The 72,089-nt window shown below is 38.7% G+C and overlaps 2 protein-coding genes across 2 annotated transcripts; both read left to right on the forward strand.

Moving 5' to 3' along the window:
• Positions 1-17,669: 17,669 nt before the first annotated feature.
• Positions 17,670-32,619, forward strand: LOC131255911 (peptidyl-prolyl cis-trans isomerase FKBP16-1, chloroplastic-like). The gene is made up of 8 exons (XM_058256853.1): positions 17,670-17,728; positions 20,206-20,385; positions 21,806-21,840; positions 24,735-24,828; positions 25,434-25,494; positions 27,450-27,495; positions 30,510-30,580; positions 32,401-32,619. Exons 1-8 carry the CDS (start codon positions 17,670-17,672, stop codon positions 32,476-32,478), a joined length of 624 nt encoding a protein of 207 aa, XP_058112836.1. The 3' UTR covers positions 32,479-32,619.
• Positions 32,620-35,419: 2,800 nt separating this feature from the next.
• Positions 35,420-38,598, forward strand: LOC131255285 (disease resistance protein RPM1-like). Its single transcript, XM_058255978.1, has one exon. It carries the CDS (start codon positions 35,420-35,422, stop codon positions 38,171-38,173), a length of 2,754 nt encoding a protein of 917 aa, XP_058111961.1. The 3' UTR covers positions 38,174-38,598.
• The last annotated feature ends 33,491 nt before the right edge of the window (positions 38,599-72,089 follow it).

A 72,089-nucleotide genomic window follows, 5' to 3' on the forward strand; every position in this document is an offset into this window, starting at 1 on the left:
TGTCAAAGAATGTGAATTTTGTCGGAAATGGATATGCTTGTAAAGGGATGGTTAAGTTTTCTCTGAATGAAAGTAGCACTTTTATGTATATGATTGAATCCGCTGGACTGTGGCATGATAGACTAGCCCATATAGGATATAGTACCTTAAAGTTCATAACTAAGAATAGTTTAATCTCATACATAGATAATAAAATAGATAAATGTGAAGTGTGCATACGATTCAAAATGACGAAGAAACTTTCTCCAAGTGTTGAAAGATCGTCTCAAGTATTGGATCTTGTGCATAGTGACATCTATAAGTTAAACGACATTCTTACTCGTGGAGGTAAACGATACTTCATAACTTTTATAGATGATTGCTCTAGATATATGTATGTTTCTCTGTTAAAGAACAAAGATGAAGAATTGAACATGTTTAAAATATATAAAGCAGAAGTAGAAAATCAACTAAATAAGAAGATAAAAATTCTCCGTAGCGATAGAGGAGGAGAATACTTCTCAAATGAATTCGATAACTTCTGTGAAGAACATGAACTAATACATCAATGTAATGCGCCATACACACCTCAACAAAATAGAATAGCTGAAAAGAAGAATAGAACATTAGTAGAAATGGTCAACTCAATGCTGATAGAACAAAGTTGCCACTAAGTCTATGGGGTGAGGCACTACTTGCAGCGTGACATATACTAAACAAAATTCCATCTAAAAAATATAAAATATCTTCATATGAAACATGGAGAGGTAGAAAACATAACTTAAGATATCTAAAAGTGTAGGGGTGTCTTACATATTGCAGAACCCCTGATCCGAAAAGAACTAAGTTAGGACCAAGAGCTATTAAGTGCGCCTTCGTAGGATATGCACAAAATAGTAAAGCTTATAGACTTTTAGACATAGAGTCTAATACAATAATAGAATCAAAAGACGTTGAGTTCTTTGAGAACTCACTATCCTTGGAGTCAAAGGATAATGAAGTCCAAACTCCTAATAGAGAACCAGATAGCACAGCTCCACAGATAGTGGAAACTGTTGAGGGTCGAATATTGCATATCAGACCCTAGTTATTACCAGGATTTACAAACATAGTACTGTTTATCGGCCTGATTTAATCATGTTTGGGATGCAGGGCGTATTCACGAGCCTGGACTGGGAAAGGGTACTAAAAGCATAGATTTAACGGTCTGAAGTCACCAAGGCAAGCGACGGACCCTAGGAGACCAAGATTGACAGATTTGGACGCAGGGATCCAAGAAAATCGAGAAATTGAAGCTCAAGTGGCCTAAAAAGTGTCCAGAATGCAAGATCATAAGGTTCCCACCATCTGATCAGTTCGAAACTCCATACGTGGCCTGAGGACCATAAATTAACCGTACACGTCGAATTTCATCTATTCAGTACCTCGGGAAGTGTCCCAATGGACAGATCAGCCTATAAATTAGTGAATTAAGGCCCACCTGATATCTGGATGCGCTCCAATTTTGGTTTCAACAGTATACATGAGGTGAAAAAGTGGATGGATGGATTGGATTTTGCATATACATCAGGGCGAGACCCACTCTATGAAGGTGGGGTGCACAGAAGCCGTGCACTCACCGTGCACGGAGTGAGCCAAGTCGGTCAGCAAGCGCTGACCCGACTCCCGTTTCTGCTGCGCGAAATCAGGCAACAGGGACATGCGATCCAGCCTTGTGGGCCACCATCGTGACTTAAAGGTCCGATCTGGACCGTCTAGCAGAATCCTATAGGTCCTCTAACCATCGCCTAGGTGGTGGAATCCTGAAAGATGAGGGATATTTGATTTCATCCATTAAAACAGACGATAGACGGTGGAAGAAAAACATCGGTAGACCACACCAAAACTCGACAAAAACCAGCCCATTCTGAGCGAAAAATCGAGATAAATCCGGTGGACGACTTGGATTGATCATTTGAAGCTGATTGTGGACCCCACCATCAGACAGCGTAGGTGCGTAACGCACTCTGTTTCGCAGCCGGACGCTGTCCGGCTTTCGCGGCGGGTTGTGCGCTCTTGGGGGCGATCGGACGGCTGATCTGAACCGTTCATCATGTAGGTCGGCCAAGAAACTCCTAGAGGACATTCTCCTTTTAGAAAGAAAGCAAGAAAAATGGGAGTGGGAGGCTCCAAATTTGACTGCGTAAGGTTTATTCACGCAGCCGAATCGTCTGCGGACTGCTGTGCGTAAAGAGAGCTTCCGCAGCTTACTCGTCCGCGGACTCCAGCCCTCCACCACCCCTGGATGTATAAAGGAGAAAAACAGAAGAAAAGAAAAAGGGGGAGAGCATTGAAGGAGGAGCCGTGGCTGGAAAGAAAGGAAGCTTGGACGATTGGAACGTGGGAGAGAGAAGGAAGCAGCTGTGGGTTTCCTTCTTTTCCTTTATATTTCTTTTGCTTTGTTTGCTTTGTTAAAGGTTCAGCCCATTCATGTGTGGCTAAACCTCTTAGCTAGGGCTAAGAGGTGAAGCCTGTAGCGAGATGAGAGATACTATTTCATGCTTTTAAATTTCTGAACTGAATTTGATTTTAGTTGATTATGGAAGGAATGTTTTTAGTCTTTAATGGTCTGTTGTGACTGAAATTACAATAGGTCTGCAATGGCTTTGAATATTTCCTTTCTCTTTTTATGTTTATGGCGCCACAGGAAGCCCTGTTGTTCACCATCGTCTCCTGGGCATGGTAGGATGATGGTACCCTTTCTAACTTGCATGCACTGTGATTGGTTGGTAATTAGTTTAATCCTGTTGTTTGTTTTGTCTCCTGGGCATGGTTAGATGATGGAATCCATTCTAATTCATATACCTTTCATCTTGTGAAGACTAGATCAAGTAAGTTCAGTTTGATTTCCGTGATTCTTGATGCAGGCATAAGATCTCCCTGATCCCTACAAGTTGATCCTCTGAATCCCTAGTTTCCTTCCTCTGAATTCCTTAAGTTTTACATTAATCTCTCACCAGTATTCATCAATTTATATTTGATTTAGATTGCAACTTAGGCTAGCTCTAGTTCTATTTAGTTTCAGGAAACGTACAAGTTTCAATCCCTGTGGATTCGACGTCGGTCTTACTGAGTTTATTACTACATCACAACCCTATACTTGGGGAGTGAATCGAAACTCATGTTGAACCTCGTAGGAGTCAAAGGACAAGAATAGAAAAGAGTCTAGGAGATGACTAAATAGACTCATAACGCGTCATTTTCTATCTTGTAAAATGAGATAGAGAAAATGTTATAAGAAAAATACCTATAGCAATGAGTATAGAAGATGATCCTAAAATATATAAAGAGGTTGTATCCTCTAGAGATTCGGCTTTCTAAAAAGAAGATATAAATGATGAAATGGAATCCATAATGTCAAATCAAACATGAGAACTAGTTAACTTACCTCCAGGTTCTAGACCCATAGGTTGTAAGTGAGTATTTGGAAAGAAATATCACACCGATGGGACTATCCAAACCTTTAAAGTTCGACTACTAGTTAAGGATTTTAGAAAAAAAGAAGGGATAGATTACTTTGACATATACTTTCCTGTAATTAGGATAAAATCCATTAGGATATTATTTGCGCTAGCTTCCATATATCATTTTCTGATCTACCAAATGGATATAAAGACCGCATTCTTAAATGGTGACCTTAATGAGGATGTATACATGGAACAACCTTAAGGTTTTGTTCTACCAAGAAATGAAAACAATGTAGATTAGTCAAATCTGTGTATGGATTAAAACAAGCACCAAAACAATGGCATGAGAAGTTTGATTCCAAAATACTATCTCATGGATTCATGTATAATATAGCTGACAAATGCATATATTCTAAAGTAGATGGTAGTTGTATCGTTATTATTTGTCTATATGTTGATGACATGTTAATAATAAGTAATAAAATTGAAGGTGTGACTGAAACAAAGAGGTTTCTATCTTCCGTATTCAAAATGAAGGATCTTGGACAAGTTAATACCATCCTAGGTATCAAAGTTAAAAAATATTGTGGGAGTTATGCTTTGTGTCAATCTCATTATATTGAATGCTTTGTGTCAATCTCATTAAAACAAGCACCAAAATAATGACATAAGAAGTTTGATTCCAAAATACTATCTCATGGATTCATGTATAATGTAGCTGACAAATGCATATATTTTAAAGTAGATGGTAGTTGTATCATTATTATTTGTCTATATGTTGATGACATGTTAATAATAAGTAATAAAATTGAAGGTGTGACTGAAACAAAGAGGTTTCTATCTTCCGTATTCAAAATGAAGGATCTTGGACAGGTTGATTCCATCCTAGGTACCAAAGTTAAAAAATATTATGAGGGTTATGCTTTGTGTCAATCTCATTATATTGAGAAGATACTACAGAAGTTTAACCATTTAAATATAAAAGAAGCAAAATCCTCATTTGATCCAAGTATCAAGTTAAAAGAAAATGCCGGAAGAACAGTTGCACAATTAGAATATGTGAGTGCTATAGGGAGTCTTATGTATGCTATGCAATGCACTAGACCTAATATCGCATATGCTGTGAGTAAACTTAATAGGTTTACTAGTAATCCCAGTACTGAACACCGGAATGCAAGCAATAGAGTCCTTGGTTACTTAAAAGCAACCAAATATTTAAGACTATTTTATTCAGAATTTCCTGCCGTATTGGAAGGATATACTGATGCGAGTTGGAAATCGAGTGCAGGGGACAACAAGTCTACTACAGGGTAGGTATTCACCCTAGGAGGTACAACTGTATCTTGGGGATCCAAGAAACAGACTTGTAGTCTGAATTCATAGCCTTGGCTACAATAGGCAAAGAGGCTGAGTGGATAAGGGATCTTCTATTAGAAATCCCTTTCTGTGTAAAGCCTATATCAGTTGTGTCACTATATTGTGATAGTGAAGCCACATTAGCTGGAGCCTATAGCGGCATATATAATGTTAAGTCTAGACATATCAGTCTTCAACATGATTATATCAGACAATTGATTAGAGATGGAATCATTGCTATTTCCTATGTGAAATCAAGCAATAACCTAACAGATCCTTTCACTAAACCTCTACCGAGAGAGGTAGTAAAGGCTATATCTAGAGGGATGGGGTTGAAACTCTTCAACCAATGTTTTACCAGTGATGGTAACCCAACCTGAAGTCAGAAAATCTCTAATTTTAGGTTTAATGTGTAAGAATAAGTCACTAATATGTAGAAAGTTTTCAGCACTAAATTATACAACCTCATCCATAATAGATAAGTGCTGAGCATTGCGAAAGAGGGTTGAGTCTTAAAACTCTTAATGAAATCCAGTCTAAAGGACAAATGTCTTATAGTAATGAAGACACTGGAAGAATTTCACTTATATAAACGTAGAGATGGTGCTGTCTTTCATGAGAGTTAGGAGTTTCTCTCGGGATCGCTCACGAAATAGGAGAAGCACATGGCCATTAATTATGCGGAGTAAGATTGTGGGAACTCTAATAAACACATAGCGAATATGTGTGTGGTTTCTCCGACTCTGTTACCTAGGAATAACTAGTTCAACGTTACGGCTACCAGTCATTTCGATAGAGTTTTGAGATACTTATACTAAGGGAAGATTAAAATCGAAAGATATCTTTCTTTATGTATATAAGCTGATTATTCTGTCAGAAATATTTTATCGAAAAAAAGAAAAAAATATATATTTTGTAAAAATCAGTGGGGGATTGTTATAAAATATTGATTTTTTAAATATATTTTAAATTAAAAAATAATATATATATATATATATAATATAAAATGTGTTGAAAAAATACCTTTTTCATAGTTTTGAGAATAGTCCCACATTGGAAAAAGAGAAGAACTTTTTGTGGTTTATATGAGGAGTGTAGAGTATTATAATACTTACACACATGGTCCAAAGGAGAATGAAACTTGCGTGTTCCGGTGCGTAGTACTGAAACGCCCGCACCTGCGCTCGAGCTCGAGCACGGGCTCGGGCTCGCTCTCGCTCTCGGTCACGGGCTCGGGCTCGGTGCGAGGGCGTGGGCATGTGAAGCAGTGTGGCTGTAGAGGTGCTAGTGGCGCACGTTCGCATTGTGTCACAGAGGGTCGCTCCTTCGCGACCTTGAGCGAATCAGAGCGAGACGTGTGCGAGTCATGGTGCGACTAAGTGGTTAAGGCAGATAGATGGCTGGACAAAATCTAGAGGACTGAATGAGAGTCCCTCTGAATATATAGAGAGCTGGAAAAAAGAGTTGTTGTAGCAGATCTGTAACAACTGTGCCATTAGTGCATGGTCTAGCTGTAACTACTGCATGGCTAGCCAACAACTAGAAAACAGCTAGCTACTGTCTCACAATAGTCAGCATGTAGCAACTTAATGGCCCATGCACAACAGTCAGAAAATGGCCATAAAACGGCTAGTTTTCTCCAACAGTTAGAAAACGGTCATGGGATTTATTTCCCTGGACCATAACCCCCAGTCACCACAGCCTATATAAACAAGGCTTGGGTGGGTTTCCAAACCATCTCACAACACTCCAGCAATCCCAATACGAATCAAAGCATCTCCTCTCCTAGAGACCAAAATATCAGTAGTATAACAAGGTTGATCAGAACCATTGCTTGAAGAATAGACCAACAGTGTAGTCTACAACGGTTCAACTGAACCAGTGGCTGAAGACCTGACCAATGCAGTGGTCTAAATCAACAAATTCATTCTCTTCTCTTTTCTCTTTTTGGGAATTTTCTTTTATTATAATTCTGCCAGATAGTGTGTACAAGAATTCCATTGGTGGGCCTTCGTGTTTGTTGAACGCAGACTCATACCAGGCTCGTCGTATCCTAGAAGCAGTTTACCTGTAACCTATTAGTATACTCAATTCACTTGAGTAGGGGCAAATAACGCTTTAAGGACAACATTTCAGACGTGCTTCATCCCGTCCTTAGTTCAGATCATCTTGATTTTTCAGTTTCCATATTTTACAGAAATATTTTATTTTGTATAATTTCCAACAAAATCCACTCCCTTTATTAGTTTCGAAGGCTCATGTTAATATGAGAGGCCATGTTGGATGGCCTCGAGGAATGCGTTTGGCGGGGTTTTGGTAGGAACCGGTAGAAACTCTTCGGGTGGTTTCCTTTTCGCTTTCTCGGCATACGGATTTGGATCCAACATGAGAGCTGAAATACGGGCTTGCTGGATGGCCTTGAGGAATGCGTTCGGCGGGGTTTCTCTAAGGTCGAAATGTCTAGTGATTCCAAGACAGTGGTCGCTGCTATCCATAGCCTCTTGTTCTTCTCCTGGCCCATTTGGTATTGGATGACTTGGATTCGCGCCATCATGAATATCATCGACATCCATATCTCCCATACCCTTAGAGAAGCCAACTTGGTGGCCGACTCACTGGCCCGCTTGGGGAGTGAAGGCCAGCTGGACAAACGCTTCCATTCTGTGGAGTGTCTTCCTTCTTATGTTTGTGGTCTCATTTTCCTGGATAGAGTAGGCCTTAGCAATCTAAGGATCGCCTAATTCCTCATCGCTCTTTGTGATTTTCTGTGTTACGATAGGCGGGCCCTTCTCATTTTGTCGTTGGGCCTGCCCAAAATACCCTCGTGTATATTTCCTACTCCATAACAATAAAATTTTCTCTCCTCTTTAAAAAAAAATGTTAATATGAGAGGCCAAAAATGAAAGAGATCCAAGACCTAGGTATGCCAAAATACAGGAAACAATGAGAATGGAAATGCCCACACTATCATGATGATCCATTCATAAGATTGAATGATTCTCACCAGGATGTGATGTAGAGTGGGTCCGAAAATCTTTCATGGCAAAGATGGACTAGAGAAGCAACAATTAGAGGTGGCAACGATTCGAACCGTCAGAACCCTAAATTAGTCGTATCTCACAACGCTGGGTTGCCGACATTGGATTTGAAAGATTCCATCATATTTATGGTCAAAACTCCCATTAAATTTCATTTTTACTATAAATAGTAAGTTTTAGTTTGAGTATAACTTTTGATCCTTTGAGTTGTAGAAGTAGTGTCCAACATAAAAATGGCTTAGAAAAGCTAGGAGAATAACATGGTTGGGCCAAATTGGACACTAGTTTTGGCCCAGAACCATAAAGTCTAGTAGGAAAAGAGGTTAATTATAAATAGTAAGTTTACTATTTATATTAAGTCATGTTTTCAGGGTGTTTGAGTTGGAGTCTAAGTCTAAAACTTCATCCTAAGTTTGAGTTCCTTATTTAAAGAGTTGTAATTTATTTTTATTTTTATTTTTTATTTTTTTTAAAATTTTTTAAAATTTTTTTTAAAATTTTTTTTAATTTTTTTAATTAATTAATTATTTATTTATTATTATTATTATTTTTTATGACCAATCAAGTTATTTCGAATTTATTAGGAATTATTCTTGCTTTTATCCCTCGTGGATTTGAGGAATCTTTGTAAGGAGTATAGAGAGCTCTGTCAATTTGAAGTAGTTATCCCTTAAGAAGAAAGTGATCGACCTCATCACATTCTCTCTACACCAGGATGAAGGGAAGAAAACTCAAATATCAGCCTAATTCAAAAATTACATTGGTTCTAAGAAAGTTTCAATGGTGGGCATTCAGTTTTCACTGTTTTATGTGGTTCGAGTCTTCGATTTGGTTTTTTTTTTTTTTTTTTTTTCTACTCAAATAGTGGCCCCACAGGGCTACGTATTGCAGGAACTCCCTATATTAGGAGGAAATCTCGGTCGAGTTCAGACTTGAGTGACCAAAATCTCCCCAACAATAATGCATCACCTGAAACGCTGTAATCCACTCTGTCCATCAGGTGTGATCCTCGATTCTTGGAACTCTCAGATACACAACTCAGGTGGGCCAAACCGCAAGGATGGGGATGGTGTGCATGCGTGCGCTGCCCTGTCATGCACCTCTCATCAAACCAATTCATTAGGTGTAACTCACCAGGGAGATGGAAATGTACAAAAATCAGACTGATTAAAAACCATGAAGGTACTTAGCGGTTTTAGGGTCATCTTTAGCAACTTACTATTATTTTCTCCAGCAAGTTTAATCTCCAGCAAGTTATGTTTTCTGTTTTCAGTAGTAGCAAATTGCTAACCGTAGATTTTCCTGAATACGTGTCAGAGGTGAAAAGGATCTGAACCATTCATTAGTAGGTGCCACCAAACTATCCAAACCTCCTAATCACCCCATGTCTTAAAACTGGGCGTTGATTTTTTATTATTTATTTTTAAATTCAAATCGAACAGTCAAGACCATATAGTAGCAATCGTTACACTTTGTCTAGTGAGAAATGGGATCTCCACTCCGTATCCTATGCTAGGAAACGTAATCACTACAATTATCCATGTAAATGCTTTTAATTATAATTAGGCAGACCATCTGTTGAAGAATGATGCAATGCTCCGACCAAGAAAACGTATCCTATGCCCACCAAATTGAAGACTCGAACCACATAATCGGATTTCTCCACATAATCCGATTTCTCCACTCGAACCACAGGGCTTCTAAGAAAACGTAATCAATACAATGCTCCGACCCTTGTAGAAATCGGATTAATTGACTCTTTTGATGGGCTGAACTTATAATGAGGTAGACCATCTGTTGTCCACTGATGTACAATGGCATAGATAGTGTGATGAGTGGATTGATCTGATTTTCTGCCCAGATGATCTTTCTTGTGTGGCCAATATTTTGCACAGCAAGAAAGCAATATTGTTATGAAAGTTTGTATATAAATATTAGAACTTTTCTTTCTCTAATGTGCTGCATGCAAGCTTTCTTGACGCCTTCAAAGAGGAACAATAAAATGTGACCCCGAAGGGAGCATGAAGCCCCAAAGCAAGGTCAATATCATAGTAATGGCTGAGAGCCTACTAAATAGATAGGTTCAGCCATGATTGATGACATTTTTTTTTTCTAAGGGTATGTTTGGATTTGTTAAAACATTAACTCAAGAAATGTCATTTTCATGAAAATAGGTTTCGTTAATTGTTTGGAAACACTTTTTTAAAAAATAAAATAAAATAAGAATAGTGGACACTTGCCACAAATTTCATTAATTGCAGAAATTTTCAGCCATTCGGGTGGGTCCCAACAAAAAGGAAATGGACCACACCTAGATCATATAACCTCAAGCCGAGCTAGACACACAGAATAAAAAATAAAAGTGGAGGAAGCAACCTCTTGCTCACCAGACCTATATAGAAACTCTACAGGCCCTGGAAAAAAAAAAGAAAAAGAAAGCACTCAAGGGCATCTAAAAGTTCCTAAACCTGCATTATCCAGAACGAGAACACCTCTAACTAACCTTGGAAGGTCTGAGCGGGATCTATATATTCTGTCTGGACATCCTTCACTTGCTAGCCTCGCCAGCGCATCTACCACCGAATTCCCTTCTCAGAAAATGTGGTTGAAATAGAGGTTGAGGCTCTGCCTTTTTTGCTGGATTTCTCCCAGTGTGTACCAAATATTCCATGGAATGGGGGCTGAGGGATCCTCTGCCGCTTTTGCTATGAGCTTGGAATCTGTTTGCACCATGATATTGGCTAGGCCCAAATTAGAGCAAATGGTCAGACCATCTAACAAGGCCTGAGCTTCCGCTACTGTGTTGGATGTTGTCCCATAGTATCTGTGGAAGGCAAAAATGATTCGGCCTAGGTGATCCCTGCAAACACCCCCTCCTCTGCTCTCACCTAGATTGCCTCTCGAAGAGCCATCGATGTTGAGTTTCAGCTAGTCTTTTGTATGCTTAGCCCGTCTAACAAAAGTGGGCTTGCCTACAACAGGGGGGATGGATCTGTTGATCTTCAGAACCTGGAGAGATGATTTCTGATAAAGATTTCCTATCAGGGATGGGAATGGAAGAGCCAATCTCTCTCAGCCAGCGCGAAACTTTGAAGATGATAAGTTTGGTAGACATAACTTGGCCCCTCAAACCGGGCTGCATTTCTGCTTAGCCATGTCTCCCAAATGATGAAGGAGGGGGCGATGCCAATGAGGAAAGAGGTTCTAGATTTCAGACTTGCCTTTGAAGTCCATTGCTGTAATCTCTGGATAATAGATTGGTTGTGGATGAGGGGAATATCAAACAACCGGTCGAAATAGCTCCAAACTTTCCTCGCTGTGTAGCAATGATAGAACAGATGGTTGATGTCTTCCACTGCATTTAGGGGCTGATCAGGTTCAGAGCTTGACTGTTGGCCCCAGTTTTAACCACTTCTCTGAGGGTCGACATCTGGACCGGCGGAGGCTATGATCGAGTTCACTGCTTCATGATGAGCATCAGTTGAGGGGGGTCTGAGAAGACTGTTGCTGCGAAGGGTGCTTTGAACAGCATTCACATCTTGATGCCAGAGAACCTCCTACACTCTGCACAACCGCGTCAACTGGGACAGCTCTATGGATACATTTCCAAATTAAAATCACCACTTTCGGGGGGAGGAATTTATTCTAGATCCACTTAGACCAATGTTTAATAGAGTGGTGCTGTCTGGTTCCATTCCAAACTATTTTAAGTGTGAATTTGCCTGAGGTTGATAGATCCCAAATCAGCCTATCTGCTCTACTAGAAAGAGGAACAACATTGGCTTTAATGGTCTGCATTGCTACAGGCGGGATGATTTGCTGGACGTCGGAAAGTCTCCATCGGCTAGCTTGGGAGATGAAGTCACGGACTGTGACATTCAGCAAATGATGCGGGATTAGGCCCTCAACAGTGCCAGTAATAAATCAGCTACCCGTCTTGTTCTGAAACCAAAAGCTGATATTACCTTCTCCAACGAGCCATCTGGAATGTTGTAAAGTGAATGGCAAAGATCTGAGGATCTCTTTCCAGCCTGAGGAGGGAGCCCGAGCCTGTCAAACCTTTATTAGAGATGAGTTTCCGAAAGTATTTGGCTGTGAAGTAGTTTTCCCATAGAGACGTTCCCTGTAACAGATGCTAGCCCATCTTGGCTCTGAATGCTCGCATGACATCATCATTGCTCTTGATTCCCAACCCACCTTCTTGGATTGTAGTACATAATTTCGACCACCTCACCCAATGTCTTTTTTGGCCTCCTTCCGAGCTACCCCAGAAGAAACTAGCAAGGGCCCTGTCAAGAGTTTTATTTACTGATTTTGGGGTGTTAATGGCAAACATCAGATGGATTGGAATACTGGTTAACATGTGTTTGATGAGCACCAATTTCGCCGTAGGGTTGAGGAGCTTGGCCTTCCAACCATCAATCTTGCTGGCAACCTTCTAGAGAAGTTGGTGTAGGAGCGAGCCTCTGATTCTACCTTTGGTGAGGGGGACTCCAAGGTAAACCATTGGGAAAGAAGCTTGTTTGAAACCTGTAAGGTTGCACAACCTTTGGGATTTGCTAATGGACGTTGTCTTGGGGACAATGAAAGATGTTTTGGAATTATTAACTTTTTGACCTGAAGCCCTTTCATATTCACAGACAAATCTGAGGAGAATACGCACATTGGATTGCCTGCCATTAAGAAATAAAACAGCATCATCAGCAAAAAGGAGGTGGGTAATTCTGGGACAGTTTTTTGGAAGCTTATACGGCTAGCAGCTCCCTGAAGAGAAGAGGTTGAAGATGCCCCTGCTAAGCACTTTAGAAGCAAGAATCAAGATAGATGGCGATAGAGGATTGCCCTGCCTTAGGCCTCTGCTAGCTTTAAAGAAACCAAAGCTTCTGCCATTAATTAAGATGGAAAACCAGACGTCTTTCCAACAACGCTGCAGAATGGAGATCCATAGGTGATCAAAACCAAAATTTTGTAGCACCTAGGAGACGAAGTCCCATTCCATCTGGTCATATACCTTTTCCATATCTAATTTGATGATCAAGTTACCACCATAAACCTTACGATCAATCTCATAGGCCATCTCTCTAGTTATAGAAATATTTTCAGCTATCGATCTACCCTTTACGAATGCACCTTGCTGCTTTGAAATAATAACCAGAAGAATGTGAGCGAGCCTAGAAGCCATAATCTTGGAGAAAATCTTCATTATGCAGTTTCATAGACTGATTGGTCTAAAGTCTGTAATGGATTCAGGTTTTTTTTATTCGGGATGAGGCAAAATTGGGTACATTGAAACGCTCCGGGGATCAGCCCTCCTTGGAGGAAGTCTTTGGCTGCTTCAAATAGATCTATGCTGATCACTTCCCAACATGCAGAGTAAAAGGCTCCTCCAAATCTGTCTGGGCCTGGAGCACTATCAGTCGGGATAGATGACACGGCTTCCTTAACCTCTTCCATCGAGAGGGGTCTCATGAGGCCAACATTCATCTGATCAGATACCATCCTCGGGATGCAGTTGAGAATATCATCATTAGAGTTGCTGCCTTCAGATGAAAACAACTCTTTAAAGTACTTCTCAGCTTCGTCACCAATATCTTCTATCTTCTCAGTAATTTCACCCGAGGCCCTTTCAGCTTTTTGATCGCTAGTCTCCTATGATTGTTGAGAATTGAGTCATGAAAAAATCTTGTATTTCTATCTCCTTCGGCTAGCCACGTGTTCCTTGATTTTTGTTTCCAAAATATTTCCTTTTGAAGATAAGCATTTTTTAGCTTCACCTCCGCTAAGTTGAGTTTGAGAGAATCAGCTTCAGATTGCGTGTTGAGGAGGTTGAATTCAGCGCTATTCACCTTGTCCTCTGCCTCTTGAATATTTATGTTAATATCACCAAATACCTATTTGTTCCAAGTTTTTAGCATGGACTTCAGATTTTTCAGTTTAATGAAAAACTTGTACATGGGCGTTGCTGCAATGTCATTATCCCAGCTAGCCTTGATTGCCCTCATGAAATCATTGTGGTACGTCCACATTCTCTGGAATCTAAATGGGCGGGGGAATTTTGCAGATTCATTTAGAAAGGAAAGCAGAATGGGAGAATGGTCAGAGTGGGATCTCGTTAGGTGTTTGACCTTGAAACCTGAGAGATTTCTCATCCAATCTGCTTTGATGAGCATCCTATCAAGTCTTGCTCATCTTCGACTTCTACCGGCCCTGTTGTTGCACCATGTGAATGAAAATCCAGAAAAACCAGCATCCATGAGCCCCATGTCGTTGATCACATCCTGGATGTCTGTCATTGCTGCAGTCAACTGCTTAGGGCCTCCAAGCCTCTCTTCCGGGCTAATTGTGGTGTTGAACTCTCCACAAGCCAGCTAAGGGCCCCTGATGGAGCTGTATATACTTCTCATTTCTTCCCATAAATACTTTCTCTGCTCCTTTTAAGTAGCTAGCATTCACTGTTGTGATGGAGATTGGGTGGGACAGACTGTCTGAGGAGATCTTGATAGTGATGCACTGTCTGGATACCTGAATCGTTTGGATATGGATGTGGCCTCTTGCCAAAATCCAAATTCTATTATTCACTATTTCTTCTGCAATCTGACTTACAAAACCCAATTTAGCAACCATTGCTAATCTCTTGGATTCCTTGATCATCGGCTCCCGAAGGATGAGAATTGCAATGTTATATTTCTTAATCATTCGTTTCAAATAGTGGGTAGTTTGAGTATTGCCTACCCCTCTCGCATTCCAAGATAGGATACTAGTCATCCGTAACCCATCTCCTCTGCTCGGCCCTCCTCTATAAGCTCTTAAGTCTCTGGCTTTTCCTGTTGATGAGATTTTGCTTTGGGAGATTTTTCCTTTATTAGGCTTCTACTCTTTCTGGACCTTCATCCTGCGAGCTATTACTCAAACCTGTGTTGCTAGTCTACCCTTGGATAAACACCCAGAGAGTCAGAGCTTCAATCTGTTTTTTGGATTCTTTCTTTTTTACTTGCCTGGGTATCCTGAATTTCTCCTGCTATGGCCTCAGTATCTTCTGAGTCTCCTCTTTCATCTGCTTCCTCTGCTGAGTCTTCAGCGCTGGACTCTAGCTCCTTGACTACGGACCATGCTGGGGAGAATGGAAGGTTTACCACGTTTAAATATGCAGTGATACGATTCTGGGCTGAAGGAGCATTGACCGTCTTTTTCGCAGAGCCTTCCTTGAACAAATCTTTCATTCCTGAGAGCCATCTATCCCAATCCACCATCACGACAGGTCGTTGGGAGATTCCTTTGGCTAGATGAGTCATCCTGAATCCGTTGATTGATGTTCTGTATTCTGTTCTGTTGTATAGGTAGTGCGTCCATTGGGCTACTTTGCTGTGGTGAACTGATTACCTGTATATGTCCTGTAACAGTTGCCACTATAATGTATGTGTTTTATCCACACCGTCCATCCATTTTTCCATATCATTTTAGTATGTTAACCCCAAAATGAGGCCGATCAAAGGCTCAAGTGGACCCCACAGTGAGGATTGAACATTTACCATTAAAAACTTCTTGGGAGCTGCAGAAGTTTTGATCAAGCTGATATTTGTGTTTTCCCTTCAACCAGGTCTACCTGATCTTATGAACAGGTTAGATGACAATTGATTGTCACGTTGGATCCCTAAGAAAGTTTCAACGGTGGGCATAATGTGGTCCACTTGAACATTGAATCTGCTTCATTTTTTGGCATACATCCTAAAATGATATGAAAAAAATGGATGGACGGTGTGGATGAAACCCACACATCATGTTGGCCACTCAGAGCCCTTGCTTGTGTCAAGGAGGGGGTTACTACCAATGGTTAATGTTAAGTGCTGGACAGTGGAGAAGTGGAGAAATGCCATGGCTATAATTTTCTGCCAGTTATGATTTTCAAAACACAGGCTATCCTTGATAGCCTCCACGAGTTAGACAGTTCAGATTTTGCCCGTGTCACTGCTGGGTCAGGTCTGGCAGGTAAAAATGATTTAAGCCCGAGCCCAACCTAAATACTTATCAGGCCATGCATTGAGGCCTGCGCAGGGCCTATGGGTTAGGCTAGTAAGGCCAAGCCCGGCCCAAAGCCAGGTCGGGATACCCTGTCCATTGCCTCACTTAGATGGAGGGCTGCCATAACGTTCCTGACTTTATTGGTGGTAAAATTCTCTGACTTTTTAAATTAGGTTGGTCATTAGCTCTGAAATCTACTGGCTATGTGGGCATGTCCACGGAGCCATGTACTGCATGGATGAGAATGGTTCTTCAGTAACACGTTTGCTGATCCGATCGTCCGATAAGTGGACCTTTTTGAATGTTTTCTGCCACCATCCAGCTTGTAGGCTATTGAACACACGACTCTTTTTCGTTTTTTTTTTTTTTTTTTTTTTCTGTGTACCCTGATAGAGTGTGATGGTTGAGGCGCAGGCAGGCAGTCGGAGCTTCCAAACTCCTTATGTATTAATTCAAAAGTAAGACGTCCATATTGATTACAAACCCACTGTAGATAGGCCATCTTCCCAAAATCGGATTGGTTAGGCTATCCTGACCTCTGTTACATGAGGTTTGTTGATCTGAGACCAACGGCTATCTTTCATTTCAACCGTCTACTAAATATCGACTCAACGGCTAGCTAGTATTTCAACCGTCTACTAAATATCGACTCATCGGCTAGCTAGGTAAACAAATCAATGTCATTTTCAGTTTATAATCCATATATGCTTGGGCCCACAGATTGGACGGTTTAATTTGGTTGTTTGGATGCCAAGCACACGGTTGAGTGCAAGGGTATCGAAGTTTTTTGTACTGTTGACGATGGTTAGGAATGTCTAATCACGGGGCTATTGGGGCCGCTGCCATGTCCGCAAAAAATCCAATCCATTGATCACGGGAACTCCCAACATTGAAACCTTCCCAGGGCCGAATCTAGATGTTTATATGTCATCCAAACCATTCATAAAGTTACTACCACTGGGATGAAGTGAAGAAACAAATATTAGCCGCACAAAGGTTTCAATGGTGGGCGTTCAATCCCCACTCTTTTCTATGGCTCGCCCGGTTGAATTTGGATCTACCTCAATTTTGTACTCATCTCTTAAAAATGAGCTGGTGAAACTGATGGACGGTGTGGATGTCATGTCGCATCCTCCCACGGAAACTTCTCGCAGGGAGGGGCACAGGCAATTTGTGTCCCTTCCGTCTGTAACGGGCTTCGTGTATCCCTAGCTGTGGGGCCATTGTGATGTACGTGCCTTACATTCGTACCGTCCATCTATGTATTTTGACAGTTTAGGGCATGATTCCAAAAATCACAGGTGGACCACAATACGGGAAACAATGGTGATTGACCATTAAAAACTTCCTGTGGGCCACGAAAGTATTGGTCAACCTGATATTTGGGTGGCCCTTCATCCAGCTCTTTTTTATCTTATCAAAAGGTTGGATGGTAAATAAACATTCCGGTGGCCCCTAGGAAGTTTTTAACGGTGGGTATTCAATCGCCACCGTTTCCAGTGGAGTGGTCCACCTAAGATTTGAATCCGCTTCGTCCACTTAATTTTTGGATCATGCCCTGAAATGAGCTGTAAAAAAGGATGACGGCGGGGATGTAAGGAACGTACATCAAGATGGGCCAAACAGTCAAGGTGGATCCGGGGATCGATGGAAGCCGCGGCGTCCGTCTGGTATTTTTAAATGGGTCCACCTTATCCACTGGTTAAATACTTAAATACCATCCAAGTTGGCACGTGTGCTGCCTGAGAAGACTGGAGAGTGTCCGTCTGGCGCCAGCGAACCTCCCTGTGTAGCTCCTCATCTTTCAAGTCTCTCTCCGACTCTCTCATAAATGAAAGGCTGCAGTCTCCAAATCCCAATTCAAATGGAAGCTTCCTCAATATCTCGAAGGTATTACAGCTTTCAATCCGAAGTCTAAAATTACGCCCCCCCCTTATAATTCTCCTCCTTTCATCTCCTAAATCTAATTTCTCTTCAAAGATAATTACATTTGCATCTAGACATCTGTAGCTTTTGAAGAATGTAAAAATCTGGACTTTGCTTGCATTCAATTCTCTCTCTCTCTCTCTCTCTGTTTTTTTACCGTCAAAATGTTAAAAAAAGAAAAAGATAAAGAAAAAAGGAACTTGACTGAGTGTAGTTTCTGATTATTTGTTGCTCGTAGATTCTGATTACTACTGAGTTTGGATGCGCTTAGTATTCACCGAGAATCTGTACACTCACATTTTCACTACCTGTAAGCTGTGTGGGTGGGTATCACAACACATATTTCAAAATGGGCTATATTTGAAAAATTCTTATTTTGAAGATGCAGCTGATTCCTGCCAAACCATCTTTAAATGGTGAGAGAGGCAATGGATGTGCCTCTCGGTGAGCCCTGTGCTCGATGAAGTCTGTGTGTGTGCTACAGGAGGATGTGGCTTTTCTGTAACCTCTGCCTACAAGGAGTAAATGTGGGCGGAAGCTCTATGGGGCCCACCATGCTACATCCATCCACTCTGTCCATCAGTTTTGCCAGCTTATGTTGGGACAGTAGTCCAAAAAGTAGGCAGATCCAAACTCAAGTGGGCCACACCTTAGGAAACAGTGGGATTGGACACCCACCATTTAGGCCTCCTTTGGGGCTATCATGATGTTTATAGGTCATCCAGACTGTTCATAAGGTTATTAATGTAGGGGCATTTTCACACCGGGCTCGAGTGGGCTTGCTTGTGGGATGCAGGGGCACACTCGAGGTAGGCGGCCCATGTGAGGCGGGTGGCTCGTGTGAGGCGGTACCCATGTGATTTGGGGCTCACGAGGGGGGTTTGGCCAAGGTCCTAACCCATGAGATGTGGAGCCTGAGTTATGAGATAAAAGAGATTGATTCGCCATGCTCTAATAGTTCGAGCTTTTAGAGCAAGTGGTTAATTGTCCTGCATCAGTTATTCTCACCAACAAGAATGGAAAATACACATGTCGTTCTTGTCCAAAACTTTTGTGGCCCCACAAAGGTTTCAATGGTTAGTGTTCAATCCACACTATTTCCTGTGGCATGGTCCACTTGATTTTTGGATCTGCTGAATTATTTCGGCTCATGTCCTAACACGAGTTGGTGAAACTGTTGGACAGAGAGGATGTTGCACGGACATCCCAGTGGGTCCCATAGAGCTTCTGCCTATGCTCTACAGGGACTCCCACTGTAGGTGAGGGCTGCTGGAAAGAATTGAGTTTTCAGGAGCTAGACTATGAGTTGTGTTTGTCAAAAGTAAGTCACTAGATTGTGTAGACTGCAGTTCAGAAAATCATGGGCCTGTTGTGGCTGGAATATTGCCTGAAAATCGTACCTATTTGAGAGATTTCTACTTTCGTTGGCTTGAGGTCATTTAATAATATATGCCATTTAACTCCTGGAAGTTTCGGGTTGAAAATACTAGAATGCGTTAGTTCAGATGTAACCCAGAAATACTATTTACCATTATTCGCTGCCTATCAAACATCATCATCTTAGCCGTATCCCAACTACTTGGGATTGCTGCCTATCAAATTCTACTGACAAAATGGTGGGGCTGCCCATATGGTTGTTGGGCCAAAGCAAATCACATCATTCTATTTTGCTGAGAATTGTGTATAATTCTTTCAGTTCGTACCAACGCATTCAATAACTCTAACGGCTACTGTTGTTACCGTTATGATAATGGCCATTATGGCTTTTTTTTTTTTTTCCTTTTTTCTTTTAAATTTTTTTTTGAACAAAACCTTATCAGCCCCGTAATGGACTGTTATGGGCCTTGTTTTTTTAAATTCCCTGTGAAGGCTGTTATGGCATCATAACGTGTAACGGTTCCCTTCGTTAGTGTTTGCGGATACATTGGTTTGTACTTCTTTTAGATTAATATTCGCATTTGTGTGTATGAAATAACCCTCCTGGCTTACCGCTGACTTAAGAACTATTGATGATTCCAGAACCAAACGATTGCATTTCTATTTCTTTCTTTCTTTCTTTCTTTCTTTCTCTTTTTATTGCATTCGGTTCTTGGTTGGGATGCAGTGCTGAAACTTCCAACGGCATTTCCTTCTGATGTTCATTACTATGCCGCACGTGTTAACTGCTAACTAATTTTCAAACAGTTGTTGATCAGATCATGATTCACATGAGTTGAGTTGGCTTGGTCGGGCTCCATAACCAAGTCTGAACTCAAAAAAGAAGAAGAAAAAGAAGAAGAGAAGAAGAAGAACATAGTTTTCATTGATTCTGATCAAAAGACCAATTTCTGAATTAGAGTCCCAATCCCGAGCTTTTCAACATTGATTCTAATCTATTATGGTCTTTTATTTGTAGCCTATCTGATGAGATTGTTGAACTAGTTTTTTCTTTTTATGGACAGTGGGAAACCAAGGACGGCTCAAGGTGATGGATTGGCCAGTAAATTGGCTCCCCGAACAATCTGCAGAGTCTCGAGGAGGAGGTTATCGTTGGAATCTATGGGATTCAGTGCTGCTGTACTATATGTTCGTCCTGCTCTTACGGCGCCATTGCCAGAGATGAAGGAACCTGAAATCATCCGGTAATAAGATTTGAGATGTGGATTTTTTTTAGCTGTTGGAACTCTGTCATATGAAAGATGGAACATGTATTAAAAACCAATGGTATGGGGCCCAGGCATGTGTTCACAGCATCCAATCCATCCATAAGATGTTTCACCTCCGAAAACCTTCAGAGCCTAAAAATCAGCCTGATTCAAAACTCAGATGGGCCACAGAACAGGGAGCATATTAAGAGGAAGTGCCCACCGTTTATTAGTGTCGTGAACCACTGTCTTGTGTATATATAATCAAGGCCGTTGAGACCCTTCACCCGGTCGAGATGAATGGTTAGGCCAAGATTTAAAATGTTTTGCGACTCATATAGGAACTTGTGAAATTTGAGAATAGACATTCCCTCCCAAGCTTGTTCTCTTTCTTTTGGCCTACCTTTTGTATCGGGTGCTAGGGTTTTTTTGAGGTAATGCATCGGAGAGATGGGTTGGATGGTGTCAATACATCACCTGAGCACCATATCTTCCCAGTATCACCATAAGCTTAGGGTGGTACTGGTACCACTTGAGTGTGCCCCTGAAAACAATGCATGTTATCTGTTGGAGAAATACTAGGGTGAACCATGTGAGGTAGGGTTGAAGAGGTGATTCATTACATACAAGCCAATGTGTAACGTTTTTTGGGATGTGAAACGATAATCAGGTTAGGACTGTCATAACCATTCTTTGGCCCACAAATAGGTGGTCCACTCATCAGTTGAGCCGCATGTGTATTAGAAAAATGGATGGATAGGAAAAAGATGAATAATTGTCTATATTCAATGTGGACATGTGGTCCATCTGATGAGTAGATATTGATTTAGGTCATGGTGGTCCTCAACTGATGGGTGGTCTGTATTCTGCATGTGTGTGGCATGTCTGCGTGTTTAATGTGAATACCTCGTTGCCAGAGTACGATTACATGTATTGATTCTGGAAGGGATTAGGTTCAACAGATCCTTAAAAAAATAATCCAGATTCTATAGATATGGGTGTGTTACCAGGATTGGTCACTGCTCACAAGTTAAATTTCTTGCCCGTTCCGCATGGTTCACAAAAAATTCTAAATTACTAGTAACTCAAAGACTTCAAAAATCATAGTAAATTTGGATTTCAAGCCTTGGGAAAGGGAAATCCCTTATCTGAGCATCCGAGTATCAGACTTGGATAGTCCAATTTTTTGAAGGATCCAAGTATCCTAGTGTGAAATCTCTATTCAATCTCTTAAGCGAATCGCCTCAGCATTGCCATTGCTGTTGGGAGAATAAAAACCAGTGGCCACATCCTCAATCATTCAATGGAATCATGTTAAACAAAGTTGAAGAAAGAAACAAGAAATTGTTTTCTTACATTGTCTTCTATTGTTATCAGTTCTTTTGAGCAATGCATGTTTGAAATTTGAAGCATCCAGGTCTCTAAAGCTAAGGAGTGGAGTGAAAATCCAAGGTACAACTTCATGATATTTCATTTGAGCTCTCTCTCTCCCTCTCTCTTTGTATGAATGATGATGATTATATTAGAAGAACAAACAACGGCAACCAACCACAACTGATCCTCTCATCACTCAACAAGCCGGGTACCAAAACAAAACAAAAAATACAGAAGGGAGAACCCAATCATGAAGGCAAGGAGACCAAAGAGGATTATCTTCCAAAGAACACCTTTGGAACTCCTTTCCTGGCAAAGCCCTGTTACTCACAATTCTTCTATTTAGCGGATCAATCGACAGAACTTTACCTTAAAAAAAATTCTTCTATTCCTTCTCTTCCACATATCCCAAATAACCTAAAAAGTTACCATCCTCTAAGGCATTTACTTTCTTCCATTTAATGGCCGTTACCAATTCAAAACCAAGTTCCAGATAGGCTAGTTAATCATCCACGAGATCCCAAAAAGATGAGGCTAATGGTTCCACACCTCTTTCACCACCATACAATGAATGAAAAGTGGTCCGCATATCTTTCCTCTTTTCTGCACATGAAGCAGGTATTTGGTAGGGAGATGTTTTTCATTTTTTAAATGATCCACCATCAAAATTTTCATTGCTGGTGCAAATCAAGCAAAAGCCTTAACCCTAGGGGCACTGGTGCCTTCCAAAGTGAAACACAAGAGGAAGGTGCTTCCTCCCTAACTGTTAGTGTGGGGAAAAAAAGACCAAGCCAAGAATGAGCCATCTGTCAACCTCGTCACTTTAGATGAACTGATTAACAACAATTCTTCATTTGAAATATTTCTTTGCAATCTGATATTTCAAGTCGACCACCCCTTGACAGCTCATTAACATCAACAGATTTTTCATCCTTCACTTCAGTAAGCACGAACGGGTGTTGAACTGAAATCTCAAGAGGCACTTCAACCAACCATGCATCCTTCCAAAAGCGAACTTTGCCACTATTCTCTACTAGACAACTCATACTCTTCCCAAATTCCAATGCCACCCTAATCGAAATATCCATACCAGCTCCCTCGGACCGTTGTCCCACCTTGTAATGGCTTTCTAAATCTCAGAATCCATGATCATAGAATAATGCCCCAGGAATAACCGACCCCTCGATTCACCATATTTCCTACGAATTGCTGATGTCTATAATAAATTCGGTTACTGCACAAACCTCCACTATGACTTATTAAGGAGCTTCTGTTCCTCTCACTCACATTAAGAATTCCCCAGCCTCCAAAGTTCATTGGCTTTTGAACCTCCTTCCAATTGATATTTATGGCCTGGTTCATTCCCTTCCCCATAAGAAAATTTCTTTGAAGCTTCTTGATTTTTTGAGCTGCAACTAGTCAGCTGCAAGAATTTTGAGAAGTGATAGGAAGTAAGTTGGGGGGTTGGAGAGAGCAGCCTTTGTTCAAGTTCTTTTAAATGTTAAGGCAGAGCCCCCATTGATGCTGCCAATAGTGACTTGACATTGGATGGTGCTCTGTGGCCTGCGCCCAGCGCCCCCCCCCTCCTCCCCAAAAAAAATGATGTATGTCTTTTATCCACGCCGTCCATCCATTTTGCCAGCTCATTTTAAGGCATTATCCAAAAAATGAGCCAGATATAAATCTCAGGTGGACCACACCATAGGAAATAGTGGTACTTGAATGCCACCATTAAAAACTTCTTGGGGGCCACAAAAGTTTTGGATCAAGCTGATATTTGTGTTTTACCTTCATCCAGGTTTGTGTGACATTATCAATAGGTTAGATGGAAAATAAACATTTTAGCGGGCCCTAGGAAGTTTTTAATGGTGGCGGTTCAATCACCACTATTTTCCTGTGGTGTGGTCCACTTGAGATTTGGATATGCCTCATTTTGGGCTCATGCCCTAAAATTAGGTGGCAAAATGGGGGGGATTCAGTATAGTCACTTTTTCGCTCCACAAGGATCAAGATCAAATGAATGTTCATTCTCTTTCTATCGAATGGAGATATATTTCTGACCTCTCAATGACTAATGATCGAGTGAGACGCATTTTTTTTAGTTCGGATCCTTCTAGTAAAAAAGGGAGGGGGATTCTTGATTATTCAAGACTTGATCGAATCATATCTAATGGTCATTGGAATTTCCTATATCCTGCCATTCTCCACGAGAATTCTGATTTATTGGCGAAAGGGCGAAGAAAGAGCACTACCCATTGGCAACGTTGCAACTAGTAGTGTTAGTAGGCAATCCATCCTCCCTTTAAAAAAAAATCCTTAAGGTGAACATTTTATCAAATTAACCATGTCTCTTGTTTTAGTTGTTTGTATTTTATCACCGAGTTTTTAACTAGGTTATTAATAAGACAAGATGATTAAAGCTACTCATTGCATGATTCATAGAAAACGAAATTGAAGCAGATGTGTTATATAAATATTGTGGGGAATTACTTTTTTTCTCATATTGCATAAAAGATAGCATGTATTATGATATGTCTAGTGGAACATGGACACTCCATTTTATTGTCACAACTTGTTTGAATGACCCTTAGTCTGATGCCCACGACAAGCCATGGCTATCAAGAAAAGACTCTTTATTTAAGTTTTTCCCCTTTCTTTTGATATCCTATATTCTTCTATATAGCTAAGTCAGTTTTATTTAGTAACTTTATTTTATTATACTATGTTTTAGTGAATAAATAATTGCTAATAATATATTTTTCGATACCGTCATATAACCATGTGGATGTGTCTGCATATCGAGTCTTCAAAACTGTCTTGTTTGGAACTAACTCATGTTTTTCTACTATGTTATGTTATGACCTGTTTATTTCGTAATACTATACTATTTTGAGTGACAACCTCTCTGGTTTTCAAACAATCACGAGGCACTTTTAATATAGTTAGAACCTGAGTCGGTTTTTTGTTTGAAGATATTGTTGAAGGGGAAGGAGTAGAAGCGCATGAAGGAGACTTGGTTGAATTTAATTATGTTTGCCGGCGTTCGAATGGATATTTTGTTCATAGGTAAGGTATTCCTATTTCTTTTTGGTCTTTCTTTAACTGGTAAGAAATTCTATGTAGGAAAGGAATTACATCATACAAGCGACCATGATTCCTAAAGACAAGACAATGCATGACTAAATGAAAGATTTTATCCAGATGTGAAAGCCTGGATTTTATGGAATCCATAACAGGTTTTCGAGGTTCAGATTTTTCAATGGCAACCCATCCAACAATAATTTTAGAATCACCACTGTGGTTTCCTCAAAGTGATTTTAATTTTTTTTTTTTTTTTTTTTTTTAATTGGTGTTTGCTGTCACTTTTGGGTTCTACATATTGTCGAAAACATGATCAGTAAATAGTTAAACATTTCAAATCTTTAATAATATTAATATCAAGAAAAGGTAGCTATTCCCACTTCCTGACATTCATCAAATTTTTTTTTTTAAATCTATTTGATTGCTTATTAATATACTAATTCTTTAATTTCTTTTATATATATATATATATATATATATATATATATATATATATATATATATATATATATATATATATATATATATATATGAAAAGATGCCATCCTCTTAACTTCTCTTCTTCTTCTTCCTTTTTTTTGCAAATGCAGCACCGTGGATCAATTTAGTGGAGAGAGTAGGCCCGTGGTACTCCCTCTGGATGAGAAACAGGTTTGTTACCGTTAATTTCATTTACCAAATTCAGAATGAACATGTTATTTTTCTGTCCTGTTATAATTTCTGAAAGTAAAGATGCCTATTTCTCATCCTATTTATAGATTTTGATGTTCTTTCATGATCATCTAAGGGGCTGTTTGGATGCCTGTAACATTTCTAAAATGTAACAAAGTTACAGGTGAGATTGTTGCAAGTAGGAACTGGCTTCTTTATGTTTCTGATGCTCTTTTTATGTAATCCGGTGTACAGTATCAGTGAGTTGGTTAGCTGCCTGGCTGTGCAGCGGCTTTTTTTTTTTTTTCAAAAGGAGGGCTGTGCCCTGAATCTTTGATAATAAGAACAGATGATGTACACTCTACAGTTTCGGGTGGGCACCTCACAATACACCGGGCCTCAACTATCATATCAACTAATCAGAAGGCTGTGCAGCGGCTGTATCTTTCTTCTTTTTCTTTTTAAAATAAAATTTTGATTACCAATAAAATAAATAAATTAATGGTATAATACAAATGCATGTTTGATTCTTTCTTTTTCCAGAATATGGATATTGCTACTATGATCATCCTGAGCAAATATAACATTCAGCTTAAAGGGGAATTTTTCGATACTCTGGCTGCATATGGCACTTGATACGCAGTCATATATAAAGTCAAGTTAATCTGACTAAATTTTGTAACCCGCTGTAGCAAAGTCAGTCTAAAAGTTATATTGGTCGAATAATCCTAACCTCTGATTCGTGGATGCTTGCTGTTTGAACTAGGACCATTGGATATTTTTCATTTTAACAGTCCATTGTATGTCCAGAAATCTAATAGTCAGGTAACCAGGTGCTAAAAATATTTTGTTTGTGATACATCTGAACTGATGTCCATAATTTGTATGGTTAGTTTTATTAATTGTATGGCACATGCAATTTCTCAGTAATTTTTAACTGCTTGCTTATAATCTATCACATGGTGCCAAAGTATGAAAGTATTTCTCCTTAAAGAATGCATCTTTTCTATTTCAGATGAAAGATTTAAAACCTATAAACAAAGGAGAACTAAGATATCATTCAATGCTGTCCATAGAAAGCAGATGACTTCCCGCTTTTCTGTGAGATGGATATATATGTAGTTGGGGCGCACTCCACTGGAACCACCATATGTGATGTAAGACAATTAACCACTTGCTCTAAAAGCTCGAACTGATAGAGCATGGCGAATCAATCCCTTTATCTCATAGCCTAGGCCCCACATCCCATTGGTTAGGACCTCAGCCGAACCTCCATCGTGGGCCTCACTTCACATGGGTTCCGCTTCACATGAGCCACCAGCCTCACGTGGGCCGCCCACCCTGATTGTGCCCCTACATTCCACAGGCCACCCCACTTGAGCCCGGTGTGAAAATGCCTCTGCATTAATATGCTTATGCTGGTAGTTGGCAGAGGTGGGGCCCACGTGATGTATTCACACCATCCACCCGTCTATCATATGCATCACCTCGGAAAACCCCCTGGGACCCGAAATGAAGTCCGATCCAAAATTAAGGTGGACTGCAGTAAAGTGACCAAGCTGGGAGGGAATGCCCGCCCTTTAATTTCTCAGGGGCCCACCTGATTCACAAAACAACCTAGATTTTGGTGTAACCCTTCTCTGCAGTGGATGAAGGTTCTGAACAACCTTGATTATATATAAAGAACGCAGTGGGCTCCTCACATTAATCAATGATGGGTGTGCCCTCTCAATATGTTCCTTGTGCTATAGCCCATCTGAGTTTTCAAGCTGATTTTCAGGCTCTAAAGGTTTTCTGAGGTAACACATCTTAAGGATGTGTTTGATTATGTGAAAACATCATTGGGCCCCACATTTGCCTAGTACCACTGTAGTATTGGTACCACTGGAGTGTGCCCCTACGTAGTTTACATTGGTTATAGTAATATACTAATCATGTGATGGTGTTCCTTCCAGATCATACGGGGCTTGAAGGAGGTTTTAATTGGCATGAAGGTTGGAGGTGAGCTCCTAAGTTAATGCTCCATTTAGATTGCTCAATTAAATTTAGTCGTAATTATTCAAATTGAATAAAGCGGAAAAGACCAAAGTAGAGGTAGCCGCACTTCATAGCAAGGGAGTGGCCCCAAATTGCAATCACTGTTGTCTCTAGTCCAACTTTGAATGCATGGAATTGCGATTCAAGGGTTCATCACTGATTTTTTTAAGTCCAACTTCGACTGATTTTCTCATGACTATACATTTGTTCAGTTAATTAAGGCTACTCAACATAGGTTAATAGTTATGGATGTTTATATTAAGAGATGGAAGAAATGGAATGAAATTAATAGGTGTCAAAAAACTAGGTGGTGGAATTTAAAATGAAAGAAAACAATGTTATTTAGAAATAATTTGATGGAAAGTGAAAAGTGGAATGTTGGGGAAGAAGTAAATGTTATGGCGAATGAGACAGCTGAATACATTATGAAAGTGGCAAAGGATGTTTTAGGAGTTTCAAGAGGGAAAAGGCAATCATATAAGGAAACTTGGTGGTGAAATGATGGCGTACAAAAGGCTATTAATGAGAAGCGTTTATGTTTCAAAGCCTAGCAAGAGACTAGAAACAATGAAAATCTTGAACAATATAGAAATGCCAAAAGATTTAGTAAGAAAGTAATAAGTGAGGCTAAACTTAAGGCTTATGATGATCTTTACAATAGATTAGGGACACGAGAAGGTGAGAAAGATGTCAAGAAAGGAGGAGAAGATATTTTTAGAACTTGTTAAATGACAATTACTTGGAGATCATATGTATAAAAGGAACCATAAACTCAAATGATGTTGGAGTCCATATATACTTTTGTAGGAGTAGGATATCTGAAGTTAAAAAAGCTTTGAGAAAGATGGAAACAGGAAAGGTCCTTGGACCCGATGGTATAACAATAGAGGTTTGTAAGTGTATGGTAGATATTGGGTTGTTTTGGTTGACAAAGTTGTTCACAAGATTGTAAGATAGAAGAAAATGCCAGATGAATGTATGGGAAATACTGTGGTGAGACATACGGAGCATGGGGTTAAACTTTTGAGCCATACTATGAAACTTTTGGGAAAGAGTAGTTGAGCAAAGACTAAAGCATGAGATGAATGTATCAAAAAATCCGTTTGGTTTCATGCTAGGGAGGTCTACCATTGAAGCTATTTTGTACTCAAATAATTGATGGAGAAATATAGGGAGAGGAGGAAGGGCGTTCACATGGTCTTTGTTGACTTACGGGAAGCTTAGGATGGGTCCCTAGAGAGTTAATTTGGTGGGTGTTGGAAAAGGAGTTTTAAGAGGATATATGGCATGGATATGTTTGAGGGAGCAATAACAATTGTGAGGAGCGTTTGGTTTCATGCTAGGGAGGTCTACCATTGAAGCTATTTTGTACTCAAATAATTGATGTAGAAATATAGGGAGAGGAGGAAGGGTGTTCACATGGTCTTTGTTGACTTAGGGGAAGCTTAGGATGGGTCCCCAGAGAGTTAATTTGGTGGGTGTTGGGAAAGGAGTTTTAAGAGGATATATGGCATGGATATGTTTGAGGGAGCAATTACAATTGTGCGGACCACTAGTTGAGAGACGAGTTTCCAATTACTGTAGGCTTGCACCACAGGTTGGCGTTGAGCCCCGAACTTTTCGCATTGGTCATGGACGAGTTAACGAGGCATTTGTAGAAAGAGATTCCATGGCGTATGTTGTTTGCAGATGATATAGTTTAGTTTGACCAGTCGAGGGAGGGCATAAACACAAAGCTAGATTTATGGAAGGCTGCTTTAGAATGTAAATGGTTTAAAAGTAGTTGGACTAAAATGGAGTATATTGAGTGAAGTTTTAGTAGCAATAGGAGTGAGAATAGGGAATTAGTAAAGATAGCTGACCCAAAAGTTTCTCAAAATGACCACTCTTGATATCTTGGGTTAATAATTCATGAGTGGAGAGATTGAGAATGATGTTGCCATAGAATTCAAGCAGGTTGGAAGAAATGGAGACGCGTCTTTATAGTTTTATGTGATCGTCATGTACCACTCAAATTGAAAGGGAAAATTTGTAGGATGGCTATTAGACTGGCCATTCTTTTGGAATAGAATGTTGGGCAGTTAAGGAACATGATGTCCATAGGATGTGTTGCTGAAATGAGGATGTTGAGATGGATGAACGACGATACAAGGATAGAATTAGAAACGAATGCATTCGAGGGAATTTAGAAGTAGCACCAATAGATAATAACATGAGGGAAAATAGACTTGATGGTTTGGTCATGTGTAATGGAGACCAAGATATATGCTGGTTAGGAGGAGTGAGTTGGTACAAGTTGAAAGCCCTAAAAGGGCAAGGGGAAGGCCCAAAAGGATTTGGGTGGAGGTAACGAGAAAAGACTTGATGACCATTGATAGAGTGGGATTGGGGAAAAGGATTCATGTAGCTTCCCCCAGTTAGTTGGGATAAGGCTTAGATGATGATGTCATTTTTTTTTCAGTTGATCGTGACCCACCTGACCACTGGACCGACCTGATTCTTGGCATAGGAATTTAAGTAGCTGTACCCTTCTGATGGATGTCTTGGATATTTTACCTGTTCCCCACGCTGGCAGATGTGGTGGTGTGTGCATTAGTTGACCTTGTACACGTTTGTGGGCTTAGCAAAGCTCTGATACGGATACATGATTTTACTGCAACCATATTACCATAGATGTGCTAGAGGACTCTGTATGCATATGTGCATACTGCATATACTAATGTAGGTACATGTGAAAGTATGCATGTACGTGTGCATTTATGTCCTTTGAACTGTTAAATGAAAAATGTTTGCAGATTGGTTTTATTGGTAAGATTCGTGCTGTTTATTTCTTCTCTTTTCTTTCTGATATCAAGGCTACAATTTCTACCGAGTAAAGTGGATATTGTTAGAAAGTTGACAAAACAATTACTTTCTGCTTTCAAGTTCCTCTCTTCCATGGTAAAAGTTTCAGACTTGAAATTTTGGTTCTTCTGCAGGGAAGAGGAGAGCACTGATACCTCCCACTGTTGGATATGTCAGCGAGACCTTGCAACCAATCCCTGATGAGGTATGGGTTCTGCCACTTTTACAAAGCAACATAGACATACATAGATGTTTGGTTCCTGAAATGGTGACTCAAAAGAACAGAAACTGCCAAACTTGTTTGTGGAGTCATATTTTAATATTAAAAGATGAGCCCTATTCTAAACTGTTTCATTTGACTTCTCTTGCTTGGCCAATCCATGATGGGACCGACATGGATGATTGAAAAAAATGATGTGGACCATCCATCTGATGGGTCCCACAGTGGATGGTGATGGTATAAATATTATACCAGCTGGTGGACAGTCCCGTATATCTATTTATCGCATTCAAACAGAACAGGAATCTAAAAAGATAAAATGGTCAACAATCTACCTTTGATGGAGAAAATAAGGCAGTTAGTATTGTACCACCAGAGCAACTTCCATGTCATTGCACATCACTGTAATGCCCAAAAAGATGGACGGTCGGCGGATGCTAATTATTTTCTACTCAATGTTTTAGATGTGAGAAAAACTGAGAGAACCTTTTTCTTTTAAGAAAATTATGGAGGTTTTTGTATTGTAAAGCTGTCTAATTGACTTAGGCTGCCTTCGGATGCGATATCCAATCGAATTGTAATTTAGTAATCTAATAGAGTTGAAATGACCAAATTGTGATTTCCTAAGTGTCTATACTGAATGTCTGGGTTCCAATTTACAATTATGTTACTTGCATGTTGGAGTTGAAAGAAAGCTAATTGCAATTTGAGGGTGATTTCCTTGTCATGAATTGTAGGAAAATGTTGTAGTTTCGTCATTTCCTCTTGATTAAACTATATGTTGGTGACTCCTCCACTTGTACATTCAGAGTCTGAAGGAATTACTACATCTATTTTCCTATTGACTCTTATGGGACGTTTTCAACCTTGCAATGGCACTCCCACATTACAACACATGATCTGAACCTTCGGTCTGTGGGCCACACTCTGGTATGAGTAATGAGAACTGAGATTTATTCATGAGATTTTGTATTGATCTCATTCCACATGTATGATCTCTCTTGGGCATTCATGTTGTTTGATTTGATTTCTTCCACTAACACGATCTTAGCTAAAGAGAACCAACAGAGTTTCATGTATTCAAAACAATTAGTAATTGAAAAATTAATCAAATACCAAAACAAAATTGAAAAATATTTAAACAATAGTTTCGAAACTCGAAATTTTATAAAGATTGAAGAGGTTTGAAGAGCAAGTTGACTTTCATTGAAATTGTCAAGGATCTTCGAGTTCATCCAAATTTTGTTGAGTTGAATAAACCAAGTCAACCGAGTCTTGACCATGTATGGAGCCAAGTTTTTGTTTTTCCTTTTTCTTTTTTCCGCTTTAGTTTTCATTATAATCTTGATGAAATGATAAAGTTGAGTTGACTTGGCAAAGTCAACTTACACTCAACGTTTCAGTAGATCAAGCTTAGAAATTCATGCTTTAGTTAAATTTCTTGTTCTGGTTAATATAAGAACAGTGAACAAAAGAAACACCATAGTCTGCAGAATGATAGGAGTGAAAGGGGAAAAACTTAGCCTCTTGACTGGAACAGGGCCCAGATCAAGGAATGTGAAAATGGTTACCTGTTACGTAACGGTAATGGTGGGCTACGCATTCGGGCTGTAGCAGCCGTTACAGAAAACGTCCTTTAATGGCTGATATCTTTTTTCTGGCACAGATGGCTATTATTTTTTCCCTTAAATCAAGCACGATCTACTTTTGGGCCATGACCAATCACTATTCCACATTTATATTGTAAGATTAAAAGACTAAAGGATTTAATGATCTATCATTGACATGTTTAGTTAACATTTCAGTTTGGTCCTCGCCGGAGCCTTCTGGCTCATGTGAACGAGCCATTGGTCCTTGAAGTTCAGCTCTTGAAGGTTCTGTGATTATCTGTATGTTCTTCCAATCTTTATATTGTAAGATATCATAGAGAAGTTTGGATCAAATACATCCTTTCTCCTTGTGTTTTAGATGCCAGAGAAGGAAAAAACCTTTTGTTCTTAGGAAATGTGGAGATTTGTTGTGATGCTCCGTCTACTTAGTTGCTAATGGGCCATTTCCTTTCATCAAGTAAATATACCCAGCACCATTTACACCCACCCGTTTTAATAAATACTACCTTTCATTTACTATCCAAGAATGGTTATGTAATGGGGACCATTACACATTATAGGGCCATAGTGGCTTTTACTGAACAAATGGCCCGTTACGGTCAGCATGGAAAATGGCCGGTACAGTTCTTTTTATTTTTATTTAATTGGCTGTAATGGCCATTATTGCTCCTATTATCGCTTGAATCTGGATGGGATTGCGACTATACCTGTAAAAAGCAAAGGACAATGGGCACCGATGTTAGCCAGGGACCGTCTGATGCTTAAGTTAGGTGGGTAGATTTATCATAGGAAGAGAACTTGAGTTGGGAATTTTTGTGCGTCCGTTCCTTGCAAGACAACGGGTGTATTTACAAGGTGCTTTAGGCGGCTTGCATATCTTAACAAGATCTATTAGATACGCTAAAGGGTTTGAATTTTAGTGGGGATCTGCTCTCGAGATTATCACCGAGCCCACCTCGATCAACGTGATCTTCAGCTAAGATCTCGTTAGGTCTATCATTGCTCGGTACGATGCAGGATTTTTTCTGAATATTCCTCATCTGGGGTTGAGATCGGCTCGGGAGCTCATTCCTAGCACCCAGCTTTGTCTTCAAGCAATTCAGCTCGGTAGGTGAGTCTTTCCTCGGAGCTCACTCCTTGGGTTTCTCCGCAGAGCTTAGGCTCATCTATATGATGGATACGTTGGTGGTTTGGGGAGCCCATTCGGGCGATTTGTCGCCAGCGTCGCCCTGGTCCTCCCCATGATGTATATGTGTCCTATGTAGCAGGCTTCTAGCAGTTTAGACATTAGTTCCCATTTTTTTAAGGGAATACTGTTAGAAACCTCTACAATTGGGCCGATCCACATGATATTAGCTTGATTATTCATCGGGTGGGCCCCATTGTGGATTTGTCATTGACAGGACATTAGATTACTTATGGTGTGGTCACTTGCTTTTGATTTACGTCATTTTTTAGTTCATGCCCTAAAATGAACGGCGGATAAAACACATACATCATGGTAGGGCCCACAGAGTCCGACTCGTTTTCGGAGTTGCAACGTTGTTGTGGTAAGTAATTAATGCAGAAAAAAGTCATGTTAGCAGGCGACGCGGATTAGCTACTTACAAGTTTAGTAGCGGAAACTTGCCATAAAGTGACGTGACCAAGTTTCGCGGGCCCCAACATGATGTATGTATTGTATCCACACTTTCTATCAATTTGGAGAGATCATTTTAGGGCATGAGCCAAAGATTGAGTAAGATCTAAAGCTCCAGTGGACCCCCCAAGAAAACATGGGGAGAGTGACGCCTACCGTCGAAACCTTCCTAGGCCCACCAAAATGTTTATTTGAGTTCAAACTTGTTAATAAGTTAACACAGAAGGGAAAACACAGACATCAGCTTGATCCAAAACTTCTGCGGCCATTAGAAAATTTTAATGGTAGCCGTTCAATCTCCCTATTTTATGTGGTGGGTCCACACGAGCATTGGATATTGCTTTTTCTTTAGCTCATACCCTAAAATGTCTCTCCAAATGGATGGACAGACGGTGTGGATACAACACATATATCATAGTACGGACCACTCTCTCCTGCACTTGAGATATGAATCTGCTTTAATGTTGGGACCATGCCTTAGAATAAGCTGCAAAAAATGGATGGGCGGTGTGGATATACAAGATGTAGATCAAGGTGGGCCCCACGGTCAGGGAATCACCCTGTACAGTGTTACCCAGGTAACACCTCCCGCTGTAATGGACTTAAATAGTGTGGACGCAGATGCGAAAGCCTTTCCAAGGACAGTGGTGTTTGTATGCCTGCCATTGAAATCTCACTGGGTCCACCATGATGTTTATATGCCATCCATACAGTTAATAGTTTCATTCCTACTAGGATGAACTGAAATTTGCATTTTCCATTCATCCCGATCTATTTGACCTTATGAGCAGGTTGGATGGCATATAAACATCACGGTGGGCCCTACAAATGTTTCAATGGTGATCAGCGTCGTTATCACTGCTGCTTCTTGTGGTGTGGTCCACTTGATCCAGTGGATAAAAGTCATGGATAAAAGGGAAACGGATCGGCTGCTCACCTTGCCAGCCAATGGCTAGTGGTTGGTGCTCTGTGGGCCCCACCATGATGCTGTGTTTCATCCATGCCGTCCACCTATTCTTCCGGATCATTTTATTTTATGAGCACAAAAATGAGGTTGATCCAAATCTCAAGTGGATCACACAGTGTTGATTGAAATCCCACCATTAAAAATTCCCCGGGGCCACAAAAGTTTTGAATCAAGCTGATATATATATATATATATATATATATATTTCACTTCATCGAAGTCTGTATGACCTGTTGATTAGATGGTGGACATTCAATCACAACTGTTTTCCTATGGTGTGGTCCACCTGAGATTTAGATCTACCTCATTTTTTGGATCAAGCCCTAAAATTATCTTTCAAAATGGATGGACGGCGTAGATAAAAGAAATACATCATGGCAGCGTCACTAGCCAAACCGCCTCCGGATAGAACCCATACATCACGGGTGGTCCCATAGAGACTCTACCCGGACCGATTTCCATCCAGCGGGGCTGGACATAATCCACTTATCCGTCTACTATCAATCATTGTGTTCATCGCAAGATATTCGGAATCTACGAAAATTGTCCCACTGGTTATAAGAAAGAAAGAAGAAAACGGAAATTTAGGAGAGAAGAAAAAAGAAGAAATGGCGGAGAGTGCTGTGAGCTTCTTAGTTGAATACTTGGGAGCTTTGCTGGTGGAGGAAGCACGGTTGCTGAAGGGGGTCCATGGAGAAGTCTGTGACATCAGAGATGAGTTAGACAGAATTAAATCCTTTTTAAGGGATGCTGATACAAGACAAGACACAGACCAAAGCCTCAAGATATGGGTGAAACAAGTAAGAGAAATCGCTTATGATGTCGAGGATGTTCTCGACAAGTTCATGCTCGGCAAAGCACAAGAGCAACACGATTCTCAGGGATGCATCGACTTTCTTTATATACTCATCAAGCAGTTCATGGTGCATCATCAGACTGCATCCTCAATACAAGATATCAAAACCCGAATAGGTATGATTACGGAGAGAAAAGACGCTTACGCTCTCAATAGAATAGAGCAAGGTTCAAGCTCCAATAACATGAGTGATCAATGGTATGATCCTCGATTGAATGCTCTTTTCATTGAGGAAGCTCATCTTGTGGGCATCGACATGCCGAGGAGGCAATTGATCAGATGGTTAATGAATGGAGATTCGAGACTCTCGACGATTTCGGTGGTTGGTATGGGTGGCCTAGGCAAGACCACTCTAGTAAAGAAAGTCTATGATAGCCAACAAGTGAAGAAATGTTTTGAAACATATGCTTGGATCACCGTCTCGCAATCATTCAAACCAGAGGATCTACTCAGAAACATGATAAAGCAATTCTCCGAGGCAAAGAAAGATCAGTCTCCCGAAGGAGTAGATGCGATGACACAGGTCGAGCTAATCCAAGTGCTACGGAGCTACTTGCAGAACAAGAGGTATGTGCTTGTTCCTGATGATGTATGGGAAGCACATGTATGGAATTTCATAGGCAATGCATTGCCCACTAGTGAATATGGTAGCTGGGTAATGATCACCACACGCAAAGGTGATGTTGCATCATCTTCTTGCATTGGACCTTCCAATCACATCTACAACCTTCAGCCTCTGCATCCAGAAAATGCCTGGTCCCTCTTTTGCAGGAAGGCATTCCAATCAAATGAGGAGAACAGTTGTCCTCAGGAATTGGAGAAGCTTTCTCGAAGTTTCGTAAAAAAATGTCAAGGACTACCTCTTGCAATTGTCACATTAGGTAGTCTTTTGTCAATGAAGGGAAAGACGTATGTTGAGTGGGAGATGATTCACCGTAGCCTTGGATCAGAGCTTGAAAGCGATGACAATCTTAGAAGCATGACGAAAATATTATTACTCAGTTTCAATGACTTGCCTTACTACCTGAAATCATGCTTCTTGTATTTGAGTATTTTTCCAGAAGATTATGCCATTAAGCGTATGAAACTAATTCGGCTATGGATAGCTGAGGGTTTTGTCGAAAGAAATGAAGGCAGGTCAATGGAAGAGGTTGCTGAAGGCTACCTCAATGTGCTCATCACTAGAAATCTTGTTCTAGTGACAGAACGGAAATCTTATGGCAAGGTGATCACTTGTCAAATCCACGATCTTGTGCGGGAGATGATTATTCCAAAATTCAGGGAGGAGCACTTCTTTGCATCTTCTGTTGAAGAGAACATGAACAGAATCCGGCATCTGTCGATTTGCAACGATGGTGAGAATTTTCCAAAATTTGATGCCTTCTCCCGTCTTCACTCTCTGTTCATTTTTGGGGTGGATGGGCTATTCAAAACTCCTGCAATCACATCGTTTGCTAGCTTAAGGTTGTTGAAGGTGGTGGATCTTGAAAATGTGTCCGTGGACATCTTTCCTGATGATCTAACAAGCTTGTTGCATTTGAGGTACCTAAGCTTGGAGAATACAAAGATCAAGAAGGTTCCAAGTTCGTTGGGGAAGCTAAAGAACTTAGAAACATTGAATCTTAAGGGCACCTTTGTATGTGAATTGCCAGTTGAGATTCTCAAGCTCGAGCGCCTCCACCACCTCCTCGTTTATCGCTATCATATAACGGTGGTTTATTTACCTTTTAACTCTGTGTATGGAGTTAAGGTGTCAGCTGGAATTGGGCATATGAGATCCCTACAGAAGTTGGCATGCATAGAGGCAGAGAGCGGAATCATTAGAGAGCTGGGGAATCTCACCCAACTAAGGAGGTTAGGCATTATCAAGCTAAAAAGGGAAGATGGGAACGATTTGTGCACTTCTGTTGAGAAGATGGAGTACCTTCAGTCCTTGGATGTGACATCAATGGATGAGGAGGAGGTTCTCGACCTGCATTCTTTATCGCATCCTCCGCTACCTCTTCAATGTCTATATTTGACAGGGCGTTTGGAGAAGTTACCCAAATGGATTGCCTCGTTTCATAATCTGGTCGCCGTCTGTCTGAGATGGTCCAGATTGAGGGATGATCCACTCAAAGCCCTTCAGTCACTGCCCAATTTGGTGGAACTCGAGCTACGGCGAGCTTTTGATGGAGAAGAGTTATGTTGCGAGGGCAGAGGATATCCAAGACTCAAGCAATTATTGCTCATTGAGTTGATGGGATTGAAGAAGGTGAGGGTGGACAAGGGAGCAATGTCTAGCCTTGAAGAGCTAGATATTAGACATTGTGAAGAATTAGTGGAGGTGCCGTTGTGGCTGGAACATCTCACTAACCTCAAAGAACTCTACCTGCAAGACATGTCTGTGGCTTTCTTGAAGGGGCTAAGAAAGGATGGAGTGGAAGAGTTAGTGAATTCCATTCAGCACATTCCACTCATACGATACACAAACACTCGAGAAAGTACTTATTGGGACTTATCATGATTCAGGAGAGGACACTCACAAGATTAAAGCAGTTGTTGGGTGAATGTTTTATATTTCCCTTCTTCCTAATCACAACTGATATTTTTGTTCTCTACAAAGATTCACGCTTTTTTCCTCTTGCAAATGCTTTCATTTTCTTCTTTCCTTTATTTTTGTGACATTTTTATAGTTGTTTCAAGGAGGCCGGTTGTTGGGAGACCGCAGAAGCATGCACAGAAACACACGATTTTACGTGGGAAACCCTTGTGGGAAAAAAGTACGGCACAAAGCGACAACAAAATCCACTATGAATAATGAATTTTAAGAGATTGATGAACTTACAGATACAAAGCCCTTCCGAAAACCCACTGTCACACTCAAAACCCACTATGGTTAAAGGGATTGACGAGTGGTCTACATTCAACGTACATGTGTGGCCACCTGATGACCAGATTGGCCTGATCTTTTGGCCACATTACATAAACGTTTGATCCTGCTTGATGAACGACCTGAATCTCTCATGTTGGTGTGAAATAGTATCATGCAGGGAGGGTAGATCTGTCACAAGTAACCATAGCAGGGCTTTTTCTCATTTAGTTATGAACCTCACCATCAGTGACCCTGTTCCTTTTCAGCATTATAAATCTGAAGTTAATGGTTCAAAACCCAGTTGTTCTTTACAAAAAAGAAGAAGCACAATTCATGAATATTAAGCAAATTTTCTTAGTCGAAGTAAAATGGATAAGATGAGACTTCTCTCACTGCCTCAGGACTTGTATAATGGCTACCAGTTTTAGCACACTGCAATCCTATGAAAAATGATCTGAAAGAGAAAAACCAGTTAGGAAATCTTCTATCTGTAATAATGTGGATTTATCTCCCACTTAAAACAACTAGGTGATACTACTACATGCAGAAAAGAAACAGATGCAGAACCTAATGCTTAAATATAAGTTCCTCACTTTGGGATCTTGACTGCTGGTTCTGTTGACAATATTGATAGGCTCCTCAAGTACTTGAAAAACAAGCGCTGCCTCGCAGTCTCTTAGACATTTCGCAATCTATGGAAGTTCTGTGTGAAATTGCCAAAACATTAAAAAAATTACATTACCTCAACAAAGTCCATCAACAAGAGAGACAGCATTGAGGGACTTATTGGAGCAACACAGGCGCCCCAAAAATGCAATTGATCTGGCAGCCCTAATTCAAATACTGAATACCTCATATCAAAAAGACCAAGGTATTCAAAATCAGTTACAACGGCCGTTACATAACGGTAACGGTCATAACCGTTATGTGTCACAGGGTCGAAACGGCCATTACAGAAAAAAATAGGCCATAACAGTCCGTAACGGTCCTGTAACAGTTTTTTCCAAAAAAAAAAAAAAGGGCCATAACGCCAATACGGAGGCCGTAACGGCTGTTACGGCCCATATCATAACGGTAACGGTGGTGGTTGTTACGGCCACCGTTACCGTTTTGGAACACCCTGAGAAAGACAATAGGATAACATCCTTACTTCCATCCTAAAGCTCTATGAAAAGACGGACTGTTGAGTTTGATTGACTAGTTGTCAAGTGCCAGTTCCAATCAACTAGTGCATCTACAAAATCATTGCGAAAGTGTTAGCATGCAGGTTATGCATGACTCTTGGTAACATTGTTTCTGCATCACAAAGTGCATTCATGTCCGGGAGAATGGTTTTGGATAGGCCTTTTATCACCATGAGATGGTCGGCGAGCATATTGAGAAGAGGTTCAAAGTTTTTCTCCTTAAGGATGACATGGAAAAGGAACACAACCGTTTCAACTGGAAATTCATAGTTTATTTGCTTGGGAAGACAAGATAATTATTTCCTAACTAAAGCTCCTATAAAAGGGCAGACTGTCGAACTTGATTGAGTAGTTGTCAATTGCTAGTTCTGGTTCGCAAATTAAGGGTGCAGCATTTGGATGCACAAATGAATTGAATTGCGACCATTCAGTTAAATCAAAGGGAAATGATGAAAGCTTCAATGGTTGGCATTCATGATAAGGAAGCAGCCCTCAAATTAAATTAAATTCCTTTGGAGTCCAACTTGAAAGACTCCAAAGGAATTTAAGTTGGCTAGTCTCTCAATAAAGTGGAAATCATCAAATTGTTTTCATGTCCCTAGTATTCATATTGAGAGACTAGGCTTCAGGTTACAACGCAAGTAGAGAGACTAGGCTTCGTCAGTTGTGACTTGAAGCCTAGTCTCTCAATATGAATACCGGGACGTGAAAACAATTTGATGATTTCCACTCTATTGAACTAATTATGGCAATTTAATTGGAAGGGCACCCAAATACATCCTTCTGAATGAATAAGTCAAACGAACTGACTTTTCACTATGTTTACGTTCTTTTCATTATACTAATCTCTTTAGATAATGGTCTGAGTAGAGGATTTTCAAAGTTCTGTTTCTCAAAAATTCCAAATTTGGTGTTATCTACAGCCTGCATAGAACATCACCCTTCTTTCTAATGAGAACATCTCACAAGCAACTAGTTGTCGATTGAAAATCATGTAACTAGTTGCATGTGGTGCCCACCATGGTGTGTGTATGGAATCCAACCCATCTTACAGGGTTTGCCTATTTATTGCTATGATATTTCGGTGATTTTCACAATGTCTCAAATACAACTAGTACCATAGTATATTTAATCATTTTAAGAAGTTAAGTGAGAGTTAGCCACTAAATTTAGAGATATTCAAATGCTGAATATAAATCTACCCTGATGTCTAATCATCCCAATCTGACAAGATAAAAAAGCTTGTGAAAGAATTTTGTAGAATATAACTAAAGATGGAAATATTAAAAGAAAAGGGTCCAATGAGCATTATCCAAAAAGAGAAGAAAAGAAAAAACTTTTTGAAAGGTAACAATAGAAGAAGAGAAGGAAATAGTGAACATTTAGCTATAATGACTTCAACAACCGGTCTAGTGTCACGCCACTCTTTCCCCAACCTTCCCCATCCCATCATCTTTTCCTCATTTGCCTCAAACTCCTGAGCAATCAACATTATACATGATAAATAGTAATGCGAGGGCATTTTCACACCGGGCTCAAGTGGGGTGGCATGTGGGATGTAAGGGCACACTCGAGGTGGGCAGCCTGTGTGAGGCTGGTGGCTCGTTTGAGGCAGGCCTCACCCATGTGGGGCAGGTGGATCATGTGAAGCGGAACCCATGTGAAGTGGGGCCCACGAGGGGTTCGGCTGAGGTCCTCATGGGATGTGGGGCCTGGGCTATGAGATAAAGGGATTAATTCGATCACCATGTTTTTAAAGCAACTGGTTAATTGTCCTGCAACAAAGTGGTATCATGCAAGTGAAGCTGCCATACAAGTGAAGCCGCCATACTAAGATTTCACTATTTCTCGGGTGGGCCCCACTTGCAAGCCCTAGTGAAAAAGAGGTAATTCAAGCTGAGAAGTATATGATATCTGAATCTTAATCTAGTGAAGTCAAAAAGAAAAAAGAAGAAAATTGAAATAATTTGTGCAAAAAAAACTTCAAAATGAACTTTCTTTCTTCCCCTCTTTGATGACGAATCATCCTTCCCTTTCAAAGGCACTGCACAGGAAGTACATAATAATAATAATAATAATATATATATATATATATATATATATATATATATATATATATATATTAGCTGTTAAAAAAAACCCTCAAAAATATATCTCATGAACCCTGAATTACTTGCTGCAGCTAGAAACTTCTAAAATTAGACAATTAAAAAAATGGAGGTGCCATGCAATGCTTTGGCACAACAACGTAACGCTAGGGTCCATCTTTCACTGATTCGGAACAGTCATCCGACCAACACCACTATAGATGGGCAATGCCAGAGAAATCTCATTCATTCAACTATTTCAATTTGACGGCCATTTTACCTTGCTATCCACACTCCAAAAAAAATAAATAAACCATTGGAGCAAATGGTTAAAATCTGTCTGGAGGAGATTTTTTTGCACATGATTCGGATTAACCGTCTGATGCAGGACAATTAAGCACTTGCTCTAAAAGCTCAAACTGATAGAGCATGGAAAATCAATCCATTTATCTCATAGCTCAGGCCTTACATCCCATTAGGATCTTGGCCAAACCCCCTTATGGGCCCGACTTCACATGGGTTCCGCTTCACATAAGCCACTACCCTCACACGGGCCGCCCACCCTGAGTGTGCTCCTGCATCCCACAGGCTACCTCACTCGAGCTCAGTGTGAAAATGCCCTACATTACCGTCTTGATGATGAGAAGGTGGGGCCCAACCGCTATATGCTGCTTCCCAAACAAAATACCACTTCATTCCCTTCACATAGCAACCTAACTGCAGGGCTCACCTTTCACTGATCTAGAAAACAGTCATCTGGCTGGCACCATTGTAGATGGGCAATGCTGGATAAATCTTATCCATTGAACTATTTAAATGTGGCGGATGACCAATTTACCCTGTGGTCAACATTCAACCAGAAAAGGAAAGAAACCTCCGGAGAAACTGGCTAAAATCTGTTTGATGGGTAAGATTTTTCGAGCATGAACCCAACTGAAATTTTGTTGTCTGAACTAAAAAAAAAAAAAAAAAAAAACATTTTGCTCGGCATAACTCTACATGCATTACCTAAAAGAGGGGAGTTGAAATTCACACCATCGATTGATGACAGATAACCCTTTTCTCCCAAAAATAATCCTAATTTCTGGATCAACCAATGCCGCATTGAGAGAGAGAGAGTGAGAGAGAGAGAGAGAGAGAGAGAGAGAGAGAGAGATCTAATTACTGCCTGCCACGATAATTATAAAAATAAAAAATCTATAGAAGATGAGGTGAAATTTCTGTAAAGGAAGAGATGGAGGAGATGATGTTCTGACCGTTCTCTCTCGCGGTGGAATTCGAAACGGTGTTTTTATTAGAAAAGTTTTTTTGGATACACCGAAAATAAAAAAATAGAAAAAATAAAAATTATCACTAGGCTGAATCACGTATAAAATATGTTGTCCTTAAAGCGTGATTTGCCCCCTTATCAACTGCTGATAGGTTACAGGCGAATTGCTTCCAGGATAAGACAAGCCTTATCTAGATCCAGCGTGCAACAATCACGATAGGTCCACTATAGAACAATTTAACGCAGTAGATTTATTCTAGCAGACTTAGACGATGGAGATGATAACAGTATTCTAGTATGAAGCTATGGACTACTGTATCTGATTTGATGGGAGAGATGGTGTGTTGAGATGATGAAATCAGACTGGAATGGTCCAGTTTATATAGGCCTCAGGTTTAGACCCGTTGATGTGTGGTATTCAATGGTCCAGAATGTTTGAAAAATATTTTTGGACGTTGTCCATTAATCCTAGACGTTTCTGGTCATTAGATCTGTAGATCTGATCGTTGGATCATCCTGGCCCGTCCGTTTTCGGACCGTTGTGGCTTTTAAGGTAGCCATCCGTTTAAGAAACGGCTAGACGTTTCGGATTTAAGATCCGACCATTCTCAGTGACCTATAAAACCCAGGCTCATTTCCAACATTTCAGATCCACACCGTCCTAAGGCTCTGACCCGACTCATCGCACCGCGATCGCACCGTCTCGCGCGGGTTCGCGTAAGGTCGCGAGGGAGCGACCACTTTGCGACACGATGCGCACTTGCGAAGTGCAAAGTGCGCCATCTAGCGCCACTACAGCCACTAAAGCCACACTGCCTCACTGCCCATGCCCTCGCCCACGCCCGTGCCCGTGCCCGTGCCTGAGCGCGTGCACGTGCGTGTGTTCCAGTGCTTCGCACTGGAACATGCAACCCGTGTTTCATCTCCTCCAAAAAGCTCCAAGTAAGAATACCCTTCTCAACATCTCATATAAACCACAAAATTATTCTTTACATTTTCGATTGGGACAAAGCACATACACCGCACTTTTTAATTTAAAAATTCAAAAAAGTATTTTGGCGGGAAAATCTTGAAATTTTAAAAATTTTGAAATTTCATTTTTATTATTTTTAAACCACTGATTTTCAATAATCCCCCACTGATTTTTAAAATAATGAAAACTCTGCCAGAATAATAACAGTTATTATGCATAAAGAAAGATAACTTGCGATTTGAATCTTTCCTTAGTGTAAGCATTTTAAAGTTATTTCGAAATTTCTGGTTGCCGCAGCATTAAACCAATTATTCCTTTATGATATAACCGAAAATACTACACACATAATAGCTTATGCGTTAGGTGTTCCTTTATAATCTCGCTTAGCACTTTTAATGGCCATGTGCTTATCCTGTTTCATGAACGATTCCGAGATAACTCTAAGTCTCATGAGAAGCGGCACCACTTCTACGTTCACATAGGTGAAATCCTTCCAGTGTTTCCGTTTAAAACACTTGTCCTGTTTGATTGGATTTCATTAAGAGTTCAATACTCATCCCTCTTTATAACGGCCAGTACTATCATCCTGTATGAGGTTATCAATTTATTTAGTGCTGAAACTTTTCACTTATCAGTGAATTGTTGTTATCCATTAAACCCAATATTTAAAGATTTTCTAATTTAGGGTTGGGTTTCTTTCACTGGTGAAACTTTAAGTAAAGAGTTTCAACCCCATCCCTTTAGATGTTGTCCTTACTACCTCTCTCGTTAGAGGTTTAGTAAAAGGATCAGCCAAGTTATTACTTGACTTTACATATGAGATCGCAATGATTCCATCTTGAATCAATTGTCTTACATAGTCATGTCGCAAACTTATGTGCCTGTACTTCCCATTATAGGTACCACTATAGGCTCTTGCTAACGTAGCTTCACTATCACAATGAAGTGAAACAGCCAGTATAGGCTTCACATAAAATGAGATTTCTAAAAGAAGATGCCTTAACCACTCAACCTCTTTGCCTGTAGCAGCTAAAGCTATGAACTCAGATTCCATATTTGAGTGCGTTATGCAAGTTTGTTTCTTGGATCCCCAAGATACAACTGCACCTCCTAGGGTGAATATCCACCCTGTAGTGGACTTGTTGTCCCCTGCACTCGATATCCAACTTGCATCGGTATATCCTTCCAACACTGCTGGAAATTCTGAGTAAAATAGCCCTAGTTCTTTAGTTTCTTTAAGATAACCTAGAACTCTACTAATTGCTTTCTAGTGTTCAACACTTGGATTACTTGTAAACCTACTTAGTTTACTCACAGCCTATGCTATATCCGGTCTTGTGCATTGTATTGCATACATAAGACTACCTATAGCACTAGCATACTCTAGTTGTGCAACTGCTCTTCCACTGTTTTCTTTTAACTTGAGACTTGGATCAAACGGGGTCTTTGCCTCTTTAATTTTCAAGTGATTAAAATTGTTTATTATTTTCTTAATATAATGAGACTGACATAATGCAAAACCCCCACTATATTTTTTAACTTTGATACCTAATATAGTATCCACTTGTTCAAGATCTTTCATTTTGAAAACTGAAGAGAGAAACTTTTTGGTTTTAGTTACACCTTCCATTTTATTACCGATTATTAACATATTATTTACATGCAAGCATATGATTACAACATAATCATTATATACTTTTGAATATATGCATTTATCAGCAATATTTGTTCAAAACCATAAGACAGAACTTTAGAATCAAATTTATCATGCCATTATTTTGGTGCTTGCTTTAATCCATACAAAGACTTAACAAGTCTACATACTTTTCTTTCATTTTCTGGTAGAACAAACCCTTCTGGTTGCTCCATGTAAACCTCCTCATCGAGATCACCATTCAGGAATGCTGTCTTCATGTCCATTTAATGGATATGAAGATGATGTATGGATGCAAGAGCAAATAAGATCCTAATCGATGTTATTCGAGCTACGGGTGAATAAGTGTCAAAATAATCAATTTCTTCTTTCTGTCGAAAACCCTTAGCAACTAATCTTGCTTTAAAAGTTTGAATTGTACCATCTGTGTGATATTTTTTCTTAAATACCTACTTACAACCTATTGGTTTAGAACCTGGAGGTAGATTTACCAATTCCCATGTTTGGTTAGATATTATAGAATTCATTTCATCATTAATGGCTTCTTTCCAAAAAGCGGAGTCTCTTGAAGATATAGCTTCACTAAAGGCTTTAGGTTTATCTTCTATAGTCAAAACCATATGTATTTTCCTAATCACCTTCTCTCTATCACCCTCAACTAGATGAAAAGAGAGTCGTTGAGAGTCTATTTGATCAGGATCAAGACTCTTTTCTACTCTTCACTACGTGAAAAATGGAAAAAAATGACGGATTTAGAGACGGTTCTGGACCGTCTCTAAAATTGCTTGGTTTAAAGACGCTTTAGAGACGGTCGTAAACCGTCTCTAAATTTTTAGACGGCCCTTAACCGTCCTTATTATTGTCTTAAAATTTTGAACGTTGACAAATCATTTAAAACGGTCAAAAACCGTCGTTAACTGCAGATAAAAGACGGCCATTGACCGTCAGGAATAAGAGACGGTCCCTGACCATCTTATATGGGAGAATTAGAGACGGTCAACGATTGTCCCTATTAGAGACGGTCATTGGCCGTCTCTTACTGGTAATTTGAGACTGTCAAGGACCGTCTCAATTAGAGACGGTCGTTGGCCGTGTTTTCCTATAATTTGGGACAGTCAAAGAGAGTTTATCTTAGGGACGGTTCTGAGCCGTCTCTGTCTGAGACTGTCAAGGACCGTCTCGTATTGGTAATCTGAGACTGTCATTGACCGTCTCAATTATAGACGGTCATCAGCTGTCTTTTACTAGCTTTGGTAGACAGTCAAAAATAGCTTGTATTAGGGACGGTCCTTAACAGTCTCTATTTGAGACTGTCAATGACCGTCTCTATTAGAGACGGTCCTTAGCCGTCTTATTGTGGTTATTTGAGACTGTCAAAGACCGTTTGCATTAGAGACGGTCCTAAACCGTCTCTAATGCTCAAGTTTTACAAACAAATGAAATTATGAATTTCGAAAAAAAAAGTAAAAAAACTTAGAAAAATAACTAATGATGTTTAAGAAAAAAATTTAGATTTTGAAAAAAAAATGTAATTTTATAAAAATCTAGATTTTGAAATAAAAATTAAGAACTTTTAATAATGTTGATAATTTTGAAAAAAAAATTCGATAAGAAAATGATATTTTGAAAAAGAAAATTTTAAAAATTAAACAAAATTGTAAAAAAATTGTCAAATTGTAAAAAAAAAATATATTTTAAAAAAGAAAACTAGATTTTGTATTTTGAAAAGAAAAATTAAAAAGTTGTATAACAAAAGTGATATTTAGAAAAATGATATTTTGAAAAAGAAAATTTAAAAAATTAAACAAATTTGTAAAAAAATTGTCAAATTTCAAAAAAAAAAAAATTTAAAAAAGAAAACCAGATTTTGTATTTTGAAAATAAAAGTTAAAAAGTTGTATCACAAAAGTGATATTTAAAAAATGATATTTTGAAAAAGAAAATTTAAAAAATTAAATAAAATTGTGAAAAAAATTGACAAATTGTAAAAAAATATATATTTTAAAAAAGAAAACTAGATTTTGTATTTTAAAAAGAAAAATTAAAAATTTATATAACAAAAATGATATTTAAAAAATGATATTTTGAAAAAGAAAATTTAAAAAATTAAACAAAATTGTGAAAAAATTGACAAATTGTAAAAAAATATATATATTTTAAAAAGAAAACTAGATTTTGTATTTTGACAAGAAAAATTAAAAAGTTATATAACAAAAGTGATATTTAAAAAATGATATTTTGAAAAATAAAATTTAAAAAATTAAACAAAATTGTGAAAAAATTGACAATTGTAAATTTTATATATATATATATATATATATATATATATATATATATATATATATATATATATAAAAAAAACTAGATTTTGTAGTTTGAAAATAAAAATTAAAAAGTTATATAACAAGATTTTGATAAAAAAAAAATGATATTTTGAAAAAGAAAATTTAAAAAATTAAATGAAATTGTGAAAAAATTGACAAATTGTAAAAAAAATATATATTTTAAAGAAGAAAACTAAATTTTGTAAAAAAAAAAAATGTTAAATTTATTTATAATAAAAATGATATTTAGTTAAAAGATTTAAAAAAATATACATTTTGAAAAAAAAAATGTTAAATTTATTTGTGAAATATAAAATAACTAAATTATTAGGCACATCCACTAATTGAACCTTTAATCGTTATTGGACAATCTAATCAGTTCAAATTGAATAGTAAATAACTTCAGATGTTTAAATCAAATTTCACTGAATTGTTGATCAATATTGTATGCCTAATATCTTTCTCATATGTAGACATGTAAAATGAGCCAAATATTCTGGTTAAAATTGAGGCGAGTAACTAGTCAAATTGAGAGTATTGATAGTAAAATAGGGTGAATGGACTAGACATGTAAAATGGGCCAAATATTCTGGTTAAAATTGTGACCCAACTTACTAACCTCGTGAGAACCTAAGAATTGATGTTAGTAAATTTTGTGGGCCCCATCATGATGTTTGTCGAACATTAACACTGTGGATTTGATGTGTCCCCTTTATGTTATGAGATATCTAAAAAATCATCGGTAAACGAAACTCAAGTGGGCCATACCATTTAAAACTATGTGAAGACATCCTAAAAAATATAAAAACACTTGTTGGGGCCCACATGAGTTTTGGATGCGGTTGAAACTTAGTCTAACCCGTCATCCAAGTGGGATACACATAATGAGTGGGTTGGATATGTGAATCACATTTAGGCAGGCCTAATATATGATTATGAATGTTTTAGGGAAACCTTTCTCCATTACATTTAAGTGAGTTACTCGTTACCTTTACCAGAGTAAACTCTGTGGGATTCACCGTTATTTATTTATTTTTTCCACTCCATTCATCCATCTAAAAAACAAAAAGGAAGCATATCCAAAGCTCAAGTGGACCACACCACAAGAAATAGTGTGATTGAAACTCTACCATTTAAAATTTCTTAGAGGCCATAGAAGTTTTGGATCAAGCTGATGTTTGTGTTTTCTATTAATTTATATATTTTTAATATTATGAACAACCTTTAATTGTTTTTAAACAATTTGATCAATCCGGACTTGAAGAGTAAATAACTTCAGATGTTTAAATCAAAATTCACTTAAATTGTTGATTAATCTTGTTTGCCCAATATCTTTCTCATATGTAGTATGATCGAGGCGAGTAACTAGTCAAATTGAGGGTAATGATCAGTAAAATAGAGTGAATGGACGGTGTCGATATACATAAAATATATCAAGGTGGGCCCTACACGGTTAGAGTAACACCCATGAAGGAGTTACCTAAATACTGAAATGGTACTATAAGGCACCTCATAGGAACTTCCCATGAGGTTAATCTACGTGCGCCCCACCATGATGCGTGTAGAACATCAACACCATGCATTTAATGTGTCCCCTTTAAGTCCAAAAATCAGTCATATATGAAACTCAGGCGGGCCATAGCATCTAAAACTATGCGAAGACATCCCTAAAATATATAAAAGCATTTGGTGGGGCCCATATGAGTTTTGGATGTGTATGAAACTTGGTCCAACTCCTCATCCAAGTGAGACACACATTATGAATGGGCTGGATCTATGAACCACATCTAAGTGGGCCCAATAAATGATTATGAATGTTTTAATGGGAGAGTAACCCTCTCAACTATAGTATGTGGTGTGGCCCACCCAAGTCATTGATTGACTTTATTTTTAAGCTCGTGGCCCACCATGGAATGGTGCATCTGACTGACGGGGCAGATCCAAAGTTCAAGTGGACCCACCATAGAAAAGAGTGGGATAGTGAATAAATGAATAAATCATGGTGGGCCCCACAGGATTTACTCAGTGCACTTAGGGTACCGAGTTACTCTATACGCAATCCGCTTCCATCCAGAAACATACGTGGTTTGGCTAGTTACACTGCCACTAGCCAGGTTGCTAGTAGTCGATGCAATGTGGACCTCACCACAATGTATGTGTTTTATTCACGCCGTCCATCCATTTTAAAAGATAATTTTATGACTTAATCCCGAAAATGAGATAGATATAAATCTCAGGTGGACCACACCATGGAAATTTTTTTTTTGATTGAATGTCTACTGTTAAAAACCTCTTAGGGCCCACTGTAATGGTTATTTGACATCTTACCTATTGATATATTAGGTGTAAAAAATTGGATGAAGTGAAAAAATATATATTAGCTTGATCCAAAACTTTTGTGAGCCCTACTATGATGTATATGTTTAATCCATGTCGTCTATCTATTTTTAAAGATCATCTTACGGTATGAAACCAAAAGTGAGATATATCCAAATCTTAAGTGGACCACATTCCAGGAAACAATGTTGAATGAGCGTCAACCATTAAAAAACATTTTGGGGCCATAAAAGTTTTGGATCAAACTGATTTTTGTTTTTCCCCTTCATCTGGCCTTGTATGACCTAATCAACATATTGGATGTCAAATAAACAGTATAGTGGGTCTTAGGAGGATTTTTATGTGGTTCACAAATCTAACCCATCCATTATGTGTCCCACTTGGATCAAATTGATTATTTCTATTTCATTTCAACATGCATTATTTGCATTTGATGTATTTTATTTATTAGATTGTTAAAATTTGTTGGGGTATTTTGTGAAGCTGTTTAGATTATCTATATATATTAGCATTTTTTTTTGTGTATTTGTTGTTACATTTGGACTTGCTTTGCATGTTATTGTTGCTGTTTACAATTACTGAGTGTTGGAGAATTTTCACTAAGTGAATGCTGACAGTGGTTTCTAGATGGTTAGAGAAAAGATGATGGATGTTTCATATTTAGCATGAATGTGTGGCCCACCTAATGAATGTATCAAACTGATCTTGGGGTATGATAGACATTATATGGTGATCTACATGAGTGGCCTAGAACTCACATGTGCCATCCTTGAATATCCTTATGTATGTGTTGAGTATAGACCATTGGGTCTCTTTTCTCCAAAATTATATGTTATAATGGATGGATAGAGTGGATAAAATGAATAAATCATGGTTGGTCCCACAGGATGTATAAAAATAGATGGGCTACATGAATAAATCATGGGAACGGATTGGCTACTACCCTTGACACCAGCCATTGGCTGGTGGTTGGTGCTCTATGGGGCCCACCATGATGTATGTGTATCATCCATGCCCTTCATCTATTTTTATATATATTTTATTATATGACGAAAAAAATGATTATATCTCAATCTCAAGTGGACCACATTATAGGAAATAGTGTTGAATGAATTTTGACCATTAAAAACATTTTGGGGGCCATGAAAGTTTTGGATCAAGTTAATATTTATTTTTTCCCTTCATATGGGTCTTTGTGACTAAATCAATAGATTGGATGTCAAATAAACAGTACAGTGGGCCTTAGGAGGATTTTAATTGTGAATATCCATTCATTATTTTTGTCCTGTGGTGTGGCCCACCTAGGATTTATATCGCTATCAATTTTTGTATCAAGCACTAAAATGATCTTTAAAAATGTATGAACGGAATGGATGAAACATGTACATCATGGTGGGGCCCACAATGCACCCAATCTCCCTCCCCCAAAATTGGGCGCGCGCTCAAAAGAAGCCGCGCCCAATCTCCCCCTCAATTTGCCCTACCTCTGCCTTCTCTCTATCTCTCCCTCTGCTCTCGCCGCCATCCCTCTGCCCTCTCTCTATCTCTCCCTCTGCCCTCGCCGCCATCCCTCTGCCCTCTCTCTCTCTCTCTCTCTCTCTCTCTCTCTCTCTCTCTCTTCTCTCTCTCGCCGTCCCGGTCCCAGACACCAGCGCGACTCTCGCCGTCCCGGTCCCAGACACCCGCGCGACTCTGAGCTTCTTCCTACCCGCGCGACTCTGAGCTTCTTCCTACCCCCGACTCTCTCTCTCTCTCTTCCTGACTGGTGCGACCAGCAGCCCCTGCCCTTCATCTGGTGCGGCTAGCAGCCCCTGCCCTTCATCTGGTGCGGCCAGCAGCCCCTGCCCTTCATCTGGTGTGGCCAGCAGCCCCTGCGCTTCATCTGGTGCGGCCAACAGCCCATCCCTCTCTCTCAACCTCTCTGCCACTCTCCGGAGGATTTCTTCCCCAAATCTGACGACGCATCTTTCCGGTGAGCATAATCTTTCCAGCGAGCATCCCCTAAGTCAACCTCTCGACGTTGTTGGTATCTCTCTCTCAAACATTGAATGTTCAAGCCATAATATAAAGATTTTCATTTTTTTGTTATTTATTTATTTATTTATTTCCTCATCTGTAGATCTAGATATTATTATTTTTTCATATATTTTGGATTTTTATTTTTTTATCTGTTTGGGATTGGTTTATAGGTGGATGCCCTAAATCTCTTGGTGAATGGTATGATATGCCAAATCCATTTTTAATCCTTGGTTTTGTTGTTATATCAGTTTAGATTATTTTTGTTTGATTGGGAAAGCAATGGAAACTACATTGTGGACATGCACACCCCTTGTTTGATGGTTGGTGTATGAGAGAGAAATGTGGCGACCAAGAAGGAGAGAGGAAAATCACCCATCTAAGTGGGTCTATCTAAGCAGTCCATGCTGAAGCAACTGATTGTATCTTTGGTGAATGCACTGAACTCTAATCCAACCTCAATGATTGAAAAAAAGATTGTTGGATTGGTAAGCATTTTATAACCTGAGGGAATAGAGAATCCTGATGTCTATTTCTCTGAAAGGGCATTTTTCTCATCATTTATGCTTCTTTAGAATTGATTCTTAGTTACCATTGTATGTATTTCGTTTTTAATTGCACAGTCAATGTCCACCAATTCAATGGTCAGATAATCAAAATAATCTTCTTCTTCTTTTTTCTGGTTAATGATACATCTAGACTAGAATATATTATTTGGATAGTTTAATTTGAATTTCTTGTATGGCAGGTATTCAATTTTAACATAAACTAAATCCACTAAATTCTTGTGAGGTTCTTTCTCTTTTTTGGGTGTTGTTGGGTTATGTTAACGGGGTTGCTTTTGCTTTCGTTTGCAAGTTATAACCAACTTGCTGCTTATCATTTGATTCATTTCTGCCTTCAAATATCCTCCTTAATCCTGGCCCCTTGAACCTAGCAGTAGAGCCTTAGAGAAGAAGAAAAGGAACACATGAGTTTCTATGAACACCATGAATCTAATATCCAGAACTCCCAAGAAGCACCAGATGCCGCCGTTTAATAAAAAGAGAAAGGAACTTCAATGTATGGTGGACTATACCATGAGAAATGTTGGATTTAATATTGCTCAAGTCATTAGGATATAACCCATGTATGGAGGATTTCATGTTTCCATGCTTGGGCCACCAATCAAAAACAGAGTTCTCAACTTGTGGCTGGCCATGATGTGAGTTTTTGTATTATTTGGATGGCAAAGAACCATCAATTGAACAAAACAATTGTTAACATATGTCTAGCAACCCCTCAACATCTACAGTCCCCTTTTTCTGCAGGACAGGAAGCCAAAATAGGACAGGATTTTAAAGCTCAGGCTGAAATAGGTGAAATCAAGGACATTACTTGAATGCTACTGCAGGTACATGCGAAGAAATGATCCAAAGGGCCATATTTGCTAGGGAATTGGGAGTTCCAACATGGCAGGAATCTGAAATTTAAGGCTATATCAGTTCCTTTTGTTTGCAGCTTGATTTTGAGTTTTATGATCGATTTTCATAAAATGTGTGTGAATTTCAACATTAAGTATTTGTTTTTGAAATCTTTAACTGCACGTTATCCTAAAATTTGAATGATCCAAATGACTTTTAAGATGGATTTCCATGAAAATATATATGAATCTCGATGAAATGTATGCTTATAAAACAATGTTGAAATCCTAGGCTCTGCTTGTTACTATATATGTGCAACCTAATGGTCTTTAATAGAAATGATGTCACCTAATTCAGATTCAGAGACCAGATCATTCTAGAAGCTGTGCACCCTATGGTAAAAATCAGAGTTCCTAGATAACTTTTCTGGTTAAAGACGTATATTGCTGATTGTAACAGGAGAAAAATTTACAAAGAAAATCACATGACTTGGGAGTTATTTTTTAGAGATGTTCTTTTCAAATAAAAACAAATTCAAAACCATTAGCATCGAACATTTAGGCATTTTCGAAAACTGAGTTATTTATTTTCTTATTTTTGCAAGTTACAGTCTTTGTCTAGCATCCTTTGTCTAGCATCAATGCAAATCAATAAAAAGGAAAGAAAGGGGAAAAAATCAATATTCCAATTAATCACATGACTAATATTCTTTCCCATCCTAGGATACTTGATGTTTCTTTGAATAAGAATCAAGAGAAAGCTTCTAGACCAAACCCTTCTTTTGCTTATGCAAGTAGAGAAGCTAACAAGATTGCCAACACCCTAACGAAAGTTGTAACTTGTAAGATTCTCTTGGTGGAAGATTTTGACGGCTTTTGCATAAGAAAATATTAGCTTTCTGCATTTTAATCTAGTATTATGGGACAACATTTGATATATCGGCAGGCTCTTTCTTAACAAAACTGCCCCCATTAGTAATTTTTAAAATCTGCATGCAAACTGTGTTCCTTACGTTGGTCAGTGGCATTTTTGTTCCAGTAAATGCATGCCTAAACCTAAACCTAGAACTCAAATGTAAACCTAATCCCGAACCCGAACCCGATTTCCTAAACTTAAACCTTAACGTATTCTCAAATCCCTAAACCTAAACCTACACCTAATCCTAATCTCAACTCCATAACCTAAAACCTAAACTCAATTCCCTAAACCTTAACCTATAACCTAACCTAAACCTAAACCTATAACCTACACTTATAACCTAAACCTAAACATATAACTTTAACCTAAACATAAAACCTAAACCTCTAACCTATAACCTACACCTATAATCTAAACCTAAACTTATAACTTAAACTTATAACCTTAACCTAAACATAAAACTTAAACCTAAACCTATTCTTATAACCTAAACATATCCTTATAACCTAAACCTATTCTCAAATCCCAAAACCTATAACCTAAACAGTAACCCGAACCCGAACCCGATTTCCTAAACCTAAACCTACACCTATTTTCAATTCCCTAAACCTTAACCTATAACCTAACCTAAACCTAAACCTATAACCTACACTTATAACCTAAACCTATGATCTTAACCTAAACTTAAAACCTAACCTAAACCTTAACCTATAACCTATAACCTAAACCTAAACCTAAACCTTAACCTATAACCTAAACTTATAACCTTTACCTAAACTTGTAACCTTAACCTAAACTTATTCTCAAATCCCAACCAGAAACAATTTGAGACGACATTCAGTGATACTTTGCTAAATATGAAATTTATGACCTTTAGTAACTTGGTTAATTAAAAAGAACTACGTAGTGGCTTGATCCCAATTTGACTTTTTGGATACGTAGGCAGCCGTTCGTAATGTACTAGAATATCGGTGCAGCTACAAATCTTTTTTCTCTTTTGAATTGTAATAGACTGTATCGGTTGCATTTTTCTCTGTTATACAGGTTGTGGCTATTAAAAATATAATATCACCTCCTTATAAGAAAACATTTAATGATGTGTATAGGTAAATTCATTTTTTCTTATTCCTTATATTGTTTTCCAGTTCTATTTGTGTTGGTTTCAGAGTACAGGTAGCAATAGAAATTGTTGGTCGATTGTCGCTTATGGACAAAGGGATGAGTAACCAACAATACGAATATGAGATGCCTTCCCCAGGTATCCAAATGCTTTTAGATATAATTATGTTTTTTTTAAATGTATTAGATCGAAATTGATGGAGCAGACTCGGATGTGCGTCGGAGCTATCCGGATGTTGAGCGGGGGTCCCTGGAAGGTGGGAACCGCTGTTATGACCATGATAAAGCTGTCCATTTCCTATGGACAACATTGGAGTGGCCTGACCATTTGGATAGGCCATGTTTATATATTAACTCGAAATTGATGGAGCAGACCCGGATGTGCGTCGGAGCTATCCGGATGTTGAGCGGTGGTCCCTGGAAGGTGGGAACCGCTATTATGACCATTATGAAGCTGTCTATTTCCTATGGACAGCATTGGAGGGGCCTGACCATTTGGACATGCCGTGTTTATGTATTTGATCAAAAATAATGGAGCAGACCCGGATGTGCGTCGGAGCTATTCGGAAGAGCGGGGTTCCCTGAAAAGAGGGAACCGCTATTATGACCATGATGAAGTTGTCCATTTTTTATGGACAGCATTGGAAGGGCCCGGATGGCCGTGTTTATATCTGTATTTGCAGGGACCATACCCTTAACCTAAACAAAAACCTATGACCTAAAACCTTAACCTATAACCTAAACCTCAACTTTAACCTAAACCTAAACCTAAAACTTAAATGTATTCTCAAATCCCTAAACCTAAACCTACACTTAATCCTAATCTTAATTCCCTAACCTAAACCTATACCTAAACTTGAAAACCCAAACATAAACCCAATCCCGAACCCGAACCTAAACCTTAACCTTAACCTATTCTCAATTCCCTAAACCTATATCTTATAACCTAAACATAAACCTAAACCTTAACCCATACCTAAAACCTAAACCTAAACCTTAACCTTAACCTAAAACCTAAACCTATAACCTAAACCTAAATCAAAACATATAACTAAAACCAAAACCTATATCCTAAACCTAAACGCATTCTCAAATCCTATAACCCATAATCTAAACCTAAACCTAAACCTAAACCTAAACCTATAACCTATAACCTAAACCAAAACCTATAACCAAAACCAAAGTCAAAACCTATAGCTTAAACCCGAACCCAATCTCAAATCCAAAAACCTATAACCTAAACCGTTAACTTATAACCTAAATCAAAAGCTATAACCTAAACCAAACCAAACCTAAACCTATAACCTAAACTCAAATCCCTAAACCTAAACCTATACCTAATCCTATAACCTAAACTCAAATCCCTAAACCTTAACTTATAACCTAACCTAAACCTATACTTATAACCTAAAACTATTCTTAAATCCCAAAACCTATAACCTGAACCTAACCTTTCCCTAAACCTATAACCTAAACTCAATTCCCTAAACCTAAACCTAGACCTAAACCTATACCTATAGCCTAAACTCATATCCCTAAACCTTAACCTATAACCTGCTAACCTAAACCTATACTTATAACCTAAAACTATTCCCAAATCCCAACACCTATAACCTAAACCTAAGCTTTCCCTAAACCTATAAGCTAAACTCAATTCCCTAAAGCTAAACCTACACCTAATCCTAATCTCAACTCCCTAACCTAAACTTAAAGATAAACTTGAAAACTCAAACTTAAACCCAATCCCGAACCTGAACCCGATTTCCTAAACCTAAACCATAACTCATTCTCAAATCCAAAAACCTATAACCTAAACCTAAACCAAAATCAAAACTTATAACCTAAACCCGAACCCATTCTCAAATCCCAAAACCTATAACCTAAACCTGATCCCGAACCCGAACTCGATTTCTTAAACCTAAACCTTAACCTATTCTCAATTCCCTAAACCTATAGCTTATAACCTAAACTTAAACCTAAACCTAAACCTTAATCTAAACCTATAACCTATAGCATAAACCTAAACCTAAACCTAAACTTGTAACCTGTAACCTAGACCTAAACCTAAAACCTAAATGTATTCTCAAATCCTTAAACCTAAACCTAAACCTAAACATTAACCTAAACCTATAGCCTATAGCCTTAACCTAAACCTATAACCTCTAACCTAAACATAAACCTAAAACCTAAATGTATTCTCAAATCCCTAAACCTAAACCTACACCTAATCCTAATCTCAACTCCCTAACCTAAACCTAAACCTAAACTTAAAAACTTAAACCTAAACCCGATTCCGAACCCGAACCCGATTTTCTAAACCTAAACCTTAATCTATTCTCAATTCCCTAAACCTATAGCTTATAACCTAAACTTAAACCTAAACCTAAACCTTAACCTAAACCTATAGCCTATAGCATAAACCTAAACCTAAACCTAAACCTAAACCTGTAACCTATAACCTAAACCTAAACCTAAAACCTAAATGTATTCTCAAATCCTTAAACCTAAACCTAAACCTTAACCTAAACCTATAACCTATATCCTTAACCTAAACATGTAACCTATAACCTAAACTTAAGCCTAAAACCTAAATGTATTCTCAAATCCTAATATCAATGCCCTAACCTAAACCTAAACCTAAACTTGAAAATCCAAACCTAAACCCGATCCCGAACCCGAACCCGATTTTCTAAACCTAAACCTTAACCTATTCTCAATTCCCTAAACCTATTGCTTATAACCTAAACCGAAACCTAAACCTATACCTAAACCTAAAACCTAAACATAAACCTAAAACCTAAATGTATTCTCAAATCCCTAAATCTAAACCTACACCTAATCCTAATCTAAACTTTCTAACCTAAACCTAAACCTAAACTTGATAACCCAAACCTAAACCCGAACTCGATTTCCTAAACCTAAACCTTAACCTATTCTCAATTCCCTAAACCTATAGCTTATAGCCTAAACTTAAACCTAAACCTAAACCTAAACCTAAACCTTAACCTAAACCTATAGCCTATAGCATAAACCTAAACCTAAACCTAAACCTGTAACCTATAACCTAATCCTAAACCTAAACCTAAAACCTAAATGTATTCTCAAATCCTTAAACCTAAACCTTAACCTAAACCTTAACCTAAACCTATAACCTATATCCTTAACATAAACATGTAACCTATAACCTAAACCTAAGCCTAAAACCTAAATGTATTCTCAAATCCCTAAACCTAAACCTATACCTAATCCTAATATCAACTCTCTAACCTAAACCAAAACCTAAACTTGAAAATCAAAACGTAAACTCGATCCCAAACCCGAACCCGATTTCCTAAATCTAAACCTTAACCTATTCTCAATTCCCTAAACCTATTGCTTATAACCTAAACCGAAACCTAAACCTATACCTAAACCTAAACCTATAACCTAAACATAAACCTAAAACTTAAATGTATTCTCAAATCCCTAAACCTAAACCTACACCTAATCCTAATCTAAACTTTCTAACCTAAACCTAAACCAAAACTTGAAAACTCAAATCTAAACCCGATCTCGAATCTGAACCCGATTTCCTAAACCTAAACCTTAACCTATTCTCAATTCCCTAAACCTATTGCTTATAACCTAAACCTAAACCTATAACCTATAACCTTAACCTAAACCTAAACCTAAAACCTAAATGTATTCTCAAATCCCTAAACCTAAACCTAAACCTACATCTAATCCTAATCTCAACTCCCTAACCTAAACTTGAAAACCAAAACGTAAACCCGATCCCGAACCCAAACCCGAACCCGAACCCGATTTCCTAAACCTAAACCTTAACCTATTCTCAATTCCCTAAACCTATTGCTTTTAACCTAAACCTATACCTTAACCTAAACCTATAACCTATAACCTAAACATAAACCTAAAACCTAAATGTATTCTCAAATCCCTAAACCTAAAGCTACACCTAATCCTAATCTCAACTCCCTAACCTAAACCTAAACCTAAACCTAAACTTGAAAACTCAAACCTAAACCCGATCCCGAATCCGAACCCGATTTCCTCAGCCTAAACCTTAACCTATTCTCAATTCCCTAAACCCATTGCTTATAACCTAAACCGAAACCTAAACCTATAACCTAAACATAAACCTATAACATAAATGTATTCGCAAATCCCGAAACCTAAACCTACACTTAATCCTAATCTCAACTCCCTAACCTAAACCTAAACCTAAACTTGAAAACTCAAACCTAAACCCAAACCTTAACCCGAACCCGATTTCCTAAACCTAAACCTTAACCTATTTTCAATTCCCTAAACCTATAGCTTATAACCTAAACTTAAACCTAAACCTTAACCTAAACCTATAACCTATAACATAAACTTAAACCTAAACCTAAACCCGTAACCTATAACCTAAACCTAAACCCAAAACCTAAATATATTCTCAAATCCTTAAACCTAAATCTAAACCTTAACCTAAACCTATAACTTATAGCCTTAACCTAAACCTATAACCTATAACCTAAATATAAACCTAAAACCTAAATGTATTCTCAAATCCCTAAACCTAAACCTATACCTAATCCTAATCTCAACTCCCTAACTTAAATCTAAACCTAAACTTGAAAATCAAAACCTAAACCCGATCCCGAACCCGAACCCGATTTCCTAAACCTAAACCTTAACCTATTCTCAATTCCCTAAACCTATAGCTTATAACCTAAACTTAAACCTTAACCTAAACCTATAGCCTATAGCATAAACCTAAACCTAAACCTAAACCTAAAACCTAAATGCATTCTCAAATCCTTAAACCTAAACCTAAACCTATAACCTATAGCCTTAACCTAAACATGTAACCTATAACCTAAACCTAAGCCTAAAACCTAAATGTATTCTCAAATTCCTAAACATAAACCTATACCTAATCCTAATCCAAACTTTCTAACCTAAACCTAAACCTAAACTTGATAACCCAAACCTAAACCCGATCCTGAACCCGAACCCGATTTCCTAAACCTAAACCTTAACCTATTCTCAATTCCCTAAACCTATTGCTTATAACCTAAACCGAAACCTAAACCTATACCTATACCTATACCTATACCTATACCTAAACCTAAACCTATAACCTATAACCTAAACATAAACCTGAAACCTAAATGTATTCTCAAATCCTTAAACCCAAACCTACACCTAATCCTAATCTCAACTCCCTAACCTAAACCTAAACCTAAACTTGAAAACTCAAACCTAAACCCGATCCTAAACCCGAACCAGATTTCCTAAACCTAAACCTTAACCTATTCTCAATTCCCTAAACCTATAGTTTATAATCTAAACCGAAACCTAAACCTATACCTTAACCTAAACCTAAACCTATAACCTATAACCTATAACCTAAACCTAAACCTAAAACCTAAATGTATTATCAAATCCCTAAACCTAAACCTAAACCTACACCTAATCCTAATCTCAACTCGCTAACCTAAATCTAAACCTAAACTTGAAAACCAAAACCTAAACCCGATCCCGAACCCGAACCCGATTTCCTAAACTTAAACCTTAATCTATTCTCAACTCCCTAAACCTATTGCTCATAACCTAAACCTATACCTTAACCTAAACTTATAACCTATAACCTAAACATAAACCTAAAACCTAAATGTATTCTCAAATCCCTAAACCTAAACCTACACCTAATCCTAATCTCAACTCCCTAACCTAAACCTAAACCTAAACTTGAAAACTCAAACCTAAACCCGATCCCGAACCCGAACTCGATTTCCTCAACCTAAACCTTAACCTATTCTCAATTCCCTAAACCCATTGCTTATAACCTAAACCGAAACTTAAATCTATACCTTAACCTAAACCTATAACCTATAACCTAAATGTATTCTCAAATCCCTAAACCTAAACCTACACCTAATCCTAATCTCAACTCCCTAACCTAAACCTAAACCTAAACTTGAAAACTCAAACCTAAACTCGATCCCGAACCCGAACCCGATTTCCTAAACCTAAACCTTAATGTATTCTCAAATCCCTAAACCTAAGCCTACACCTAATCCTAATCTCAACTCCCTAACCTAAACCTAAACTTGAAAACTAAAACCTAAACCCAATCCTGAACCGGAACCCGATTTCCTAAACCTAAACCTTAACCTATTCTCAATTTCCTAAACCTATAGCTTATAACCTAAACTTAAACCTAAACTTAAACCTAAACCTAAACCTTAACCTAAACCTAAAACCTAAATGTATTCTCGAATCCCTAAACCTAAACCTACACCTAATCCTAATCTCAACTCCCTAGCCTAAACCTAAACCTAAAGCCGATCTCGAACCCGAACCTGATTTCCTAAACCTAAACCTTAACCTATTCTCAATTCCCTAAACCTTTATCTTGTAACCTAAACCTAAGCCTAAAGCTATACCTAAGCCTGTAACCTATAACTTGAACCTAAACCTAAAACCTATTGCTTATAAACTAAACCTAAACCTAAACCTAAACCTAGACCTTAACCTAAACCTAAATGTATTCTCAAATCCCTAAACCTAAACCTACACCTAATCCTAATCTCAACTCCCTATTCCAAACCTATAACTAGATCCCGAACCCGAACCCGATTTTCTAAACCTAAACGTTAACCTATAACCTAACATAAGCCTAAACCTATTACCTGCACTTATAACCTAAACTTATAACCTAAACATAAACCTAAAACCTAAACCTAAACCTAAAATCGAAATGTATTTTCAAATCCTTGAACCTAAACCTACACCTAATCCTAATCTCAACTCCCTAACCTAAACTTGATAACCCAAACCTAAACCCGATCCCGAACTCGGACCCAATTTCCTAAACCTAAACCTTAACCTTAACCTATTCTCAATTCCCTAAAGCTATAACCTATATACTATAACCTATAACTAAAACCTAAACCTTAACCTAAACCTATAACCTAAGCCTAAACCTTAACCAAAACCAAAACCAAAACCAAAACCTATAACCTAAACCTTAACTTATAACCTATACCTATAACCTAAACTTATAACCTATAACCTAAAACCTAATCCTAAACCTAAACCTAAAACCTAACACCTAAAACCTAAAACCTAAACCTAAACCTATTTTAATGATCAGTTTTATTTTTAAAAAGTGCTTACTTTTTTGGAAGAAGTTTATGCAATTCTTCATGATTTTGAATTATAATGTTTTGTTGGTTTAATATTTTTTTTCAGGTGAAAGACACAAAAAGAAAATTGTTGCTGATTTTTTTTCTTTTTTTATTTATGATGTTAAACTTATATGTATTTATGTGTGGATGAATGTAATGTGGATAAGATTGCTTGTGTTTGGATGGATGCAATTTATGTTTGGATAAATGTAGTTTATGTTGGATTTACGTAGTTTGGGTTTAGATGGATGTAGTTTATGTTTGGATGAATGTAGTTTATGTTGGATTTATGTAGTTTAAGTTTAGATGGATGTGAATGTGAATATGATGAAATATATTATATAACAGGTGTATATCAGGAAGAATATGATGATGTAACAGGTGTATAATGACCCTTTTATAAGGGACGGTTTATGACAGTCCTCTTTAAGGACGGTTCATGATCGTCCTTTTAAAGGATGGTCTGTGGCCGTCCTTTGAAGGCCCATAAGAGATGGACCATGATAGTCCCTTTTAAGGACGGTCATGGACCGTCCTTAAAAAGGACGGTCTATGGCCGTCCTATAAAGGCTCATCAAAGACAGTCTACGACGGTCTTTTTTAAAGACGGTCCACGACCGTCCTTTTAAAAGACGGTCGATGGCCGTCCTTTAAAGGCTCATAAGAGACTGTCACGACCGTCCTTTTTTAGGACGGTCTATGACCGTCTTTTTTTTGTCAATAAAAATGACGGTTTTCGACCGTCCTTTAAGTAATACGACACGTCAAAATTTGACGACCCTTGCGACGGTCCATGACCGTCCTTTTTGGTCGTTTGAGACGATTTTGGACCGTCCTTTTTTTGCAGTTTTGGCATAGTGCTTGCTCTTTGACTCCTACGAGGTTCATTAGAAGTTTTCTCTTCTATTTGTGTTTCTTTTATATTTTCATTAGGAGATTGAATCTCAGCATTCTTTTTCTTCGTGAATACAGAATTCTCAAAGAACTCTACATCTCTAGACTTTATGATTACATTGGAGTCTAAGTCTAGAAGTCTATAGGCCTTACTATGTTGTGCATATCCTACAAGGATGCACTTGATAGCTCTTGGTCCTAATTTAGTTCTTTTAGATTCTGGAGTTCTGTAATATGCAAGACACTCCCACACTCTAAGATACCCTATGTGTAGTTTTCTTCCTTTCCATATTTCGTATGGAGAGGTCTTAGTTTTCTCAGATGAAATTCGGTTTAAAACATGACATGCAGCCAACAGTGCTTCTCCCCATAGGTTTAATGACAACTGTGCTTGTATTAGCATTGAGTTTACCATTTCTACGAACGTCCTATTTTCTCTCTCTGCTACACCATTTTATTGTGGTGTATAAGGTGCTGTGCACTGATGCATTATGCCGTGTTCTTCACAATAGTTAGAAAATTTATTAGAGAAATATTCTCCTCCTCGGTCCCTACGAAGGATTTTAATATTTTTATCTAATTGATTTTCTACTTCAACTTTATAGATCTTGAATGCATTAAATGCTTCATCTTTTGATTTTAACAGATATATATATATACATACTTATCTCGAACAATCATCTATAAATGTTATAAAGTACCTTTTACCTTTCCGGGTAAGAACGCCATTTAGTTCACATATGTCAGTATGCACTAGGTCTAATATTTGAGATGATCTCTCAACACTAGGGAATGGTTTCTTGATTATTTTAAACCGTATGCATACTTCACATTTATCTCTGTCACTATCATTGTATGATATTAGGCCGTTCTTAGCCATGAGTTTTATGGTACTGTAGCCAATATGGGCTAGTCTACCATGTCATAGCGTTACAGACTCAATCATGTAAGCAGAAGAATTTTTTTCATTTAAAGAGAGTTTGATCATCCCATTACAAGCGTATCCCTTACCCACAAAGTTTCCATTCTTAGACAAGATCAGCTTGCCTGATTCAAACATAACCCTAATCTCAGGATTGCTTAAGAGATCCCCTGAGACAAGATTCCTTCTTATTTCTGGGACATGCAGTACGTTGGTCAGGATTACCTTCTTTCCAGAGGTAAAGAGTAATTCCACAGTTCCTTTGCCTAGAACTTTCGATCGTCCTTCATTTCCCGTTTGAACCTCTTGACCATTGGTGTCATCTTCATAGGTTTTGAAAGCAGATCGATCATTACATACATGGACTGTGGCACCTGTATCATACCATCAACCAGGGATTTTATCTTGAACTAGGTTCACTTCCGTGACCATGGCTACGATTTTATCGTCTACTGTATTAGCCTCTTTCTTAGGCTTTTTTCGGTCCCTTCAGACTCGGGCGAAATGCCCGGTCTTGCCGCAGACATAACAAGCTCCCTTAGGTTTGTCGTTTTTCTTCTTTTGGGTTTTCTTGAGTTTCCCTTGATCTTTGTTAGGTTTAAGGGAATCAGCTTTCTCATCGGTATTATTTTGGGATGTCTTTTCTACTGCGTTCACCTTGGATGATGATGCACCATTAGCGTCATCCTTTTTGTATCGGTTACAGGATTCTTCTTCAATACGAAGATGTTTCTGGATTTGTTCTAGGGTGAACTCTTTGAATTTATGCAGTAGTTTCTTCCTGTAGTCTTTCCAGCTCAGAGGCAACTTTGCGATTATAGCTCCGACTTGAAAGGATTCAATAAGATCGATTTTTATAGCTTTTATTTTATTTATAATAAGTTGTAGTTCTTGGATTTGGGTAAGCAGTGGTAGATTGTCTACCATCGTGAAGTCGAAATACCTGGCAATTAGAAATTTCTGTGTACTTTCCTCTTCAGCCTTGTATTTGTATTCCAGTGCGCTCCAAATTTCTTTCGCTGATGTGGTCCCCGTGTACAAATCGTACAATCGATCAGAGAGAGCATTGAGGATGTGGCCATGACACACAGTTCATCTTCTTGTCGCTTGATCTTAGCAGCGATTTGTTCTGGAGTGTCAGTGTCCTTTGCTTCAGGCAGAGGCTGGAGAGTCGGGTCCAGGATGTAGAAGATCTTCAGAGCGGTCAACAGGAATTTCAGCTTGTCCTGCCATCTAGTGAAATTTGAACCATCGAATCGGTCCAATCGGATCAGATCCTGGTTTATCAGTTTGATTGATGCAACACTTTCGGTGTCCATAATCACGCTTTAAGATTGTTAGAAAAGTTCTTTTGTATACACCGAAAATAAAAAATAGAAAAAATAAAAATTATCACTAGGCTGAATCACGTATAAAATATGCTGTCCTTAAAGCGTGATTCGCCCCCTTATCAACTGCTGATGGGTTACAGGCGAATTGCTTTTAGGATAAGACAAGCCTTATCTGGATCCAGCGTGCAGCAATCACGATAGGTCCACTATGGAACAATTTAACGCAGTAGATTTATTCTGGCAGACTTAGACGATGGAGATGATAACAGTATTCTAAAATGAAGCTATGGACTGTATCTGATTTGATGGGAGAGATGGTGTGTTGAGATGATGAAATCGGACTGGAATGGTCCAGTTTATATAGGCCTCAGGTTTAGACCCATTGATGTGTGGTATTCAATGGTCCAGAACGTTTGAAAAACGTTTCTGGCCGTTGTCAATTAATCCCAGACGTTTTTGGTCATTAGATCTGTAGATCTGACCGTTGGATCATCCTGGCCCGTCCGTTTTCGGACCGTTGTGGCTTTTAAGGTAGCCATCCGTTTAAGAAACGGCTGGACGTTTTGGATTTAAGATCCGACCGTTCTCAGTGACCTATAAAATCCAAGCTTATTTCAGTGCAAAGTGCGCCATCTAGCACCACTACAGCCACACTGCCTCACTGCCCACGCCCTCGCCCACGCCCACGCCCGTGCCCGTGCCCGTGCCCAAGCCCAAGCCCAAGCCCGAGCCCGAACATGAGCGCGCGCGTGCGTGCGTGTGTTCCCACTGGAACACGCAACCCGTGTTTCATCTCCTCCAAAAAGCTCCAAGTAAGAATCTCATATAAACCACAAAACTATTCTTTGCATTTCCGATGTGGGACAAAGCGCACACACCGCACTTTTTAATTTTAAAATTCAAAAAAGTATTTTGGCGGGAAAATCCTGAAATTTTGAAAATTTTGAATTTTCATTTTTATTATTTTTAAACCACTGATTTTCAACAGTTTTTCATCGCGGTTGGGACTGAGAGTCGCTATTCCCCCTTTCTCTGTCATTGCTGGGAGTTTCAAACACATCCGACTATAGCCTGAAGAGAGTTTTTTCAAGCTAAAACCACACAAGTTAATGATACCGTAGAAGTCACGTACGAGCTAAAATTGGATAAGCTAAAACCGTACTAAAACCGCCCATATTACTGTTCCCAGGTCGCAGCAAAGTGACGTGAGAGCTGTACACGAACCGAGTTAGCTCGGTTAACTCTCTCGACTCAACTCGACTCGAAAAAACTCGATTCGACTCGGTTCGAAACTGATTTCGACCGAGTCAAGCTGATGTTTTGGAGCTCGAAAAAATTTCTAGCCGAGTTCGCGCTTGCCCGAGGCGACTCAACTCGGATCGAATGGGCTTGGTGACCCCATTACGATTGATATTAATGTTGCTCGCCAAGTGTTTACTGAAATGACTCAATGAAATGCTGTTTTGGGTGCATACATTCTCCACCGTATCAGCTAGTGGTGAAGAAGAAATGGATACGAAGCAAATCACTACAAAAAATTTTATGTTATAGAACTACACTATAGATTTTTTTACAGTATAGTTGGATTTAAGGGCCTGAGTTGTAAATGAGTAATCATTATTTACCATGGTAAACACTTACATCTTTCCCAATGCTAACTTGACCCGTTACTTTCTAAGCACTTAAATAGAAGAATTTGTAAAATAAATATGGGGCCCACCATAATGTGTGTGGCTTATCCACACCGTCCATTCATTATGCCAAATGAATTTAAAGCATGAGCCTAAAAATTAGGCAAATCCAAAGGTCAAGTGGACCACACCACACGAAATTATGTGAATTGAATGCCTACCATTAAAAACTTGTTGAGGCCCTTAGAAATTTTAGATCAGGCTTATATTTATAGTTTTCACTTATTTATGTCCATATGACCCTATGAACAGGTTAGATGGTGAATAAACCTCAATGTGGGCCCAGTAAAAGAATCAACTTTCAACGGTGGACAAATTAAGTCCATTATTTCCTTTCATGTGGGCCAATTGAACATTAGATCTTCCTAATTTTTTCAGATCAAGCCTCAAAATATTTTAATAAAACCGATGGACAACATGGATATATTATATACATTGCGGTGGACCCCATGGATTTAAGTCAACAATTTTGGACAGGTTTTCTAGGTGAAATTACTCACTTGTTTTCAAACAAGTGAAAAAAATGTAATAATTACTTTTTTACAGCGATTTACTTGGATTATGGAAAACCAAACAGGCCCTTAAATCATGATTTTGATGTTGCTATGCTGTTACTATTTTGCATCATGTGAAAATTTGAAGATGCCCTTTACATGTTTGAGAAAATGTTACATTGGCTCAAACTCAGCCAGAGTTGCTCACTAAACGGAGCCGAGCTAGCCAGTCAACCTTGAGGACCGAGTCCAGCCGAGTTCGAGATGGAGTTGGCTACTGGCCAAGCTTACCTTACTGGCATGTTGAAGTCACAAATTCTATCATAAAATATGTGTTATATCCAAACCATTCATCCATTTGACCAGCTTATTGTAAGGTGTGAGCCGAAAAAGAAGACAGAGACAGAGATCAAGTGGACCACACCGAAAAAAGCAGTGTAGTTCACTTGAACTTTGGATATAACCTTTTTTTTTTTTCTCCTGTTTAGGTAACTTTAATCTCTTTTGAGTTTCTTTTCAGTTAGTACAACTCTGAACTTGAAGAGCGTTAGTGTTCATCTTCACCCCATACATACCCACACCGCCCAATCCATTTCCCATTTCCCTGGGACCTGCAAACAAAGAAGGTGGTTAGTGATGGACGTCAAGAGCAAGCGTCATCTCTCTTTGACACTCGTTCTAGCTCTCTAGTTATTATTTTAGAATTCGATAAGTGACATTGTCACTTTGGCATTCCTTATTTCGAGTTTTAAAAATGTTGTTGCTTGTACTGGTTGTACTTCATTGTTGTCTGATACTTGTAGGCTCTTGAAAGCATCATGGGAGTATTTTTTTTTTTTTTTTTCTTCTAGAGATGGAGCTGGAATTTGTGGATGGGGATAACTTGAGTAATGCATACTTTTTCATCTATTATTTTTCTTCTCCTTGTAATGGAGAGATCTTTAGTTCTTCTTTTTCTAATTCAGGAATCCTTGTTTGTTTTCCATCTCGTTGTAAGTTACTTGACAAGAGTTTCCTGCAACAACGTGAAGCCATGTGGGACTCACAGCAATTTTCGTGTAAACTCTATACTTCATCCATTAGTTTTACAAGCTCATGTTATGATGAGAGACATCAAAGACACAAGTGGGACACACCACACTAAAAAGTAGGATGCAAACACCCACACTATCGTGATGTTTATAAGCCATCCAATCCATTTAAAAGATGATTCCGACTAGAATGAAGGGACAACACATATAACAGTCTTATACAAAAGTCTCAATGGTGGGCATTCAGTTCCTACTGTTTCTTGTCGTTTTGTCTTGGAACTTGTTTATTTTTGTGCTCTCTAGGTGACATCATTTGCTGTGATGGACAGAGTAGATTTTCAAACGGACATCAGTGGGCCCCACAGGGCTTCATGTTGCAGGAACTCCCTATATTAGGAGGAAATGTTTGTCGTTTTTTTTTTTTTAAAATTATTATTTTAATTCCACGGGAGTTGGATTGGAGTGATCAAGTCCCTCTACAATAGGACAACAGGTAAAACGTACAAGTTCTTTTGTGGCATATTTTATATGCATAATCCACTCCCTCCATTGGTTGCGATCCATGATTCTAGGATCTTCCAGATACACAACTCATGTGATCTAAACCAAAATGAATGATGGGGATGACATGCTAACCATAATTTTGTGCATGCACCATTCGTCAAAACGGCTCATCAGCAGTAACTCACCGAGTTGGAGGGAATGGACAAAAATCAGACTGATTAAGAAATACGAAGAGACCTGACAAGCAACTTGGTTTTACGTGCAATTTTAGGTGGATTACAGGTACTTCCAGATGGAATGTGCGGTACACAATATTCTTAATATACCATTTAAACCAGTTACCAGGGGTGCCCCGCCAAGATGAAGGGGCCCAGCAAAACACATGCCATTCCAAACCTTCCGGTAGCTGCCTCCCTGAATAAATAAGTATGTTTTGAGGCCTGATTGTCTTACATTGCTCAACATGGGATGTCCACACATGGGTATTGGATTTGGATGACTCTTGGCAACCAAGGGAGAACATGAGGCGCCCTAGGTGCATGGTTTGGATTCCACATAAACATCACAGGTGGGCCCTTCAGAACTTTGAATGCATGGTAATTATCATTTGTTAAAACGGATGTCATCACTCCCCATAAATTGTTTTTAATGTTTTTCCATGTTGTAAGTAGTTATTATTTATTCAAATATTAGAAGTTTAATTATTGAATATAGAGTCAAGCCAGCTCCACATCGTGGGTACAAGTGGCCCCGTATGAGTGGGCCCACGGTTGGAAATCTAGAGATTCAAGACGAGTGATCACATGGACCCCACACAAGCCAGCAATAGAAAGCTGCCCGGTATCCTCCTGATGATAAAGAACATATCTTAGATCAGACTAACTAATTCAACATGCAAAAGTTTATTAAACCAGAATTACAATGTCGACCACAAAAGGCAAGAGAAGATTCCCATAATTCAAAGGATTACTTAAAATGGATTTGTTCATGCCCTGAGGTGGACCTCTTAGACTATTTATGTTTTGCCAAATTGTATAATGTGTCTTTGATTGATCTCTCATTCCTCTGCCTGCTATCCTAATGGAGAAAACATGAAACCATAGTATTATCTTTTGTTGTTGATGTATTTGTTGGACGTAGGCCAGTGGGGCCCACTTGTGAGCAATCACTAGTGGGTACGTCCCATGTTTTCTTCGATCTCTTCCTTTGAATTAAATTTCAAATTCAAATATGAATTTGATTTTTAATTGAAGATAGGGATTTAATCGGATTATTTGGCCTTATCCCAATCCCACCCAAACTCTCATTCCTCTGTTATAAAAAGGAATGTGCTTCTCTCGTGTAAAAGCAATTGAGTCATACGATAAACCGAGAGTATACAGAGAGATATTGTGTGCGCTATAGTCTGTCCATTTTAGCTTGTCCTTGGGACGATCTGATCCATAGATCGCAATTCGGGACCATTATATATCGTAGGATCAGAGGTATGAGCTAACAATAAATGGTCCAAAGCTCGCAAGAAGGCGAAGAAGAATAATCAAGAACAGAAGACCACAGCACCTGCTCCAAATCTCAAGAAGGGGAATGGAAAGAAGAAGCAGAAAAAGACAAATATAGTCGGCTTTGTCTGTGAAAATTTTGGCCATTATGCTTGGTAGTGTGCCCATAAAAAGATGATAATTTCTTAGTCACTAGATACTTTGTATGTAGTCATTTATTCTGAAATCCTTTTCGTTGATACTATATCTAATGAGTGGATTTTGAAGACGTACAAGGGATTGGTGTTCTCCATCTCCGTACGCGCATAGGCTAAACAATAATCCTTCGTGATACTCTTTTTGCACCGGGGATGCTTCAGAATTTAATTTCTGTTTCTAGGTTATTATTTGATGGTTTTGATATCCGATTTTTCGGGACAAGAGTTTCATTGAGACTGAATAACCTTATCTTTGCATGGAAAAATTTAATTTCAGATTTATTTATTCTAGATGTACATTGTGATAATGCCCATCTTGCTTTATCTGCTATGTCGAATAAAAATGTAGTATATGAATCTCAAAAATGGCACACGAGGTTAGGTCACATCGGAAAGAATCGTATGACAAGACTATTACGTTCTGGTCTGTTAGACTCCTTATCCAAAGTTGATTTGTCATTTTGTGAACATTGTGTGTTCGGGAAGACATCGAAGAAACCATTTTCCAAAGCGGCTAGGTCCAAGGGCACACTAGAGATATC

Source organism: Magnolia sinica, chromosome 9 (assembly GCF_029962835.1).
Source record: "Magnolia sinica isolate HGM2019 chromosome 9, MsV1, whole genome shotgun sequence".
NCBI classification, from domain to species: Eukaryota; Viridiplantae; Streptophyta; class Magnoliopsida; order Magnoliales; family Magnoliaceae; genus Magnolia; species Magnolia sinica.

Coding starts and splice junctions, on each gene's coding strand:
- LOC131255911 (XM_058256853.1), top strand. CDS start 17,670: ATGAAAGGCTGCAGTCTCCAAATCCCAATTCAAATGGAAGCTTCCTCA. Junction 21,841..24,734: donor GAGTGGAGTGAAAATCCAAG/GTACAACTTCAT, acceptor TTTTGTTTGAAG/ATATTGTTGAAGGGGAAGGA. Junction 25,495..27,449: donor TCCCTCTGGATGAGAAACAG/GTTTGTTACCGT, acceptor TGTTCCTTCCAG/ATCATACGGGGCTTGAAGGA.
- LOC131255285 (XM_058255978.1), top strand. CDS start 35,420: ATGGCGGAGAGTGCTGTGAGCTTCTTAGTTGAATACTTGGGAGCTTTG.